Source organism: Drosophila mojavensis, unplaced genomic scaffold, assembly GCF_018153725.1.
Source record: "Drosophila mojavensis isolate 15081-1352.22 unplaced genomic scaffold, ASM1815372v1 contig_136, whole genome shotgun sequence".
Lineage (NCBI taxonomy): Eukaryota > Metazoa > Arthropoda > Insecta > Diptera > Drosophilidae > Drosophila > Drosophila mojavensis.
This window is the reverse complement of record NW_025318667.1, coordinates 958,381-1,026,791: the sequence shown is the minus strand read 5'-3', so window position 1 is coordinate 1,026,791 and position 68,411 is coordinate 958,381. Positions and strand designations below refer to the sequence as shown.

General features: G+C 40.6%; 1 protein-coding gene and 3 long non-coding RNA genes across 11 annotated transcripts; 2 read left to right on the top strand and 2 right to left on the bottom strand.

Annotated features, from left to right (window-relative positions):
- Positions 1–11,998: 11,998 nt before the first annotated feature.
- On the bottom strand, positions 11,999–13,288 carry LOC116804569. Its single transcript, XR_004364560.2, has 2 exons — positions 12,574–13,288; positions 11,999–12,520 (listed from the first exon to the last, which is right to left on the bottom strand). It is a non-coding gene; the product is annotated as an uncharacterized LOC116804569 (long non-coding RNA).
- Positions 13,289–16,781: 3,493 nt separating this feature from the next.
- On the top strand, positions 16,782–18,387 carry LOC122757021. Its single transcript, XR_006356918.1, has 2 exons — positions 16,782–18,017; positions 18,094–18,387. It is a non-coding gene; the product is annotated as an uncharacterized LOC122757021 (long non-coding RNA).
- Positions 18,388–28,401: 10,014 nt separating this feature from the next.
- LOC6585667 (disheveled-associated activator of morphogenesis 1) lies at positions 28,402–61,672 on the top strand. Its single transcript, XM_002011259.4, has 10 exons — positions 28,402–28,525; positions 53,355–54,464; positions 56,918–57,886; positions 57,955–58,132; positions 58,200–58,895; positions 58,963–59,168; positions 59,300–59,439; positions 59,501–59,662; positions 59,846–60,009; positions 60,069–61,672. The coding sequence occupies exons 1-10, from the start codon at positions 28,478–28,480 to the stop codon at positions 60,989–60,991; spliced, it is 4,596 nt and encodes a 1,531-aa protein (XP_002011295.3). The 5' UTR covers positions 28,402–28,477; the 3' UTR covers positions 60,992–61,672.
- Positions 34,410–36,972, bottom strand: LOC26527760. Of its 8 annotated transcripts, none has more exons than XR_006356910.1 (7): positions 36,574–36,971; positions 36,348–36,514; positions 35,533–36,283; positions 35,305–35,468; positions 35,045–35,246; positions 34,772–34,980; positions 34,410–34,707 (listed from the first exon to the last, which is right to left on the bottom strand). It is a non-coding gene; the product is annotated as an uncharacterized LOC26527760 (long non-coding RNA). The 8 variants fall into 8 exon arrangements; XR_006356909.1 differs by having other exon boundaries at positions 35,045–35,230; XR_006356911.1 differs by having other exon boundaries at positions 35,045–35,209.
- Positions 61,673–68,411: the final 6,739 nt, after the last annotated feature.

Sequence of the window (68,411 nt, the reverse complement as noted above, 5' to 3'; positions counted from 1 at the left end):
AGCCAATTTGATTATTTTTAACATAAGTAACGTTAGTGTGGAGCGAACAACGTAAAGTGAACATTGGCATTTGTGCGTTTAGCAACATTTGCATGCAGCCAGTAAGAATATTTTAAAAGGCCTGCCAACGTATTCCATTTAGGTGTGGAGCCAGCTATGTTAAGTTAACATTGGTATTGTTGCTGCGCTAAGCAACATTTGGCGGGCTGCTAACTGAAAGAACGAAACCGCTGGAACAGCTGTTATGTCCACTGTTATTACGAATTAGCAACTCGTTGAATACGGTCGTGTGTTGAGCATCCCGGCGAGCGCGTTGCGAATATTTTGTTTCGAATTAATTTGCGCGCGTTCTAAATGAAAATCATTCTAAATAAATCTAAATGAAATAAATGCTAGTTACAAGTGTATGCAAATAAAAGTGTCTCATTTTTTTTTTAATTTTTTGCATGTTAAATTTGGTGTGTGTGCAAAAAGGGTGTGTACTAAAATAAAAAAAAATCGTGTGCAGCTGTAAAAAGGAGCAGGAGTCACGACCAAAGCGGAGCGAGCAAGAGAGGGAGAAAGAAAGAGAGCTCGTGTAAGCGCTAGAGGGAGAGGCAGGAAGTGCAGTAAGTGTTTTGTTGTTGTTGTTTTTCATTTTGGGCAACAACAATCGCAATAACGGTTGTTACTATTAATGCTGTTGGTGCGGCTTCTATGCACATTTATCTAATGCCTTTTGTGCTAATTCGCGTTTCGCTAGCTCCCTTTTGTATGTGTGTGTGAAAAATCAATAAGAACAGTTTGGTGTATGTGTGAGTGAATTCGTTTGTTTGTGTCTGTGCAGCAGCCGGTGGCTGCTCCTGTGGGCAGAGCTGCCGCTGCCGCAGCCCTTGGCTGTCGTAGGCGTCGCCTGACTTCAAATAGTGAATAAAACTATAAAAAAGGTGTTATTGTTGCTAGCAGCTGAGATAAGCTTTATTTATATTTTATTTGCATTGCGTGCTTTTAATTAGTTTAAAGCATGTTAATTTAACTAAATGGTTTTTTTTCTGCAACCACCAAAAAAAACGAGCAAAGCGTGCGCTGCAAAACGGTAACGCCGACTGCGCTGCCTCTAACGGTGCTGCCGCTTAACTTAACGAAAAGAGAGCGTAAAGAGCGTAAAAAGCGCTCTGCTTATAATAAACAAAACATGCCTACTCCTTGGAGTAGGCAAATATAGGGCATATTGGCATTGTGCCAGATTTGTCTCTCACCATGATTTTTGTTAATTTGTTTGGCCCTCGTCTATTAAAGTGTGGAGCGTTAATTGGGCATTAATGCTATATATAGTAATCATTGTCAAGGCTTACCGTTAGATCACATGTGACAAACTGAAAACGGTTGAAGCTTGAAAAAATCGAAGCGAGTATTAAACAGTTGGCTATGCCCGTTTTACAATGCCGACTTGTATTTGTTTTTTTTTTTTGCAAGCATTTTGCTGGGCGCTGCAATTAAAATGTAGAAGAGAGAAAGAGAGAGGATATATAAAAAAATTAATTCTGATTGGCAGAGCAACAAATTTGATTGCAAACCAAATATGGAAAAAAATATATAAGAAAAGTTTGAAATTATTGGAGTTATAAAGTATATATAAAATTATATAAAAATAGACATCTAAAAGAAAAAAAAAGTTCAATTCAATTAGCAGAGTTTGAACTATTTATGTGGTAAAACTAACTACTAGGTAATATTTTAATTATTATCTATGGATATATAATGTATATATAGATATATGTATACTAAATATCGTATAACCAACTATCCTTCAAGCTAGTTTCACTTCAAATTTGAGCTCACATTAAAAGTTGTCCCAGAGGCCAAATTTTTGTCGTCAACTTTTCAAGTAAATTGGGGTAAGTTGAATCACCTTATCAGTTGGTCGAATGATCAATTATCTTTCTCTCTCTCTCCCTCTTTTATTGCGACTATTGGTACGCATTCTGTAGTCACAGTTTGTCAGTTCCCACTTAAGTGTGAATCACAATTAGAGCGAGAGTCAGAAGAATTGTGAGCAGGGTGTTGCGCAGTCGATTATACCCGGCAGCGAATCTTCCTTTGCTTCCTTTTCAAATGAGTTTGGTTGAGTCATAAATGTGACTCTCACACATTCTCACACTCGATTACCTCTGTGTGTGTGGAGGTGCGTGTGTGTGTGCATTTGTCCTTGACAGCGAGATAAACATCTCGCATTAACTTTTTGGCGACAACAAAAACAATTATCCCAAAGAAAGGGGAAGAGAAACGCCCACCTATGGCGTCATTCTTGGGGCGTGGCAGTACCCTCCGAAAAGCGCCTCGAATGAGCTCACACTGAGATGAAGCTGAATAAACCACAAACACGAACTTGACATTGAATCGCTTGGAAGAGAAATGCGAAAGAAAGAGAGGGAAAAAGAGGTCGTTGGGGGGCTTTTAATGGAACAAGGGTTCTCGAAGATGCTTCCGTAGCACGGAATATGCAAAGGGATAAGAACAAGTGACTGAAAAGCGCGTAGAGCGGTGCATTGGAACTTTATAGCCTCTCTATGCGATTCACAATATACCTTTGACTTTTAGATCAGCAGTAAAATTAAGTAAATATAACTTATATAATTCACAGGGTATGCAGAAAAATCTACTATTGTGCTGTTCTAGGTGATTATCAGTATTTTAACGATAGAATTGGAAAAGATAGATGGAATACCACGCTTGTCTAAATGCTTTTCCTGGCGAATATTATTTGTTCAAAACGCAGTCAATTGCAATTTACAGGGTATCCCTTAGCTAATATTTGGCCAGGCACTCGTACATTAGCGTTGGCAGGCGCTCATCTGGTGGGAACCGAGCGCAGGCCACAGTCCCAGTCGCCGCCGCCGCCGTCGCATCTGATTCGGCTAGCTTGGTGAACAAGAACCCGTTGCCACGCCCACCCGCCTGCCGGACCAAACGCCTCTGCCTACTCGATAAGCAGTGGAGGAAGATGAAGTCGCTGCCCTTTTTTGGGCTACAGCTGCCGTTCGCCTGCGCAAATTCCTGAATAGCATCCAAAAGAGGGACAAGAGTGAGAGAGAGAGATAGAGGAACAGAGAGAGTGGAAGAGGGAGGGGTGATCGAGCGCGTGCGCCACGTTACGCTCGAAGGAGCTGGGTTAAAGTTGGATAAGTGGAGCTGCTGCTTGATTTGTGTAAAGTGTTCCTCAAGTGTGTGTTTGAGTGCTTGTAGGGTATATTGATTTGGAGAAGCAATATGCACGCATCGCTATATAATAGAGTGACTTATGGGAAACTTGTGATGCTTAGTGAGAACTAAAGAGAAAGAAATTAAGGATTTATATGAAACATATATGTTTCATGATCAATCGATTAGAGTGTCTCATTTGAATCACATATGCGAACTCAGCTGTTTTATTTCAAGACCCTGCCTTGTCTTGCAATATCATATAGCTACCTCACTGAACTCAGCTCTCAATAGACCAAACATTAATAGATTTGATACAATCTTGTCTCCTTATTGTAGATATAACATAAGTAAAAACTGGGAGAATAGGCCTACTATATTATACGACTAGCTCACACCTCAGTGAACTCATTTTTTCAGTATATGCACATCGATGAAACTTGGAAGAGCTACTTAATTTGATATCCAGTTGAAAGTTTTATAAATCATATCTTTGATCTATATTCTGGATGTAAGGGCATTTGGTATGCAACAGTCTCTAATTGAATTCGATGTGCTTGTTTTCTGCACTCGGTGGAATTTTTACGAGCTTGTTTATGGGCTCGTTGTCAACAGTCCAAAAATGCTTCGAAAACATACATATATACATGTATAGATACATATATACATATGTATGTTTGTGGATATATGCACTGAAACTGAAACCAAGTCTGGCGCTTTACAATTTGTGGGATTCGCTTTTGTTTCTTCCCTTTTACGCTGAGTTAGCAAATTAGGTGAATCGGCAGCAGCAAAACATGGGAATTGAGATGCAGATCAAGTTGAAGATAAAACATAAAGAACGATCTACAGATGTTCAGATCTACGCGTATAGATACAGCTACAGCAAATGCTGAGTCAGTTAATAAACTTGTGAGAATTACTGTCTCAAATGTTACGCTAATAGTTTCTCATTTATATTCTGTGAGACGGACAGAAATTCATTCCCTTTCAATCTGACCGATTCTAACGATCTGATTGATTTTTATCATGTTAGAGTGTAAGCAATGAGCCGGTTTGAACTTATTTAACTTATACATAGAATTAATAACGTATGCACCAAATCTCAGGGAGCTAGCTGTTGTAGGAGCTGAGTTCACATAGGTAAATTGATGATACTGTTAAACAATCTGTACAGTTCTTCTGTCTGCACATTCTAGATGGAACTTGCACAAGTTTCACAAAGATTGCTTCGCTGCCAGCTGAGTTCAATGGGATAGTTGTATGATATAGTGGATTCCATTCACTAACTTCTAAACCTGCTGCCCAGGCAAGTAAAATCTTAGCTACTTTAATATACATACAGGGTATCCATCAACATCTAAACGTCTATTCGCATTCTTTGCTGGTCTATTCTGTTTGGGGCTCTGTTCTGGTTTGGCAAACATAATTAGCATAAGCGGATGGTCTGCTAAATTAAACGCACAACTAGAAGAGCTTGAGGCAGGTAGAGCAGAAGAGGCGCATGGGACCCGCAGCGAAAAGAACTAACTGTTTCCAACTGTTTTTGTTTGTCTTTTTTTAGTCTATTCATAAAGTTTATTGCTCTGCATGCTCCATGCTCCACATTCTGGAGGCAAATCAAAGAGGAATCTGTAATCAGCGATTAAATTGACGTAACTTTCCATAAATTACTGAAATTGAAAGAGTTTTTTTTTTCTCCACTGCGATTTTGTTTTGTTTCTCGAATAGTTGGGCATAGGTTGAGGCATACGTAGGGGAAATAGTTGGCCCGGGGGTAGCGATTCCATTCTATCAATTGTTTCTGACTACAAATTGAGACTGCAGTAAATGTGGTTGACACAGTCAATTCCGGAGACAGAGATGGGGCAGAGAGACATAAATATACGTCTAGTCTGCATCTATCTCGCTCTCACTCGCTCGCTGTCTCTTTCTTTTGACTCAACTAGAAATTTGAATAGAAATATTAATTACACTGTATATAGACTATATAGATCAGTGTAGGTCGAGCTATGGCTAAAAATAGCTTTGAGATGGGATCTAGCAAGAAATGAAAACTGTCAGAAAAGTTCTCAAAAGTTTTGTTTCGAATGTATTTTGCTTACCAGATAATGGATATACCTAGAAATGTATTCAGAATCTTGGCAAAAGCAAAAATGAAGAAAAGATAGAAGAGATAGACGAGATTGACGAAATGTTGCTGGATTTTGGATATCTGGGAATCTTAGATAGAAATAGATTAGATATGGGAGAAAGGTGTAAGAGATAACAAATGCTAATAAATATGCAAAAATGATAGGTATAAAGCAACAACTTTGCATAGTCAGCAATAGATAAGAAAAAATATATAAAATTGTTTATGCATTAAATATGCAAAAACAGAGTCTGAAGAGAACAGAATAACCAGATAGATCAACCTATAGATCAACATATTGGTATAGTGTATAGATAAGAAGTGGATTATAGATGTATGTATGTGCTAATGGTATAGATAGGGCGTGTATATGTATGAGAATATGTATTATCACTAGCTATATATAAAAAACAAGTAAAGATTGAATCTAGATAAGATAGAAATATGTAAATATTTATAGAAATGGATTGCCATATGGATATATACATGTATAGAGTTTTATTTGTATATGTAGATATAGACATGTAGCCATAGGTATAGTAAATAGCTTATACATATATCTAAATCTATATCTATCTATCTAAATCTACATCTATCCTAGATCAAGAAAAATCGTATTCCAAACTAATGTATTATAAGGTATAAGTACATCTATTGCTATACATAGCTATCATATGATATATTATAGTCCCGTCACAAATCAAGCCCACACATACTTCGGGTATAGCAGGCAATTGTAACTGATCTTAGATCGCATTAAATTCATTTAAAGCCCTCTTGCGAATGCGGAGGGAAATGATGGCGAAGAAGAAGAAGCAGAAACCCTATGACTGTTCTTATTTAAAATTCTCCCGATGAATTTTACACACAAATTGCGACGCCTTCAATTGAGAAACACTTCGCGATTAATTGTGCAGTTCAGCCAGTAGAGGATAGGGGGCGCTAGAAAGGGGTGGGGAGTGTGTACCTCCCGGTGACACCCGGTGCCTGCTGAGATCATAGTCCATCTGCTTTGCGGTTTGTGTGGTCTTTTGTCTGGCAATATTGTCTTTGGACATGGAAAAAATAGCGAAAAGCTGTTTTGCTTTTCATTAAGCAGCAACTGCATTTTTTTAGTACTCTGCGTACCCAGCTCTGGCGGAATAAAGGTACGCCTATGTCTATATAGATTTGAAAGGTTTCTTGAGACGAAAGCACTTGAGAGTGCTCTAGTCGGGAGTGCCCGACTGCCTGTTACCGTTCACCAAACATTTACAATTCTGAGTACAGAATTGAGAATTGAAAACAATGAAGAGCACTTGACGATCATCGAGCCTGGGTCCCATAGCCATGGCCGTAATCGAGCTTTTGAACTTTCTGGAATGTTATTGATCAAATTCGGATCTAAATAAATTGCTGTGAGACAGAATTCTCAAGGAAGGGAGGAAACTCTATATGGGAACCTAACAAAAATGCCATAAATATTTGGTTTAAAAGAAAAAATATACATTTATTTATATGCATGAGATATAAATATGTATATCTAGTTTCTATTTGTTTAAATATAGATCCAAATATTTCATCGCTCAAAACAATTACAAATTTTGTGTTGGGGTTTTTCTTACTTTATAATTAAGTCCGCGCGTGACTTCATTTCTTGCGCCCCTCTCATCGAGAGAAGAAGATTTGTAAATGGGATTTTTCATGTTGCGACTAATTTTAGTCTAAAGTTTTGAAGTTTTTACATGTGTTTTACAGTTCTCTAAATTTGGGGAGGATAAAGATATGACAGCTGCATGACTGACAGCATTTTATGCCCTATGTAAGCATTGAAAGTGTGTTTGTGTGTGTGTGTGTGTGTCTATATTGCGTATATAGGGCATACGCAAGTCGAACAAGTTATACAATCATGTATTTCATTGAGTATATATGTAAATCATATCCTCCATTGAAAGCTCTGCTGAAATATAGGGTATATTGTAGGCGATCATTTGTTGTTAGAGTTATTATTTGACATACTTAAACATTTCACATAGTGTTTCTAGTGTTTACTATACAGGGTATATGCTAGTTGTGCTTAATGCACGTGCAATGAATATTTAAGGAAAATATCTTCGAAGAGAAAAGTCTTCGAGGGACAATTGAGGAAATGCTCGAAGAGTTGTCAAAGCTGCGATACGAAGAATTTTTTGCACATAAATCAATGTGAGAAAAGACCATTAAACGGAAAGGGGAGAAAGAGGAAGCAGTCGAATTGCTTTTGAAGTGCCCCGAAGCTGGAAATTAAAGTGTTCAAGTGATCTATGTGCACTCAGTAAAGCAAGCAAACAAACCAATTCAATAGAGATGCTTGATTTAGTAACAGCTGAAAAGTAGTTAGATTTGACTATGATTGATCGAGAGAGCATTGATCGAGAGTAGTTCAGGTTAGGTTTAGTCCAGATCAATTACCATACCATACCATCAAATTCCATACAAATATAATCTATAATATCCCCCGTTCCGCCTTCCCTTCGTAATGAAACAGATCCTCTCCTTAAATAGATAAATATTTAGTTTTCCCGTTTTGTAACATAAGTGCAATTGCTGCTCTTATAAGTACTATATCGTATGATAAATGCTAGGGTATATCAGTTTCGTGCACCCATAATGGAGTGCTCTTTCTGGTTTGCTCAAGTGCCAGAAGCAGGAAGCAAAACTAAAAATATAAAACAAAGTCATGTACCATATGGGGCAGCTCGAGTCCCGAGCCCTCAAACCGAACCTCTCGAACCCAAAACTCAGAACTCAGATACAAAACTTGAAGCCAGTTGCAGATGCCATTAAATTATAGCTACGATCTATTAGCGATCGAGCGGAAGGGCAGGGCAGGCCAAGGCAAGGCAAGGCAGGATGGGACGGGGCGACACAGTGTGCGATTGAGGAACTGAGGCACAGGGTTGCGACTGGCGACTCGTCCAGCGGGCAGCTGGCAGGCTGCCTGGCTAAAAATAGATGTGGCACGCACACACACACACAGAGAGCGAGAGGGAGAGAGGAAGCGAGGGAGGGGGAGAGAGAGCGACACAGGGAGAGTCGCATGCCTCAGCGATTCCCCCTTGCGATTCGATCTACGACTTGCCTGGAGTAGGAGGAGGAAGCGCGGGCGACTCGCATCGATCTGTAGATTCACTGCGATCGACTGGCTGAGAAATGTGATCTTGATCCGCGTGTCGTGTCGTGTCTGGGCGTTGAAAGGCTGGGCGCCAATGGCCGTGTGAACGACTATAAGATACCCTGTCGAACTATATTTACAATCGATTTAATATGATAGAAGTTTTAGTATAATAGAAAATAGATCTAAAACTAATATATAATATAATCGATACAAGTATCGATAATAAGACAAGACTGCATGATAGAAGTTTTAGTATAATAGAAAATAGATCTAAAACTAATATATAATATAATCGATACAAGTATCGATAATAAGACAAGACTGCAGAGCATAGATAAAAATATTTTAATGTATATTAATCAGCATCCATATGAATTATCGATAAATGAATTGATAACCAATCTCTGTAGCAGTTGATAAACCCCCCCAATTAGCAAAACGATATTCATTGCTCATTACAGGGTATACGACATTCAAATTATTGTTATTGTTGCAGTTGCACTTGAATTGATTATTGTTTGACATGGCCACGAGCCGTGGGGCAATCTGTGGCCCTATGTTTACCGTCTAGACATGGTCGATGGCCAGCCAGTGGTGCTGCAATTAGTTTCGATTTCGAATTCAATTTCGAGTTCGAGTTCGAGTTCGAGTTGCGTCGATTGCGTGCTGAGTGCTTTTCTCTGTTGTTAGAGACCATTAAGAAGGAAGGCTGAATATTTATAGGTATCGGTGTAAGGCATTAATTTGCTTTTGTTGTTATCGATAGTAAATACTATTGGTAGTCGATAACACCATGATTAGAGCCTTACTTAACTGTAACTTGTAGCAAAAGAGGGAGAGCAATGCAGTCGATAATATAGCTATTGGTGTTGTACGAATCTTATCGATAATGATCGTCATTTGTACTCGATATCGATAACAATAATCTGCATGTGAGCACCTTGTATTCCCATACAATTTGTCGCTTAGCAGATGAATTTGAGTAAAATACACATGATTCCACATACTTATCGATAAGTCGATCGATAACTGTGTAAACTGCCCACCCGTGGAGAAAATATGTCGCATTAGATGCCAGACTTTTGTTTTCGCCCCGATTAGCATATGAGTTATTCAACTCTTTATCGGAACGCAAACACTGAAACGTAACGAACCGAACGAACCGAGCAAATATTTGCCAACTGGATAGGCAAACATGGTCAAAAGACAGCGCCAGATCAGCCACCAGGAATAGCGAAAGCTGGAGAGAGAGAGAAAGAGGTGAGCAAAGGCAACAGAGTGAGAGATAAAAAGGGAACAGTCGGTGGAGCCTACAGCGCGCAATCTTATCGCAAGCAAATGTTTTGAGTTTTTTAGCGAATACTAAAGGTAAATATTATGGAGACTAAAACGAAAGAACAAGAGAGTGAGAGTGGGAGAGGGAGAGGGAGAGTGGGAGAGGGAGAGGGAGAGTCTAGAGGGACCGAGTCTAGGCGTGTTTGCCTTTGGTTTTTGGCGTTAAAGCTGCGTTAATGAAGGGGCTGCCCAGTTGACAGTTGACAGTTGAGCGAAACAGAAAAGAGGATGAGAGAGAGGATGAATGAGAGAGTGGAAGGGAGGGAGCTAAATAAGCAGACAAGGGAGCGAGATACTGGGGTGGTAAAGGACAGCGGAGAGTAGAGAAGTAGCGAGACAGACAAGGTGGAGTGAGAGAGAGAGGGAGAGAGAGAGTGGGGAAGATTGAAGGGCAAGGAGAGCGAGGAGGTAGTGAGGCGAGTCGAGAGAGTGAGAACTGGCAAATTGCAACGAGACACAACAGAGACTGAGAGAGAAAGGAGAGCGGGAGAGGTCGAGGCAGCGAGGGCTGCTGTCTGTCATTGACACTGGGCGTGCCAAAGGATGCAAAAGGATGCGCCACTGGGCTCTTATCAGCAGCCCGCAGCAAAACATTGACCTTTGCCAGAGTCAACAGTCGAGTTGCAGCTGCAGCTGCAACAGTAGCAGACGGCGTCGCGTTGATTTAAGCAATTAAGGGGCAAAGGGCTCAGTTTTACAATCATCAACAGTTGCAGCGCCTATTATGCTCTATGCCCATTCAAATGATATGTGAACTGGGTATATTCAAATTTAGTGTCGTCTTCATGGAATGGGAATACAAATATCAGATTGAAAAGCGAATCAACAATTATCAATTGCTTGAGAAAAGGGATTTTGAAAGACCTAACGCATTCGAGTTCGATTGAAAAGTGCATTAACGACTCACAAGAATTGTGATGCCCTGCTTACAGGGCATTTGCTAGTCGTGCTTGCAGTGCAATTGTAATTGAAATGCGGGTTCCGTTCATCGGGTTCATTGAAACAGACACGGACACAAGTATAGGGTAGTTCGAGTGCTTAATTGAAAATCAATTGAATCGCATGCTCGATGACAATACAAAAATAAATTTCTCAACAATATTTTTTATACTCGTATAATATATAATTGTCAAGTGTTGTTGGCGCTTCTGCACTTTCACTAAGTCGAACAGCAAAATAGAATAATAGAGCTATACAGTAAATAGCGAACCAGATGAATGTTGCTAGCCAGACTAGTTATTACCCTGTAGATTTACAAATCTTAGGCCATATTGAAATGAATGTTATATACCGTAAGATGAGATATGACAACAGTTCCATATCGAATTGGAACACTCCAGCATGCAGAGTATCCGAGTTCCATGGGTATATAAAGTATGATTGGATAGTTCAAATTGACATAAGTCTGGTCTTAAAGCTATATAGGTATATCATACGTAACAATAATAATAATAATTGCAATGCACATTGGCTCAGCTTTCAGGTAGCCTAAATGACAGCCTCAACTATTTACAGGGTATTCATCATAATCAGATTTTTATTTCTTTATGAACATTTAATGCGGTTTGAAGCTTTAGATCTTTTATTTCTACTTGAAGACTCTATTGAGCGCGTTGCCATATCGTTCACATTCGCTTCGACTGGCAACATTGTAGCTTACGGCGAAACGGGAGTGGGGCGTGGCAGCTAGTTGTCTGTGTGTTTGGCTTGCTCGCTGTTTGCTTTAGGCATTGGCGATTCGCATTCATTATGAATATGCCACATACTTGTAGTCTCTAGACTTTCCACACACTCAAGCTGCCGCAAATTATCGCGCCCCGCTTTGAGGCGCCTCTTCTTCTTTCCGCTCACCTACTCTCCCTCAGAATGAGTTGCGTGACAATCGCCCATTGAGCAGAACAAAGCGTTGCATGCTTTTTGACTGCCTAAATTTCTCGGCCTGCTCTTCCCCCGGCATTCCTCGACCTCCATGGCTGGCCTGACCCCTTTTCTAATGAGCTGTGCATGCTCTAAATTATCAGCGGTCTTGTTTGTATGTGTGTGTGTAATATGATATTATACATAAAGGCATATATATCCTATATGCATATGCAAACAGTAAACAGGTTGTATTGGCATCCATAAGCCATTTGTGCCTCTGCATTGGGCTAAAGAGTTGGCTTCAGTTGTCTCGACAACACAAGAAAATCTACTGAGTAGCTCTTAGCCGTTCATTACTATCCATCCATATTTATAGAGGTTATCTACAAGTCACTTATTATCTGAAGATCTTTTCTAAGACTTACTATACTTAGAAACAGGGCATCTATCAGTCTTTCATCGCAAGCGCTTACGAGGTATCTGCTAGTCGTTGCACGAAGGCCTTAGTAACATTTTGGTTATATGGGAATTTGAAGCTAATTAATGCTGCGCCCCTTAGTGGTGTCTCATCATCCTCGTCATCGCCATCGTCATTCTCTTAGTCATGGTTATCGTTATCGCTATCGTTATCGCTGCAGTTCTATTGACACCCATTGGGGGCGACAGTCCAATGGCCACTGATTTGCATTGCGACAGCTGGCATATGCTCGCTTCTCAGCTAGACCTTTGGCTAGGACCCACACATTCAAATAGAACGCAACAGTTCCCAAGGTCTACAAGGAGTTTAGGCATCTTCTTCATTCCATCTAATATCCATGAGTTGGATAGGATAGGGGCACTTCTCAATAGCTTTTCGACAGTATTCGAGCTTCGAGCTATAGAAATGAAATTATTACAAGAAAATATTCTTTAAAATGGATTAGATTACCAGAATCAATCGAGCTTGCGACAGCTCTCACCTCTCTCTTTCTTTCGTATTTACTTTACTCATTTTGTCTTGCTCTAACTCCATTTTTCTCTTCTCTTGTTTACTTCTCTTCACAGTTGATTTTCTTCCAACTTTTATCGCCATTTGTGAACACAGCAGGAAAACAGCTAAAAGGTAAGTGAAACACCTCAAAGACTGGAGGAAAGAGGCTAAAGTGCATTGTGAGCGAGGTTGATGGAACGGACTGCGGGCAGGAGGGGCTGGGAGGAGATGGTCTTGACAATGCCAACGTACCTTGGCGAGCTCTTGCAGGGCCTCCCTCACGAGTGCCGATGGGCTGAGAGAAAGACAGAGCACGGCCCGCCCCCAACTCTAGCCTCCCACTCCAGGGCTGCAGCTTCTACCCCTAGCCTTGGCTTCCTTACGTATCCTGGTGGACAACGCCTTCGTCGAGGGTGTCTGCTCGCGCATATTAACACTTGCGGTTATTTAGATTTTGACTTATGCCAGGCACACATACGTATATATGTGTATGTATGTGTGCACATACCCTGTATATACCCTCGTTTAGTCGTAGTCTGTTTGTCAAGCGTTTTTGTTTGTGTTTTGCTGCTGCTGTTGTAATTTTTATGTCTTCGAGGCTTTTGCAACAGCCACACACACATATCATTGTCACACACACCCACCCAGCTCATATGCACACACATAACTCATAAGCATACACACACACACACACACACACATACTCACACCGCTCTAGCTGCTTTCATTTCGTTTTTGCAACCCTTTTTTTAAGGGCTCCTTTTTGCTCAGTCTTTGTAAGCCACACACATAGACTGCAATGTTCGTGTGTGTGTGTTTGTCAGCAGCTCAAATTGCGTCCACCCTGAAGAGTATGCAACATCATAATTCCATGCAGCATTTTAGACAGCAGCCGCAATGTATGCAATAATTTTGCATCGAAAAGTTAATGCACACATGAGATAAATGCCTGACTGGTAGATACCCTGGCTATGCTGCTAGTCAAAGCAGCTGCAGCTGCTCGTATAGTATACCAAAATCAATCTGTATGCCATTGTAATGCACTGTTTGACTCGCAGATACCCTGTAGGTAGCACTCAACTGTGGTCTATGGTCTATGGTGAGCGTTAAGCCCGAGCTAGGAAGTATAAGTAACTATAGTATATGCATAATATATACCGTGTAGAGGACAGTGACGAGTAGATGTCCTGTACGACCTGGGACTAATCTACGCAATGCTGCGCTTGACTGGAAAATACCCTGTGAACGCGTGTACGCCAGACGCGCAGTGCAAGCTTTTTCGATGATTTGACTTTGTTTTTGAGCGTGTTAAGGCTAGAAATTTCCGATGACAGTAGATTCATGTATTACTTTGTATTCCATAGATATCCGATACCAGGCTCCCTTCACCACACATTTGTGGCTTGGCGAATGCATGTTTTATCATGTTATCACACTCCGAATGTGAATGCAACCCAAGCGCAGTCGCTGCGTCAACTGCGCAGCTAGCAGAGCGCATGAGTCGCTTGTTAGATATGCCTAGAAGAACTGTGGAATGATTGGAATCTCAGATACTGTTTGGGTTTATGTCATTTATTTTATTTTGTTTCATGCACCACAATATATAATAAACACGTTGAAACAGCATAGATTGCTGCGGTACCTCTTCTTGCAGAGCTCCTATTCAATTTAAAATACATGTCCGAAATCAATTTCAGCCCAAAGGCTCAGCGAGTGATGTCACTCTATCCTATTCGGCTGTATACGGGCTTTCCAATGCATCGTCTATTGAGAAGACATCCATTCCTAGAGATTGTTGTGGCCTGCGTCTTGCATTTTGTGCTGTCGCTTTTTTGACTCTCTTCGGTTTGTTCACTTTTGGTCGGGGCTTAGTAGTCCTCTTAGGCTTGCCGGTGTGGTGAGGCTTTACTCTCCTATCTTTCACTGCTTTGGTCACTTTTTTCACGGCGCGGCGCTTTGGCGTAGTGACCGTCTTACTGAGTTCTTCAGATGAGTGCGATGCTATGGGTCGCGAGCGCAAACGCTTTCTCTTAGCCTGAGTTTTCCGACGGGATTCGGGACTAATTACTTTTTTCTGCATTTTCAAAGTATTCTTGCGATGCTTCTTGCCACAGAACTTGCAGTGGTCGCTAGTCAATCGACGAGCCGGCGATCCAGCCATATCTTTAATTTTGCGAAAAAAAAAAAAATTAGTAAAATGTATATATTTGTATATAAAAATATATTCAACGAAATTCAATTTTGTATTTATTTCTCTATTTTATTTTTCGAAAAAAATTTTTTATTTTTTTTATTTTTAGTTTAGGTCTGTTCAGATCAACAAAATGAAATAGAATGAATATATTTCCTTTACTGCCCGACTCCCTAGGCTCTCCGAATGTTGAAATCGTTTCAAGGCTCGCTTTGATGCCCAGAAACTTGAACTAGAGTGTTTGAAAATGTTTGCTCCACTTGGGATTTGTGTAGGGTAAATGTGTTCCAGGGTATCTATATGTAATTTAGTATATATATTTAAGAAATAAATAAATTTAAGAATATTTTCGTTTCTTTTTTAAAGCTATTCTCTAGAAAAAGTCAACAGGGTATAGCTAGTCGACTATTTGATTTACCTATTGCAGGACATCGAGGTTTACAGTTGTGATATGCAATCTTATATTAACATTCAAAAGGTATTATTGAGTCGAGCTTTTTACGTGTAAATCGTGTTCTACATCTACATTCTAGTATAGCGCTAGATCCTAGGGTAACTGCTGGTAGAGCACTGTTGTGCGGCTCGCAAATCAATTTTTTAATGATATTCCAAAATCAAAGAGACACCAACGCATTTAAATTCCCCAACGACAAATAGAAATGTATAAATATTTAATTAAATATTCGCATAATTGATACCCTCTAAAATGATGTAAATGGATGTTCGTGAATAAACTAATAATTATAAAATAATCTATTCCGTAGCTCTAAGAATGCTAGAGATGGATTATAGAGCTTTTAAGCAAGTATAAGATGGAGTTTTCAATTCAAGGCTTACAGGGTATCTCTTAGTGAATGATCGCCCTAAATCGTTTGCTGAAAGATTTCAATGTTTTCATTTTTTAAATTGTTCAGTTGTACGTCATATAATGTGACTTTTGGTGGTATGCATCAGCAGCTACAGCTCCAAGGGTATTTTTCAGTCTAGCACTCCCAACTAAGCTTAGCACTCGAGTTGCTTCTGATTGGAGATATTTGGCTGGTGTGCGTTGGCGCTCGAGTCGATTTAAGGATCGTAGGTGGCTCACCAAAAACTACTTTAGAGCGAGAGGCAAAATAAGAGAGAAAGAGAGAGAGAGAGAGATGGACGGGCAGTCGGTCTTTAGGCTTAATTAATAGTATTTTGTACAAATTTGGTTGTCATCGTTTCGGATTCTTGCGGCTTAGCTGTGTTGGTCAACTCATTTGGTTGGGCAATAACCACAATACAACGCATTTGTATACCCTATGGAGAGCTAGACTGTATTCAGGGGTGTATTGACTGTGCGCCATTCGTGGTTGCCTCAGCCCTGGTAATCGATACTCATTAAAAGCTATCGAAATAAAGATGTGGATTGTACAGATTTCCAGTTTCTTCATCTACAGAGAGAAGCTAGTCCACACTTTGCCCAGTGTGGCTGTACAGGGTATTGCTTAGTCTGAGTGTTAGTTACAGTCTTTCCCTTACTTGTTTTTTCCACTTCTTCTGTTATCTGTTTTCCTGTTTTTTGCGTAATGAAAAATTGCAGAGTTTTTCCTTGCAGCTGATGAGTGCCAAGACTTCCCCCCGCGCTTCTCTCTCTCGGCCTTCCATCGAAACAGTTGCTCAATTCGCATATTTGCCAAGCTCCAGTGTGCGAGTGTGCGTGTGTGCGTCTGTGTGTCCCACTGGCCAAGTGTCGCGACGCCTTGGTTCGCAGCGCGTCGTCTTTGGGTCTGGCTGAAAGAAAGCTTTCAATGCGTTTCATGCGCCTCAGCTTTCCATCAAATAGGCGTCTTCTAATGCACGTTTTCCCAGACGTGTGCAGACACGCAGACATAGGCTGTCTAAATCCCCTCTGCTCCCCTCCTCTGCATCACCCTCCCTCCCTCTTAGCCGATTGCCCGCACACATACGGACACACAGAGCCAAAGTCGAGCCCAAGTCTTGAGTTTTCAGCTCGAGTCCAAGCCCAAAAGTCTGGCTCTAGGTCAAGGCTGGGCGCGGCAGGCGTTGCGTTTTACGTGACAGCCAATTTTTGCTTGTTGTTGTTGTTGTTGTTTTTGTGGTTGTTCATTGTTGGTTGTTTGTTGTTGACACTTGCAGTTACATCGATAAGCACACGGTGAAAGCAGCGACGGCGACGTCGACTGACCAAGAAATTAATGAAACGAAAAGAGGCATAAAAATGGAATCTAACTTGAACAAGTCGAACTTGAAATGCTCTGAGATGCGAGGGAGACAGAGCGAAGGTAGGACCGAAGGCCTGAAAGAGTCGGAAACACCGAAGGACTGAGAGAGAGAAGGAGAGATCTAGTTGAAGTAATAGAGAACGAAACAAAGAGATGCACAGAGGCAAGCAAAGCAGAAGAAGGTGGATCAGAGTTGGAAGGAGGGGAAAAGAGACAAGAATAGAGGGAATGATGAAAGAGGAGCGAAAGAAGAAAGCAAGATAAGAGTTTGGGAGGAAGAAAGAGGGGTAGACATGAAGAAAGAGATACAAAATGAGAGCGAAAGTACAGAGAGGAAGAGAGAAGGAAAGAGACCCATGCGATTTACGTTGGCTAATGCTACATATTGAATGAACAAGTCTGAGAGGCCCTCGCAAGTTAGGGTATTCGAAGAGTGTCGGTTGACACATGTCAGGGGAATGCGCTAGTTGATTTGAGATCTGCAACCATAAATTTGATTTGTAGTTCCACTATGTCAACAGCTGCTACGCCCTCCATAGCCTCCCTCTATGTACTACGCCTAGCTCCAACTCTTTTTCTGTAGAACTTCCAGAGACCGAAATCAGTTCTTGCTGTGGGAATCTTTATTTTTTTGTTTTGGAGAAAAAACGAAAGTGCGCTCGAAATGCAGAGGAAAAGAAAAGAGAAGAAAAAATGAAATGTGTAACTCGTCTATTTATCAGAAATGGGTTCGACGAAATGAGAAAAAGAAAAAACTGGGCTTGTTCTCATGATATGTTAGCTGCAATTGCGACTCGAGTTTACGGCTTAATCTAATTTCTAGTAGGGCAAAAGAGAAAACGAGCTTGGTACCAAAAATTAATAAGAAATATGATAGAAATTCCAATCGAACCTGTGAAGAATTGTGACTAGACTTACTTTCTTATGGGTACAGAGAATCTCTCTAGGGCGAAAACTGAACTCTTTAGCTATATATTATATACAACGATTGAACTGGCAGAGTAAGTAGATGTTTAGCCTAATTGGCATGTTCATCTCTTATACAGTTATCAGCTAATGAATACATCAACTTTTTAGATTCCCCATTCCGAACTTTGGGTCTTGAAATATAGCTCGCGAACTTGGATAGCAACAATAGTATATGCAAAAGGCGAGATTACCTCTCACTGAACAATTTCGTCTTGAGCCTTGCCTTAATTCAATTAATACCCCAAAGTATGTGTGGAGTTCAATAGCAAGCTTATGGCTATTTCTATTTGTTGTGTTTGTGTATTCGATTCGTAATATTATAAATTTTTGTGGGCCGTTAACAAATTAATTGTTACGCTCTTTAAATGTTAATCAAAATAGACGCCAACGTTCGCACAGCTACAAAGGGGAGCTGAGCATTATAAAAGCGGCATAAGAAGAAGAAGAAGAAGAAATAGAAAAAGAAGATGATAAGGAGCGAGAGGGAGAGTCAGAGGCAGAGAATGAGTGAGTTGAAGCAGAGGAAGGAAGAGGGCACCACACGCACACACACACACAAACACACACACACACACAAACACACACACACACACGCAAATGGGAAACGGCAAACGCCTTTGAACATAATTTATGGCCAATTTGATTTTATTTTCATTCAAATTTTATTTCACTTTAAGACGTTCCACAGCATCTTAAAGCTAAAAGCTCTGGGAAATGATAGACTACAAACTATTCAGCATTGTAGATCAAACATTATTTTACAGTTAAGCCAGTCTCTTACCCTAGAAGTTTTATTATATATGTAGAGGAAAAAACTGTGCTAAAATTTCATTGAGGGTATCTCTCAGTCGAGCGACTTTATGTTTTTGCAGAAGCTTTGCGGAGAGAGAGAGCAGCTCAAAGTCAGCATTACGCATATTACAGTGTAACTGGAAGTCATTCAACTCTGCGAATACTAGGTAGAAGTTTTTAATACGAGTCAATATATTTGTTCTGCTCATTGCAGGGTATTTCTCAAGTGATCAGTTGATTTTCTTCGATTCATTCGACTTTGTGCGAAAAAAAAAAACTTGTATAGAAATTTACAGCCAAAACAGAAAATTAAGAAAGAAATGGGAGAAAGAAAGAGAGAAAATATAGAGAGGAGGAGGGAAGAAAAAACGTTTTATTTTTGTTGTTTTTTTTTTCATTTTTTTTTCTTTAGTGTAAGCGATTAGCAAGAAGAAGAAGAAGCAGCCAAAGCAATTAATTGATGGGAATTTCTTTCTTTCTTTTCTAACTTTATTTATTATGATTTTATTTTGAACTTCAGAGGAGCTGCCGGTCTTTGGCTTCGTTTAAATATTCAAATAGAAATCGAAAGCTTTTTGATATTTTCAGCTAATTTCGTTTCTCTGTCTCTGTCACTCCCTCGCTCACTGACTCACTGACTCACTACCTCTCTCTTCTCCTCTCGCTCTCGCCAGCTATGTCTTCTAATTTTAGCTATAGAAACAATAGATGCATTTGGGTTTTGTTCGGGCATTACATAAAAACATATCAAAAGCTGAGAAATTAAGAAATAAAGAAACAAAATGTTTGGCTATATTTCGCTGGCCAGATGATTCGCTTTTCCTTTTAAGCGAAATTAAGTAATAGAGGCTTGTTGGGAAAAGTGTTAAGTGGGGGCGTGAGAAGCCCAGAGAGTGACGCCTTTGTCTTAATTACTCTATTAGCATTCACCTGTGGCGAGATGCGGAAAGAGAGCCTCAACTGTGTGTGTGAGAATCGCAGACAGAGGCACATAACTACTTCCTTAGTTTTTTTTGAGTATGAATCGATTAACTTTTTTTTATTTAGTCAGCATCTCTATCTCTCTCTGTCTGACTCCATCTCTCTCTTTCTCAACAACAATTGGAAATGTTGAAGATGTTTCTTGGACATGAGAAGCGCAGCGAGCGGCGCAAACGTTTCTTCAGCTCCAACAACTCACTCTATTAGCTAGTACTTGTGCCTGGGCCTCGCCCCCTCTCCACATATGACTTCATAGCGCTGATTAACAACAATAACTGTAATAACAAGCATCGACATTAACTTTATTTTTCTTTTTGTTGTTGCTCTTGCTCACATTTCACGCACTCACGTTTTTCAATGCAATGCTTACACACACATTACAAAAAAAAAAAAAAAAGCCGCAAAAGCCGCAAGAGGCTTCGTTTCTACCTCGCTCCCGCGCTGCCTCTTGTGCTGCACGTTTAATGATCAGAGCTTGAAATACTCTTGCTCTCTGTGTGTGAGTATGTTAGCTATGTGATGCACTATACAGCGCTATGTTGAATGATTGACTGACTGACTGTCTTGCTGATTGAAGTGAAACTTAGTCCTGGCTTAGCTGTCTGTGATTGACTGATTGATTGACTGCCTGATATTAATTGATTGACTGATGGACTAACTAATTGTGGCACATGTTAATATTGATTGACTGGTAGGATGATTGGATTGAATGGAAGTTTCAATGTCTGACTGAATAAACTGTTTGGCATATCAGCTTTGGTTGAGTTACTGATGTTGATTGATTTCAATTGATTGATGGATAAAAAAAACTATAAGTATATTGATTGATTGCCTACTTGATTGATTGCCCTTTTAACGAACTGGGTAGTGCTTATTGCTGATCTGGTTGATAGAGCTTATTGATTGCTTGACCTACTAATTGCTTGGCTAGTTAACTAAGAGACTCTGACAGTCAAAGCCAATCCACGCATTAGTTAACCAAACCTTGCATAAATTTACATTAAAGGGTATTCATGGATTTGTTGCTCAAGTGGATATCTTCTCTTATCTGTGACTCTCCTTAAAAAAGTCATGTTTTAATTTTTCAGCATAAACAATTATATAAAATATAAATAAGCAAAGCAAGAAAAAACGTATGTGAAATACTTTTCGCGCGTACTTAATCATTTCGAGACCAATGACAAATTATCTCAATGATTCGCATACAAATACGTGACAATAAAATACCCTGTGATAAACTAAAAGAATTTAGTAAATAGCAGTTTTAGTTGAATGACTGATGTGCTTGATTGAATGATTCGCAAATTGAATGGTCGATCGATGGTTGAGTCAGTTCTGATTATTGAATGATTAACAAGTGGATTGATGATGATGAGAACTATGCCCATAAGTAGATTGATTGACAAATTTTGTGATTGAATGACTAATTGAAACTGATTGAAAACATATTCAGTTTGAATTGGGTTGCATGAAGCCGTAATAAACGTCATTTATACCCTATAATTTCCAACTATTAATTGGTTCAGGGTATATGCGAAGCAGTTAGTTTTGCTTTCAGGAATCGCTGCCCAAAATTCGTGCGAATCTCTTGAAGAAAACGAAGAAGCTACAAAACATATTGCGCAAGTGGTTAGCAGTGAATGCGGAATGTGGGATGACCTTTTGCATAGTTCGAATCTGAAGTTCACGTCTTGTTCTGCCTCTGGCTCTGGCGCTGCCGCTGCCGCTGCCGCTGCCGCTGCCTTTGCATTTGCGTAACGTGGATGCGGCTTGAGCTGGGCTGCAACGGAATGATATACACATATACATATATAAGTCAAGGGTTCAAAGCAATAAATTGCCTTGGGCTCTCGGCTCACACATTTTAGAGATCCAAATGTGCTTTGTTTTGAGTTTTAAGATATAAAACTAAATATAAGTTAAGACTTTCGACAATCTAAGGAGGCTGGAGAGTCCAGTCAGACATTCAAGGGGAGAACCTAACCAGTTGAACAGATTTAGTTCAGTTTATATTCGGACTAGAGAGAGTTTAGACCTATTGCTTCAAATTGTATAAAAAGTTGTTATATATTCACAAGAACTCAACACAGCGTCCCCCAATCACTAGTACTCTAGTATGGGAGCGCTTAACTTATATATATGATATTTATAAAATATAAAAATATTCTCGAAATGAGCAAGGATTTGCTCAATTCCAATAGTTTCAGTTCAGCTTGTTGATTCGGTTCGAACCGAACTTTTATCTCGTCTTTCCTTTCCTTTGCAGTTTGAGCGGTTAAGGTTATCTTCTCTCAGCTCAAGGAAATTGTGGCTCATCTGGATTTAGGGTTTCGACTTTACTAGTTTCAGTCATGGAACGGTTCGGTTACTCAGTCATTGGCTTTCGGTTTCTGTTGGACCGAGGTGTGGCTGGCAATGAAGTTTAATGCGTTGCATTTGCCTAGCATGAGTAATGCTCTTTAATAAGTTGACAATCACAGCGAGACATAGATAGTAAATGTATAGGTATATGTGTATGCACGTGCATAAAGATGTGGCATCTAATGCAGTGTCGAGCTAATTTACGATGCATTAACGATAAGTTGCGTTGATTTCTTTTAATGACCTACGCCTCGGATTACTGCTCTGCGCGGAACTTTGACCGAGAGATCATTAAAGGCTAGCTCAAAAGGCGGTAATTTATATGGCATATTAGCGAGATGAACAAGCTGAACGACCAACGGATACCCTGTAAACTATAATAAAGTAAAAAGCGAAACAAGGGCAGTTGAGAAGGGGCTACAGAGATGGAGAAGAATGAATGGAGTTTTGAAGAGCTCTTATGTAATATATTTTAATAGTGGTTGCATTGAAGGTTTTTAGCTGTCAATAGGTTCAATTAGAGTTACATATTCATCTAGAGAGGCAAAGTAAATTATATTGGAAGTTTTCATGGATGCTTCTTGGAAGTGCTTACAGAGTTTCAGTCAGAAGATTTTTCTTTTATGATTTTTGTAGATGCAGATCCTATTTTAATTTCAGCTCGAATAGCATTTATCTGCTCGCATATGCCCTGATCAGTTTTTTATTGCTGCAGGGTATCGAAAAGTGCAAAATGTTTGCGCAATTTTAATTGGAAATTAAAAAGTCGGCATAAATTTTCGTGACTATGAACGCTGAGTCGCAGTCGCAGTCGCAGTCCTCAGCAATCATGTCCCATATCTTAAATCGTCAGAGTCAATGCCAAATGCATGCCATGCCACGCCCACATTATAAACTTTTACTTTGAACTTTGACAAAAAGCGAACAGAAAAAGCAAACGGGGGGCTAGGCCCCAGCTGGAGGTTAGAGACATGCGTGTGCGATCCCCTCCCCGCACAGCGTCCAGTTGGCCAGTTTCTGTGTGTGTGTGTGTGTGTGTCTTTTTTGTACATTGGCAAATTTGTTTTTAATTTGATTTCTGGTCACCAAGCTGAGCTGCGACTGCGACGCCAACTGCGACTTCATCTCCAGCTGCCATCTTCAGCTGCAGCGCGATTCCTCCTCGTTTGAGTCATTCAACTCGCGAGCGCAACTTTCATATAAAGCAATAGAGAAGACCTAGACTCGCAATTTACTTTCTTTACACACAGACAGACACACACACACACCCATACACACACAGACAGACCGACAAGCACACGCGAGAGTTTCCTCCGAAAGAAGCAGGTGAGGGGCGTGGTCAGCCGCGGGGGCGTCCATGGTAAAAGGAGCTTTCGTTGTTGCTCTTTTTTTTTTTGGTTTTTGTTTTGGTTTTGTTTTTGGGTGGGTGAAACCGATATTAGCTGAGCGGAATTGTTAATTAACGCGTACGACATATGTTAATACTACGCAAAGGTCTCTTTGATTTCTGCTTTTGTTTATGTGTCTTGGCGAAACGGTCCAAGCCGGAAAGGCGAATGACGGATGTGCATACAATGCGCGATGATGGCATAAACTTTGAGAGAGAGAGAGAGAGAGAAGTGGCTGGAGAGTAGGAGGAGAGAATGGATGACTAATGCTGAAGAGAAATTCGTTAAATTAGTTATCGATATCATACCGATGACACTGGTTGCAATGAGTCGAAATGTGTGACATAGGGCAGAAACAATAATCGATAGATCGAAAGCAAAGGTCATCTTGAGCATCTGATTTATCCATAGCTGTTATCGATAATCGATAAATTAGACCACAATCCAAAGACTTTAAAGACTCTTGCTCTATATGACTCTTTCTCTTACTATCTATCTTTGTCGTCATATGTATTCGATCTGTATATCGTAAATATCGTTCTTCTTTACTTTTTTCTCACACACACAAGTTCGTTGTCCAAGTCTTTTGTTGTTTAACCGGCTCGTTGCCCCTAAGACATTTCATAAATATATTTTTTTTATTTGTGTTGCCTATAATTGACAGGCGCATTTCATCAGTCTGTCAATCTGTCGTTCTGCTGCTCAATCAGTCAGTCGCCCAAACTGTGCGACCCGCTCACACACAGCCACAGCTAAGCTCTTGAAGCGCGGCAGACAGACTTCTTTTACTGCTGCAAGCACTTGTAATGCAAGCCATGTCTCTGTCTTTCTCTCTCTCTGGCTGGCTGTTTGGTCGACGCGCGCTGTAAACGAAACAAAATATTATTTTGGTGTCTTTATTTCCACATTTCGCTTCAATTTCTTCAGCTAGAATATCAAAAGGTTTTTTTGGTTTTGAGGGCGACTCTTGTTTTGGAGAGGCTTTCTAGTGAAATTGAAAACACATTTTAATAACATGCCAAAATTGAAATGCAAAGACAACACCAACAACAACAACAACAACTACAGCAACAAAAGTTGTTGACAAAATTTCACTTTCAACAAAAAATCAAGTGAATCTTTCAATTGGAATTGGGAATTGGTATCGGAATTTAAGACAGAGAGAGGGTGACAGAGGGAGAGGGAGAGGGAGAAGGAGGGAGATGAGCTGCGTTAAGTTGAGTTAAGTGCGGCGTCTCTGATAACACACTTTTTTCGTCAGAGGGGCGTGGCAAGCAACAACAACAATAAAAGTTATAGAAAATTTTGATTAGCCGGAATTGGCTTTCAGCTTTGGGATAGAAGAAGGCGTAGCTCAGCTAATGAAAGTGTTTTTTCTTTTCATTATTTCGAAAACAAACGAGATATAATTGAAGCACTCTTTATTTCCATTCCCACATATATACCCTGTAACCGTAGAAAGGGGTGGGTAGTGCAGCGATGCAGAGCTCTGACCGTCTCTCTCTTGATTTGAATCTTTTACCACTTATTAATACAGGGTATTTAACAGTCGATCATACATTAAATGTGCCAAAACTGCAAACACAAATGAATACAGAGTATTAAATAGGCGAGCAGGCATTTTGTATATCACAATTATAACTAGATCAATATACGAGGCATTTTACGGTCGAGCTTTATTCAGATATTTGGATATTTAAGAGGTGCTCGACTTCTGGGCGCCCAAAAAATTTTCACGTTTTCTTAGGCAATGGAAAATGTTGTTCGTATGAGGTAATTAGGCAAAGTTTCGATTAAGATCTCAATGACTTTTTACGTTGTGCGCAATGATTTGGCTGTAAGACACAGAAAGAGCGAGACAGCAGGCGTAGGAGACACAGAAAGAGAGAGAGAGAGAGAGAGTGAGAGAGTGACGGAGATAGAGAGAGAAAGAGTTTCTGCCTTATCTATATGCATTAAAAGTAAATCTAAATCAATTTTTTGTATTCGCCTTCTATATAATTACAGCCAAAGATACAGAGATAACGTCTAGATGCCTAACCTGATGACTATGCTAAGAGGTAAGTCCAGCAAGTTCGTTGCCTAAGTCTTTCGTTTCAGCTTTATGAACCACGAGGCGTAATGCCTCAATGAATTGCCAAAAAATCAAATATAGATGTATGTATATGTATATAACTATATATTTATAAATATATATACATATATATGTATATAACTATATATTTATAAATATATATACATATATGTCGAGGAGACATTGACAGCGATTTAAAGAAGTAGCGTTACATAAAGTCCAGCCAACATGACACGCTTTTCAGTATATTTTTTTTAAAACCGTTATTGCTCTAACCATACTTATCGAAATACTCTTAAACAAACGGTATTAGTGAGTAGTATGTGCCGTATGACTGCTTTTGGCGTCTTTCAAGTTGAAAATTGTAACTCATCTGTTTTATTTGTATTACTACATCAGTGCGCTAGGGTATACCGTGAGTGTTGGCGCCCTTAGTAATTAGGAAAGGGTATATATATGCCATACACTAAGTGGGTTATAAGAGGCTATAGTTAAAGGAGAGTATATAAGTATATAGTGTAGAATATGAGTATATGCGGGGTGCATTAGTTGAGTAGAGTAGCTTAGGATAAGGTACTACTATTGCATTTTGGTGTTTTACTATCCTCTACAGAGAGTAATTTTTATATCATAAATAGTAGGGTATAGCATGGGTAAGGGTATGCCTGGATATAGCTTGAATAGGACGCTCCTGCACTGCTGTAGTATAGCAGAAACTATAGTAAGGTGTCGTATTTGTCGTATTATTTTCTGGTGTCTCACTATTCTCTTTCTCTCTCTCTCTCTCACTAATATTATTTGCTTTTCCTTTTTTTATTGCTTTTGTGTGACAGACTTTGAAATATTTGTAAGCCCATTCCGTTTGGGGCCTTTCGTTTGGACAGCGACCTTAAATCGTTTTTGACTTTGACTTCAATTGGCGAGCCGCAATATATTTTATTATTATTATTATTATTATACTTGTTGGTGTTTTTCTTTCTTCTTCGTCTCTTTGCTCAAGCTAATTAAGCTATTTGGACTTGTTGTTTGATTGTTTGTTCAGTCATGCATTGCAGAAGTCGCTAATTCTCAGCTAAAATAAACCCGAAATATGTAATTTGAAATTTTATGTGGGACTCAATTCAATCTAGCTTTGCTCGAACTTCTTTCACTTCATCTACAGGTCTAAATATTTATAAGAGCTCGTTGGTTTGCCCAATACACTATGTTGATTGATGTTACGTCATCCTCTGATATAGAGGATGTCCTCTAGTCGTTCACTGCACACTCAATTCCGTTTATATGTCTCTCTTTGCTGCTTGAAATATGATTAAAAAAAATATTGCAACTTATTTGTAGATCCATTCTATGCAAAAACCCATTAGCTGTTCAAGCTAACCTCAAGCGTCAAGTTCTTGCCATTTCTCGAGAATATGTTTTACATTTTAGTATAGCCATATCTTCTACAGCAATAGCAACTCGTAACGACCTTCACAAAAACTAAAACAAAACCAAAAAACATAACTGAAAGTGGTGCCAAAAGTGAAAAAAAATGAAGAAAAACCAAACCAAAAAACTTTTTAGCTTTTTGACCTTCGAATCACGCAATTAGTTTTCTCACTCTCTATATACATATGTATATACATTGACTTAAGCCATTTGAAGGGGCTTAAGTTGATGTGAACATTTATATTTATCTATATAGATAGATAGATGATACGATATGATGCATCCCTCTCCTCCATGTCCTCCAAGCCTTCTAAAAAATAAAAAGCCAAAATAAGATAGCAAGTGCTTCAATGATTAAGTTGAAGTACTTATTGTGCCACCCACAAAGCGAGATGCCAAAAAACTAGCTCAGAAAAATAAAGTTTGACAGTGCGCACAAGTTGCAGCGGCGCAGGCAGAGGCGTAGGCGTAGGCAGCGTTAGCAGAGTCAAAACAGCGACCGAAAAAGCAACAAAGACACCGGCAAAAACAGTGACAGAAGCAGCAAAAATATTGTAAGCAGCAGCAAACTAAGCAAAGACAGCGACAAAAGTAGTGTAAGAAGCAGCAGCAGAGCAAAAGAAGCAGCTGCAGTGGCAGAGACAGAAGCAAAAGCAACAGAAGCAAACGCAGCAGAGGCAGAGATACCAAAAGCACAAGCAGCAGCAGAGACTGCCGAGCAAAAGCAAAAGCAGAGGCAACAGTAAAAACAACATCAGCAGCAGCAGCAGAGACAGCAAAGGCAGAGGCAAAAGCAAAAGAAGCAGCAGTGGCGGCAGAGCCAGCTCAGCTCAAAGCAGCAGCAGAAGAAGTGACAAACCGCTACTTTGCGCTCTCTGCCAATTGCACAAGGCGCTTGTTCGCTCTCTCAGCTGCAGGCGCGCTCTTCAGCGCTTGCAGGCGCTCTCTCAGCTGTGCGCGTGCTCTCTCCCTCTTTGTTGCTCTGGCTTATGTTGGGCACCTGTCGCGGCAAGTTTGTCAACGAAGCCGGCGTCGCTGTCGGCGCCAACGCCGCTGCCACTAGAGCTAAGCTCAGCTTTGCGCCGTGCTGGGCACGTCGCGATTTTTCAATGCGTTCCGAACCGCCGATAAGAACGCACGCGAGCGAATGAACGTACCGAAGAAGCGAGATAGCATAAAGAAAAGTATTCAATAAATTCAATAATTGAAACGCGCGCGCGTGTTAAATATTATACCACTCTTTTTTTTTTCGTTCGTTTTTGTTTGTTTTTTGCTAGAAATTAATTATTTCTATATAAATATACATATATGAATATAATTGTTTGAAGAAAAAGTTTCCCAAAGTTTTTTTTTGTGCACTGGAAAGAAAATTGCGGCCTTTGTTTTTGGCCTAGTTAATCACTGAAAACTATTTCCACTGTGTCATGTGACAGTTCTCAACGCCAGGTGTCGCACCACATGCATCAAAATGTCAGCGAAAAATCAGATCAACGTCTTCATGGAGAAGTTCAATACGGTGAGTGAGAGGGCGATAAAGGAATTCAAAGAAGTACAAAAAGGAATCGAAAAAGTTGTCGATGTAGACTATATAGATAAATATATTGAGGCCGATTCTGTGGAAATATATTCCTGAGATTTGTTCAGATTCAGACCAATTCGTTTCGTTTCGTTTTGTTTAAAAAACTATATGAGATTTCAAGAGTATACGCTATATGTATCTATTAGATAGTATGATGATCTAAAGTACTATTTCGGTAGTACTTTGAATTCTATTTGTAGTAGCTAATCTCCCAAAAAGATATAATATAATAATAATAATAGCATATATCTGGATCATTTCAAAATTAGAAATTAGTCTCCATCAGATATGTCTATATCTGCGTAGTCTTAGTGTAACAGTCCTTCTATAGGTTTCTTTGGGAAAAAACAAGAAATCTCTGGGGAGATGAAAAGTTGATCAATCCACAATATTACCAAACAAATTTTAAAGTGTTTTTTCTATAAGTTTATTCGAGTAAAAATTTTGCAATATAATGAAGCTGAACTAACAATATATATAGATAAAATTTCTTCGGTCTAACGCAATTTTATATTTGGAATAAACAAGATAAGATATGCCTTTAATCTCCAAATCTGTGGGATTTTTCTAGATCAAAGAAAAATGAGCGTGATATGCTTCATCAAGTGATGAGCGTGTATATAGATTTCGAGGAATAAAGACATACTCAGGTAGAGTAGACTTATATCAACTGCATGTAGCTTAGTAGGCAAATAGGAAATAATCTACTCAATCAACAACAAAAGTCTTTTTAAGCAACTCCATAAATCGGTTAAATCATAGATATACATTCCCATCACCATTGTACGGACTATCCCTGCCCTACATGTTTGACTAATTCTCAATTTAGCAAATTTAAGTTTTAAACCACTAAAAGGTTTGAATTAAAAGCTTGTTGCTTTAATTTGATGTTAAACGTTATTAAGTAAAGTCACCGAAAAGCATCAACCCATTTGGCTTCGTCAAGACTTTAATGCTCGAAATTGATTCACTTGACTCATTTCAATTCGAATGAGTAAATTTGGAATTAACTTTTACTTCAGTTCAATTCAATTCTTAATTGAAACGTTTTAAGATTCTGCAAAAGTTTTGCTTTCGCTTTGTTTTTAGCACTACAGCATTTTAGCATTTGCATTCAATGCTGCTCATCAATAAATTGTAAATTGAAATTGAAATGGAAACATTCAAATTTTGATTTGCTGCCCAACACAGACACAAAAATGAAAGTGAAATGCGCTTCAAATTAAGTGCTTGGTCTAACGATTTGTCTATCTCTCTCGCTCTCTCTTTCTCACCTCTCCCTCTCTCTCTCTCTCTGTCTGTCTATTTGGCTACTTCAATGAGCCGCAATTGAAAATGTCTGTTGAAATGCTGCGCACCGCATAATAAACGACGAGCACAAACAACAATTTAATGCAGCCGGAGCTGTGTTGCTGCTGTTGCTGTTGTTGCTTTTGTTGCCGCTGCAATAATTAATAAATATTTGCGAGGTGAGAGTTGCCCAATTGATCAAAATGCTCACGCTCGATAAGTTATCGAGCACATTCACGCATATCGAATGTGTTGCTTAAACAAGAATCCCATTTCTTCACTATTTTCAATGAGTAATTGCTGCAAATGGGTTAGCAGTGAGCGTAGAGTGGCTTCAAAAGGCTAGCAATGTGAATTCGATATGTTATCGATAACATTGTGGCATTGAGTTTGGGCTTGCAATAATTAGCACTTACTATAACAATGTCAAAATCGAGCATCAAGTTTTGTCTATGCAGCCGACGTGTGCTCGATAAGTTATCGATAACATGAATATCTGAAGATTGGAGTTATACGAACAGCAAGCGCGCGTTTCTTCAGTTTTCAGTGAGCCCTAAGAACTTCTTATCGATAAGTCATATCAGATTAAACATATCGATAGTGGTATGAGTAGAAGTAATATGTATGCCTCGCTATACGTTTCAAAATTGAACAATATAAATCGAAAATTTAAACTTGAAATCACATTTTTGTAATGGAAAATCTTTGTAGTTTGCGAATTCCACAAAGGGGGTATAAATATAAATCAAATCAGTTTATGAAATGCTGCTAGGCTATTGCCTATGGGTCAATGCCAATCACTGGCAATGGCAGCAACTGTTTAGAATAGCCAGCCAGCCGGCCAGGCTAGGTAATCAGAAGCTGACGTCACGATGCATTCAGGAATCAAATGCAACCAGTTGGCGAATCAAGCTTTTATGCAACCGAAAAACCTCACAGGAGAGAAAGCCAGGCTTGCAGGCAGACGACTAAGCTAATTGAAAGGGGGGAGCAAGTGGTGGGAGGGGCTGCGATTACGGCATTTGAATTCTAGCGCAGCTTGCGGTAGTTGACGTCACAGAACGAAAGACTGAGACAACAAACGCGAGTGTGTGTGCGTATGTGTGTGGTCGCAAACGGTTCATTTGCAAATGCCGTTAATGTGTGCAGCCAGAGTCACGGAATAAACCATCAAAATTTATTGAATTAAGCGCAACTAGTATCTGTGCAAATTGTGAATATCTGAAAATCGGCTAGGCCATGTCAGATGAAAACCCGTTTGCCTCTTAAACTTCTTCAACACAGTTGAGCACCTCAGCTGGCAAAGAGATTGTGCTGCACTAGCTGAAGTGGACGACAAGTGCTTGCAGTTGGCTCATCAACCAGTCAATGCAGTCAGTCAGTCGGTCAATCAGTCTTATCTATATGTTGTCAGGCAATCGTCAAATGATCACCGTTGGCTAGCCAGTCTGCTTGACTGGTTATTATTATTGGTCCATCAAGTTAGTTATTCTGTTAGCCAGACAGCAGTAACTTAATCAATCAGTCAATCAGTAAGTACAATCAAGGGGATCAGTTGATCAAACAGGCAATTGATTATACCGAGCCAGCTAATCAGTCAGTAATAAATCGGTCATTTAATCAGAGAATCAATCAGTCACTGAATAAATCTTTCAATCAGTTGCTCAATCAGTCAGTAAGTCAGTCGGTCATTCATCAGACAAACAATGTCTGAGTCAAGTCAATCAGTAATCATTCCTGCATTTAATCAGTCCCTGAATCAGCTAGCCCATCAGTTGGCCAGTCATCAAATCAATCTATTGTTCAACAATCAGTCAATTGGCTTATCAATCACTTATCTTTAAGCCCATCAAGTCATAAGTCAACCATCAAATTCAGTTTGTCAATCACTCGTTTATTAATCAATCTTCAGTCATCAATCACTGACACAATATTGCATTCCCCTAATCTTCACTTACGAAACAATTGCTCTCAATTCGCAATGAGCCATTAAGCAGTCAATACGGCACGCAGTCCATCAGTCACTTGGTCAACCAGGCAGTCATTCAATCAGTCAGTCAGTCAAGGTAATTCATGCTTTATTAATGCTCTGCATTTGAAATGTGAGTGCGATAACTGCAGTTTAATTGGCCTCACAGGTGTCAAGTGCATAGGGGGGGCTTTAAGTAAACAATGTTGTTTATGTACTCGCCCCTAAAAATGTCAGCCAATATATCAACTTTTGAGCACTAGGAAGTTGGTCTATAAAGTGCTTTAATGGCTAACTAAAGCAAAGCTAAACAAAGGCAACTCGTTTGATTACAACTTGATTTATGATTATGTTAACAGCTAAGCCAGCTATATTTAATATATATATCCATATTAAGAAAGAAGTTTTTTAATGAGAAACAACTTGGGCATGATTCTAGGTATGTATAGAGAACGTTTACGTCGGATGACGTCTGCAATGGGAGTTTTATTGGAATTTATCTAGAAAACTGTCAGCGAATAAGTTTGATTCGTTGATGTCAGCAGAAGGGATTTTATGGCCTTTTATTATGTTAATGTGAACAGTTATCGATGATACATATCGATAGCATATTATTGAGAGTGTGGCAGAAACGTTTACGTCTTCAGTATTTTGGCATTGGGTGTAAGATGTTACCTTGCTTTAAGTTGAGTCGATAACTTGTCGATAACATATGCAATTTAGTGGAATCGAACTACTCCAGCGATACTTCAGCCCTACTTCCTTTGAAAGCTGTCACAAACGGGAATATGTAGAAAATGGATTTGCTTATAGCTTAATAAGATAAACTTTTTATATCTGTATATATGTATCGATATACATGTATGTGTGTGGGTAGTTAACTCCCATTAAAATGCGCATTTAGCTAGCATTACGCATACGCCTCGTGGTGGCTGTGGTTTTTCACCTTGTAAGCAAAAACTAACCGCCAATGCCAAATGAAAATGCTTCCTCAACCAATATATTAGACTTTCCGATATGCTTAGATGTTTGATAAAGCTCGAAAGGAATTATTTCAAGTTCTCGTTAAGCACTTGCCGAGACTTTAGGCATTTGTTTCGCAAGGCGGCACAATTGTATTTATTTCTTACTTGAGCCATAAAAACAGTTAGCTCAGCTGGCAATCATATATATATATATATATACTTATAGCTGTAAAATCCTCCAATTATGGCATAGCTCTGACCCATATTGTAAAACGTTGACCAACTCGTTGGGTGCCAAATACGGAAGCCATATGTAAGCCTAATGAATTGAAAAGCAAAGCAAAGCAAAAAACAAACTCAAAAGCTCGAAAAACTCAAGTCTCGATAGCAAGTGAGTATGAACAACTAGAGGCTACCCTGGAGGCGCTTCACGTAGCAGACTGCTAAGGGGCAAATGTGTATAGAAGACAAAATATTATATTGTGTATACAAATTTGACAAATTAGATGCTTGGGAGTTGCCTTAGCTTAAGCTGTCAATTCCGGATTGCCTGACTCAATAATATAAAATAATTGAAAGATTTTATATAGGTTTATTTAGATTAGAAAATGTCTCTATAGGCTATAGACTATATATATATATATGTAAAGATTTGGCTTATAGCTGACACAGAGCTGAGTCAACTGTTGACAGTCTTCAATCTAATCAACATACCCTGTTTGCTTCCATGCTCAACATGGAGTGAAGCAAAGCAGAGAGAGAGAGAGAGAGAGAGAAAGAGTAAAAACGGTGAATTTGACAGCGCTGTTAAAAAGTTGTAATAATAATTTCCTGGCTGTGATTTGCATGCTGCAAGTTTTGTTAAACATACTTAATCATTGCTACTTTATGTCGCACCGCCTCACCCCACTCGACTCGTGGACCACCTACGCGACTTGACAGTCGTCCATGGGGTACTCAATTTTTATATGCTCTGGAAAATGTCTTGCGATATATGCGACCCCATAAACCATATCAGACAAAGTTGCATTTTCCTCATCTCTTATTGTGAGCAACAGCTCATGCAACACTAATTATCTTGATTCATTGAAGTCAGGCACTCGCAGAGCTACTTGACTGCATCATTTGTATGCCTTTACCTTTACCACACCTAGTAAGAGTATTTCCATTCTCTTCCTGATAGTATCATCCAGCACTTACTGTAGCTATGAATTGATATCTTGATTTTTAGATAACTGAAGTTCAGATGCCTCTTACGAACATTTCAACTAGAAGACAGATGCCATTGCCATTTCATTAGGAAACTCCGTCTAGATCTAAAGTTATTCAGCAATGAGGTTCCTAGAGTAGAGCCCACGCAGCTCAAGGTCAGTCGTTGCGTCAACTGCGCAGTTAGCAGAGTGCGCTGCTTTTTATCTGTGGCATAGCGGAATAGTCGAGCACTCTTGCTTGTAATGTAGGTATATTATTATTGTATTTGGGTATCTTCTACTCGGGCTCTCCTACACCAGATCACTCTTCTCGAAATTGTAGCCAAAGGCGCGACATCTGCGCAGCAGCTGAAGTGAAAGTCTACAAAAAAAAAAGCGATAACAGATATTTTGTGTATCTTTAACTCATTCTTTATTGTTTTATGAATTGTTCTGCTCTTGTTTTGTGTTGTTCTGCTCTGTTTTGTTAAATTTTTCGAACATTTATTTGAACAAGTGTTGATAAGCAGCCGTGACTTTTGCCTAGTGTTCTCCTCGTGTTCTTGAATTGGTAATCTCAGTGTCAAGCGTATTTGCTGAGCAAGCGGCAAACATCGTGTTTTCTTCTGTATTTAAGTTAGTTTCTTGGGGCCGAGATGCTTGAAAACGGTTAATTTCGCAATTTTAAAGTGGCCACGGAAAAAGCTGGAAAGAGTACGAGAAATGTTTAAAAATAAATGAACTGAAATGATTTGCGTATCGAACTTACCTGCCTAAACTATGTGAAAAGTTCTTTTCTCGGTGTAAAATGTAGCAAAAGTGTGTTTTTCGTTATAGAATTAAAAAAAGTCTTCATTCGTATTCAATGTCAGCTGACATTTTAAAATTGTCGATCTTTTTTTCTGTGTTTAAGTTTGTTTCTTGTCAAAGATGCTTAAAAACGATTAAGCTCGTAATTTGAAAGTGGCCACGGAAAATCTGGAGAGAGTACGAGTTATGTTTCAAAATGAATGAACTGAAATAATTTGCAAATTAAACTTACCTGCCTAAACTATGTGAAAAGTTCTTTTCTCGGTGTAAATTGTAGCAAAACTGTGTTTTTCGTTATATAATTAGAAATAGTCTTCATCTGTATTCAATGTCAGCTGACATCTGAAAATTGTTGACCTTTTTTTCTGTGTTTAAGTTTGTGTCTTGCGCGAGATGCCTAATTATCCAATTTTATTTGCTGGAAAGAGTATGAGCTATGTGTCAAAATAAATGAACTGAAATGATTTGAAATAATTTGCGAATCAAACTTACCTGTCTGAACTATGTTTTTTTTTTTCGGTGTAAATATGTGTAATCTTCCTCAATATTCAATTAGTCAGCTGACATCTGAAAATTGTCTAACATTTTTTCTGTATTTAAGCTTGTTTTTTGCCGGAGATGCTTAATTTTGTAATTTTCACGTGGCCACGAAAATGCTAGAGAGAGCACGAGCTATGTGTCACAAGGAATGAACAGAAATAATTTGCGAATCAAACTTACCTGCCTGAACAGTTTTTTTTTTCGGTGTAAATTGTAGCAAAAGCGTGCATTTCTTTATAGAATAAGAACTAATCGGCGGTCTCCTCCTCCAAGTGGTTAGATAACATCTGAAAATTGTCGATGACAATCTGAAGCGCTACCAGCTCCTTCAAGAAGTTCTGCAAAGCGCGACGAGCCTTCTTCGACAGCCTGACTCCCCCCAACGTGCCACGTGAACGCGAAGAATTGCTGTAGTTAAACGGTGATGGACGCATTTTATCGAATTACTTTTAGCTTTTATTTCCGAAAATCGCGCGAAAAAAAAATTATTTATTTTTATATTTTTAATTATTATTTTTTCCTTTTTTTTCACAAGCTCACAATGTGCTCTAGACGAGTAGTCGATTCAGACTGAAAGTTTTTTGTTCTCTGCGCTGGGATATAGGAATTTTTTCACAGCCCACTTGGATGCGAAGGAAAATATCAATAAGTTTCCATGTTGCATGAAAATTGTTATCGATTTTTTTATGACATATACCCAATAGTTACTATGGTTGATAATTTCGTATGAGCAGCTCGCAGTGAAGTCAAAGCCTAAAATTTGCTATAGATACTTCTTAGAGCATCAGCTTTAAAATATGTTGAGTGGTCTCTCCACTAACTAATCTAATCCTCTAAAAAATTGTCAATCTGTTTTTCTGTACTTAAGTTTTTTCGCCCGAGATGCTTGAAAACGGTTAATTTCGCAATTTTAAAGTGGCCACGGAAAAAACTGGAGCGAGTACGAGTTATGTGTTAAAGTGAACGAACTGAAATAATTTGCGAATCAAACTTACCTGTCTGAACTATGTGAAGAGTTTTATTTCTGTGTAAATTATTGCAAAAGTGCGTATTTCGTTATAGAATTAGAGCTAATCTTACTCAATATTTAATTAGTCAGCTGACATTTGAAAATGGTCGATCTTTCTCTCTGTATGCAATTTTTATGTGAACACTGAAAATGCTAGAGAGAGCACGAGTTATGTGTTAAAGTGAATGAAATAATTTGCGAATCAAACTTACCTGTCTGAACTATGTTTTTTTCAGTGTAAATGTGTGTATTTGGTTATAGAATTAGAATTAGTCGGTCTGTACACTCAGTTGGTTAGATAACATCTGAAAATCGCTGATGACAATCTGAAGCGTTACCAGCTCCTTCAAGAAGTTACGCAAGGCGCGTCGAACCCTCTTCGACAGCCTGAGTCCCCTCAGTATGGCACGCGTGCGCTGACGCTCGATGCGCGAAGAATCGCTGTAGTTGGTCGGTGATGGACGCATTTTATCGAATTACTTTTAGCTTTTATTTCCGAAAACCGCACAAAACAAATTATTTTTATTTTATACTTTTCTTTTATTTATTTATTTTTTTTTGACAAGCTCACAATTTGCTCAAGACGAATAGTCGATTCAGACTGAATATTTTTTGTTCTCTGCGTTGAGATATAGTAATTTTTTCACAGCCCACTTAAATGCGAAAGAAAATATCAATAAGCTTCCATGTTGCATGAGAATTTTCTCTAGATACTTCTCAGAGCATTAGCTTTAAAATATATTGAGTGGTCTCTCCGTCTGTTATCTCTACGAGCTGGAGGCAGACTCCACTTTGGCAACCATCGGTATGTGAAGATATTACCAAATAATATTGAGCGTAGCCAAGTTTCCATGGGCTAAATCAAAGCTTTTTTGATGGCGCATAAAACTGTGATTGATTGGAATGCCAATATCTAGTGGGCAGCCAGTTGACTGTGGGGTCAAGCAGCTGGGTAAAAGTTTCGATACGAGAGGAGCACATGAAAATTGGCAACGGAGAATGGAAGTGTAAAGAGAAGAAGAAGCAGCAGCAGCAGCAGCAGCAGCAGCAGCTGTGGCAGCAATAGCATGGGCAGGTGTAGCTTAAAGATTTCACCTAACCAGCAGCAACTCGTAGAAGAAATCGCCAACTTAATTTACAGCATTCAGCGATCTATGCAATCTTCTGCTTTGTTTTGCTTTCTTGGCGCTTTTTTTTTTCTTATTTGTCGCCTTTTGAAAAAACATTTTCACTTTCGTTTTCAATCTCTACGTGTGTGTGTGTGTGTGTTTGGTTTTGGTTTTGGTTATTTTATTTTTTTTTTTTTAGCCCGGGCCAATAATCACAATAATCGTGGTAAGCGGGCAGTCAGTCAGGCCAGGCCAGGCCAAGCCAGGCCTGGGGGCTCCGCGCACAGAAAACGAAAAACTGGTTGCCAACACTTGGCCGGATGCTTGGAATTTTCGGATGCCGAACGAAAGTGAAAACACCGCCGCCAAGAAGCCAAATGAAATCAAAATGAGAAAAAAAGAGCCAAGCCAGAAAAAGAAAAAAATTGAATTTAAATAAATTACGTATGTTAATTGCGCAGCCGGTCAAGAAAAATGGTTCGCCACCAACTCCCAAAACTGAAACCGAAACTGAAACCGTTTCTGTTTTGGTTTTGGCTTTGGCTTTGGCTTTGGCTTTGCGAATTCGACTTGCGGCTTACTTGAATTAATGAGGGTCAAGACACTTGACTTGGCTTTGGCTTTCTACGCTAGCCGCCTACTTCATTATCAGCCAGATCATTATCATCCGCAGCTCGTCAGCTTTAGCAGCAGCAGCAGCAGCAGCAGCGCCAGCATCTGGCTGATTAACATCTTCATCTTTGTCAGCCCTTTTATCGGACTGATCATCATCATCATCATCATTATCATTATCATTATTGACATCTTCTGCAGCGTCACCTTCAGCTGCATCATCTTCTGCTTTATCAGCAGTTTTAGGCTTTCTACTCTTGCCGCCTGCTTCTTTATAAGCATGATCATCATTAGCATCATCGTCATCATCATCATCAGCAGCAGCAGCAGCAGCAGCAGCAGCAGCAGCAGCAGCATTATCGACACCTTGAAATTGTTGCAGGTGGCAGCGCGAACTTTTTTTGTTTCTTGTTGCAGCTACAGCTAAGGGCAGGCGTTGTATAGCTGCAGCTTAAGATATATAGGCGACTAACTGATACTCTCTAAAGTAAACAGCAAAACAATTATTGATCAGTTGAGAGTTGAGCTACTCAGGAATAAGATCTCAGTAGATCTTCTGCCCGTTGCATATTGATGCAAGGAATCATCAGACCCGCCTTGAATTCACTTTCATTCGAGAGCTGCATGCGAACAGCAGCAAAGATCGATGGTTAAGCACGTGACTTCAGTTAATGAAAGCGCATTGTTATCACACCTTATGCTATGTCGCCTCCCATCTCTCTCTCCTCTCTCTCTCGCTCTTCTGCCTCCTTCACTACTGCGCCAGCCTTGCAGGCATATAAATTGTACGTCTAGAAGCTGACAGCAATCAGCGGCCCATTTGTTAAGCTGCCCAACAGCTGACCTTCTTCTGCAGCTCCTCTGGAGTAGCCAGCTCAACATCCTGCTTGCGCGCATAACTGTTAACATACACCATATATAACAGCATTTTTTGACAGAGCTCCATGGCGTGAACTTTCTTGGGGCATTTCGCATCTGTGGTATCATTAGCTGCGCTTGGCTATGATTAATTGCGCCTGCGTTTCAGGGCAACTACTGTCAAAGGCCTTGACGTGTTTGTTAGCTAGCGACAGACTATGACACAGAGTCTATAAGAAGTCGAAACTGAAGTCAAAGTCATTTGGCCTTAGAAACCACAGTGCATTGACTAGAAGATACTCTCTCTATATGAGTTCCATGTTCTTTGGTTAATCGAGTCAGCTTCTGCTCAATCTATACTGTTAGCTATCTATGACCTGAAGATTTCTTAAAAAGAGTTTTAATATTGTTTCTATGAAGCTTTTATTGGATCTTTTTCTACAATACAGCTTTAGGACCTCCAAGAGAACTTTAAGTTTTGCAAAAACTTTATCGCTTTTATATACTTTTCGCAAGGTCTGTCATTCAATATTAATAGCTTTAAGTTTCGACAAGAGCGACTTCTTTCCTGTACACATATATCTTCCATATAGTCCAGCTCTTTTCATGCTGGCTATAAACCTGTCGGTTGCACCCCAACAGCTGTCAATATTTGTGCCTTTAACAATGTTCTACTTAATGATAAATGAGTGAGGCTTTAAGGCATTTAATGAGATAATCTTTAATAATAAGCTGGCCATTATAAATTGGATCCAAGACCACCAGACAAAAGACTTGGAGCGCAAACTTGAATGTCAATTCACTTTTCATCGTTGGTCGTCGTCGTCGTCGTTGTCGTTGTGTGTCTCTTTAATCTCAACAATTATCGCATTTAAGACTGGAAAATGATCTCATAATCAGTTTTCTATCCAGTCCAGCATCAGCACAATTAAAGGCCAATTGAACCAAGCGACTCGTTTTGTCAATTAATATTCAAAAAGAAAAAAAAAATCAAATTAAACTTGTTTTTTTTTGTTTTTGTTTTTGCCTTTACTTTTTTTCGGTACTTTTCTTAAACTTTTCTTTTCCGCTTGTTGATGCCGGCATGTACGTCGTTTCTCTCTCCCTTCCTCCCCATTTCTCTCCGTTCGTATACCCTGTAAATGTTGCAATGGAAGGGTATACTAGCTTCTGTTAATGACTGAGAGAAGAAGGCGTAGTCAAGGAACGGGCTAACGTTTCTTTATATCCGTTCATTTCGATGAATGAAGGCTTGAACTGATAGAGTATTATACTTGTAGAGTATTAGAGTATGATAGTATAATGTTCATAGAATATAAGAATAAGCATACGGAGAGTATATTAGAGTGGAGAGTATATTAGAGTGTGAAATTATAGACTATATGAGTAAAAGAAGGAGTATGCGTGTCTTGAAATACAAATTCAAAATTATCAGAGCAAGAATATTTGGTTGCCCGCTTGAGGCTTTCATATAGATAGAAGATAGAAGATGGAGATGTGAAAGCACTTTGATATATTTTATGTCTAGAGAGTATTCGATAGGGTATCTCGTAGTCGAGCACTCTCAATAATTTTTTTTTTTTGTTGACTTTGCTTTGCATTGTTTTGAATTAATAATTTATATCGATTTTTATAAGCGCCCGCGGCGCACATCAATTGATTTAACGGATTAGCATGCAGACACACACACAAACATGTGTGTGTGTGTGTGTGTGTGTATGTGAATATTTATAAACGCTTGTTGTTTTTGCTCCTTCTCCCTCCACTTTACAAGTTGATTTGCAATTTATGAAACGCGTTCAGCCAACAAGACGAAGAGACGAAAGTAAAAGTTCAATTAAATAAAGATAAATTGCACAACAATTGTTGTTGCTTGTTATTATTGTTGTTGTTTTCGTTGTTGCTGCTGCTGCTGCTGCTGCTGTTGTAGCTTGTTGCCTGTTGTTAACTCTGCTCTGGTCCAATTCCAATTCGCAGCTTAAGCCGCAGCTCAGTTTGCACTTCATGTCCATGTCTCCATTTACTTTACGTAAGCTTCAATAAAAATGCAAAAATAAATTCCAAAACAAAATTAAATAAAACAAAAAACACGTGAATATCTGCCCTAAGGTCCCCGCCCCGCATAAAATACCTCACCCATAAACTATTTGGAAATTTTTATGTGCTGAATTTAACATTTATTCGATTCTGCTCTTGTTACATGTAATATCATATCCATAGGCATTATTTCACAGCAAAGACTGCAAATCGATATTTATCGATATAATCCAATTTGGATATTTTTATGTGCTGAATTTTACATTTATTCGATTCTGCTCTTGTTACATGTAATATTATATCCATAGGCATTATTTCACAACAAACTCGCAAAATCGATATTTATCGATATAATCCAATTTGGATATTTTTATGTGCTGAATTTTACATTTATTCGATTCTGCTCTTGTTACATGTATAATCATATCCATAGGCATTATTTCACAGCAAAGACTGCAAATCGATATTTATCGATATAATCCAATTTGGATATTTTTATGTGCTGAATTTTACATTTATTCGATTCTGATCTTGTTACATGTAATATCATATCCATAGGCATTATTTCACACCAAAGACTGCAAATCGATATTTATAAATAAATAAATAAATAAAAATAAATATCGATATGCTCCAATTTGGATATTTTTATGTGCTGAATTTTACATTTATTCGATTCTGCTCTTCTTACATTTATTAGTATATCCATTGGCATTACTTCACAGCAAACTCGCAAAATCGATATTTATCGATATTTGGAATATGAGAATTAGTAATCGAGTAGACTGTCTGGCTAGATCGACAGCCAAATCATCAGAGAGTTATGTCGGTTTATGGACTCACCTATAGAGATTCTCTACTGCATGTTACATATCGATTCAAGCAATCGTCACACCCAGTTGGAATTCGCTTTCAGCATCAGCAGAGAGCGGCCTGCAGAAGACAATAAAGACAACAAAGATCGATGGTCCAGCACGTGGCTTTAGTTAATGAAAGCGCATTGTTATTACACATTTTGCTACCTCGCCACCGATTTCTCTCCTCCCTTGGCGCCGCTTGCCCCCTTCTCGAATGAGTCGTATTTCGTGTCTAGATGCTCGCAGCAATCAAGCATGTCATTTGTTATGCTACCCAAAAGTTGATCTCTGCTACTCCAAAAATATATCTGAAGCCATCAACTCAGGTTTCTTCGCATTTGAATAATATAATATGGAATGGATGAAGTTAGATTGGCTTGGGTTAGGTCAGGTCAGCTGAGATGAAGCTTCTGATGAACGTCTTGTTACGTATGCTTATATATTTAACATTGTTGTTAGATATTACAGTTATTTTGGATTATATATACATATGTAAAATATAAAATAACATGATATATAAGTCAATAACATAGAGCGATATGAAATGTAAAGAAAATGTCAATGCATTTATTATGACATTCATCATGACATCAGAGCAATGAACATGATAATGTAATACGTGATGGCAATGATAATGCTAATGATCGATGACTTGCAAATCGACCCAATACAATAAATTAAGTTGAGAATGTGAATGATCATAATTATATTCTTAATGATGAGGATATTGATAGTGGAACTATAATGATAATGGTGATGAATGATAATGACACTCATAGATGATAATCATAATAAGAGCCCCAATGACATTCACATTGATCATACTAAAGACAGGACTGTCAAAATGCTGATGAATGTTCTGATGATGATTAAATGAGCATCTGAAATGAAGATGATGATAATGATAATGATGATATTGATGACAAACTAAAGACAATGTAGTGATTAAATGTTCAAGGTACACAGAGAAAGATGGAGCAAGAGCAAGAGAGAGAGAGAGAGAGAGAGAGAGTATGTCTCAGAAGCCTCTGGCCACACCGAAAGCTGTCCACCTGACATTGGAGGACGACATTTAAATGCTATAGAAGATAATATGTGACAGGCAACATCTGACTGACATGAAGAAGCTGCGGCTGATGAGTTCGATGAGCGAGCATTTGCATCATACACTTGTCGCTGTTTTGTTGCCGCTTTTTTTCATCTGCTCAAAAGTGACCATGGAGGACCAGTAAAGCAAAAAGTGTTTTGTAATCTTGGCAAATTTCAGAAAGCAGCAAAAAGAAAAAAAAAAAACACTTAAAAAGCGAGACTAACTATTATTTTCAAAGACTCTAAGAGACGTTTGTCAGAATTCGCTAAATGGAAGTGGTTGACCAACAAATACCTTGGCTTAAGATAAAACATGGAAAACAATCTTCGTAACATTGTATTAGTACAGGTCTCAGCTAATATGCCCGCTCAAACTGCTGCAGCCACAGTTATAGGGTATCAGCCAATACGGCCTGAGATATAAGCTATTAGAGTATAGGCAGAAAAGCAATGTGAAACAATCTTAACATAGTGCCCGATGCTGGTCCAATACACCCGCTGTATGCTGCTGTGCTTTGTAGGGTATTGGCAAACATGGCAAAGTATTTTGCACGATTTTATCGACGATTTTGGTGCGCTTTGTGTGCCGCAACAAAGCTGAAAGCTAAAGTGCACACGATGACTGAAACTGAACCACAGCAACAACAACAACAACAACAACAGCAACAAACACCAAGCCTAAATCAAGTTGCAAGAATGCGGAATAAATGTCAGGAGTACAGAAAAAAAAAAAAATGAAACAAAAAGCTAAGAAAATAAAAGCCGCTCAAGTTAAAGTATCTGTAGGATACATTCATGTATCTTTGCCTAATGCCTTAGATACTTAGTAATTGCATTTACAAATAAATGCAAAATGTCGCAACTGCTCGACTAGTAGATGCCCTATATGCCAGCCCAACTGCATGGCAGATCGTGAATGAAGAAGAGCAAATGATATCGTTCATCGATGTCTGTAGTAGGGGAAGCTATGCAAGTAATACATTTAGGTACCAAACTGTTATACTGTTTCATTCCTATATGCATACATTCAATATATCTATATATCCATGTGTAGAGCTAGTCTCATATAGACAGACAGACTGACTGAGTCAAATCAGCTATAGTATAAGACATATACGTAATTGTCAGTTAATCCAAAACACCCCGTTCGATGATCTACAGGGTGAAGCAAATGAAAACGAATCATGTTTTAAGTTAGCGGGCGCGCATAGCTATGCATTGACAACTCGCATTATTTATGACTACGAAACTCGTTCCATATACCCTAGTTATGTATAATGGCTCATTAGAAGACATATATATGTACTATATGTATATATACTATATATGCATACATGAAAAGTGTGTTAAAAGTTATAATTAATTGCCATTTGGCGCAAAAGTTGGGTTGAACTTCGTGATATTCAAGTTCAGGCAAAGTATTTCAAGTTCCCCCGCTTAGCTGTTAACTGATGGAGAGACCCATAGCTATATGTAGTTGGTTTTGCTAAGATATATATAGAGAGAGGGGAGAGTGAGAGCTAGAAATATATTTTTTTGAAGTAAATAATTATCTTTGGGTTTACTGATTATGTATATAATATATGAAATACGTCAAATTATATTCAATATTCAATCAATTATAAATAAATATTATATTCTTAGGCTCTTGAAATCTAAATGTCTTTTAACTTGTAAGCAGACATATATACAGTCGAGTCTCGATAATTCGTAAATCGAAAATCGCGATAAACTGAAAAAATTCTATCGCTTTGAAAGAAATTCGTTCTCAATAAATCTCGATAATTTGATTTTCTGTGTAAATCGAAGAAATATTCATCTCCTTGCCATTTTGAATTATCGGGATTCTACTGTATATGTATGTATGTATATCATACCATATCATATATCGTCTTATCTCTGTTTTGCTGCCTGGTCGCTGTGGCTCAGTTGCTCTGTTGATCTGGCCAAAACTCTGACGCTGGCCTCTTAAACTTTAAATGTCAGCCAAAAAGCAACAACAACAAAAATGCCAAATATATATATACATGCATATAAATATATATATATATTTAGGAAAAGCCAATCGCAAATCTATGAAACACTCAAAATGGAAATTTGCTTTAACGCCAAACGTCAAAGTCTTCAAACTCTTTCTACTCATTCTTCTCTTTTATCTTCTCCTCGCTTGACTCTTTGTGTTATTAGCTATGCAAATTCAGTGTTTGCTATTAGCTTGAAGAGACTGTAACTGCATTATATGGATGAGCGGCATACCCTGTAGGTCTGTAAGTTAGAGAGGTATTTGAAAGCGTTTATTTGATCTATTTGGACTATGTTCCTGATATGAGAGATGATAGACTAGAATAGTAAGCAGTTTAGTTATGCACAACTAGTTCCATGCCTGATCCCAGCTCCATTAAAATTCAGACAAACTCAAGTCTTTCATATGCAAGCTTTGAACAACTTTTGTGCTGTTGTTCAGCGATCTGTTGCATGTTTTTTGCGCACATGTTTCGAGCTGATGTTGATGAGCGAACGAAGAAACATCAATTTGCAAAATCATTTCTTGTAAAGTTTTCTTTGTTTTTGTGTTTTACTTGTATCAATAATAATTAAAAAACACTTTGGCAACGGCTTGTGCCCAGCCTCGTTTACAACATTGATCGTCATAATTATGTTGATTTAGCTCATAATTAAGTTGTGCAAATGAAGTTCAAGCCAAGCGCAGAAAATGGCAAATTGTTGAACTTTTTTTTTCGGCTTTTTACGGTTCGCCATGACGAATGCTTCGAGCGGGGTGGCAGGGGGCAGAAGTGGTTGGGTAGCGGGAGATGGGGTCATTCAGCCATCAAACAATGGGCCACCATGCAGACTGAAGTATCAAAAGCATCGCCCCCGAAGGCCCGCAGCCACAGACAACAGCGACAACAATGGCAACAACAACAGCAACTGCGACAAGTTGATTCAAGTGAAAGTTGTGTCCAGAGCTGAGATTTGCCTACTCAGGTGCTCAGAGGATGATCGCCGTCTGTCTTGGCCAAAATGAAGCAAAATATGTATACCCTGTACCCACGGCAACGGTATAAATGTAACTGGGAACTGGCAAGAGGCGAGAGGCAGGGAGAGAAAAAGAGTGGGAGAGAGAGAGAAAGAGCATAAGCATAAATGTATAAGATTATGAACATAAAAGAAAACAATGGGATATAAGTTGAAGATGGATTATAAGAATATAAGATACTATGTATGATACTATATATGTATAGAGTGTATTAGAGTGTATTAGAGTATAGAATGAGTGGAGTGTAAGAGCTTGAGTAAAAGTATTAGAATATTAAAAAATGTTTGTATAAGACAACAAAAGTATAGGCAATAATAGTAATAGAGAGCGAAAATGTGAAAGAGTACATGTAAATGAATCACATGCGAGTGAAAGAGTTAGGAATATAAGAAAAGAATAGTATTGCATTATAAGAGTACGATTATAAGAGTAGTATGGTACGAGTCAGTATAAGAGCTGTTGCTTTGAAAGTCTGTTTGAGCTCATCAAGATGGAAGGGTGGGTTACAGGGTATCTGCTAGGCATGCAGTGCCGCTTAGATCACTCTGGCATTTGATCGTCCGATCGAACCCGTTGCGGCTGCACCCTAACCGCTATAAATTCTTAAGCCTAATTTTTTCGGCTAAATATCAAATGCAATAAAGCCGACAAACTTTTGTAAATGTCGCTCGCCGTTCAACACAATCGCTGCAAATGATTTCGAGAACATTTCAGCCGGGTGTAACAGACCACGAAATACTCGTTAGCAACCAGAGAGCTGTAAAGGCTTGAGGAAATCATCTCTCTCTCTCTCTCGCTCCTGCTTGGACTGGAACTCGAAGTGTCAGGAATATGAATACCCAATATTCTAGCTACATGCCTGTCTACCCTATATACCCTCTTTTGAATACCTTTGAGCGAGTATTGAAAACGTAACGAATTTCGCTTTTGGTGCACTCGAGCTCAACTTTGACTAGAACTTGACACCTCTGACTGCTGATTATTTATGTGCTGGGCCTTTGCGTGTTTTGTGTTTGTTGTTGCTGTTTCGCTTCGGGGTCTCAGATACCCAGTAGTTAGCGCTTAGAACGTCAAAAGTATCGGATTAAGATTGCAAATGTATCTCATGTCTGTCTCGACTGAAAATATATTTTTGATAAGCTCCCAAGCACTTGAAAGTCCTAGCTTAAGACAGTCTCATTTAAGTTAGCTGACGTAGACTTGGCTTTTGGTTGGTTGCGCCATCGAATACCCTGTAAGTATGGCGTACTTAAGGTAATTGATTAATAGGAGAGTAATTCCCTAAAGAACATTACTCCAACTTTAGCCTAGTCTATCCTATATATATATCCTAAATATATATACCAAATTAATCCAAATTGGATTAAAGTTTCAGTATTTGCAAACACATATGTCATATCGATAAGCCTTGTAGCTGCCTAGATCCATGGGGCTTCTTAGCAAGTCTGAGCATACCCATTGCACCTAGTATTATATTGTGAGCTGTAGTCGTTTCTCCTCTCGGCTGCTTGCATGCGGGGCGTTTTTTTGTTTTATTGGATGGCAGCATGCAAAACTGAAATTCGAAACTGGAATCTTGCATTGTGTTGCATGGCTGGCCGGCAGGTGGCGCTGCGGGTGTTAAAATAGGGGCACATAGGGCAGGGCAGGCGGCAGGCAGGTGGGTGGGGTGGCTAGGCAGGCTGGGGTGCTGCCTTAGCCAATTGCCTTGTGTAATAATTTTTTAACACCCGCATGCCTGATTACACGATTTCGATTTACCTTTACTTTTGTTTTGTTTTGTTTTTTTATTGTTTTTATTTTTGCTTGCTTGCGGATTCGAATTCGGATTCGGATTTGCTTTTGATACAAGCTGAAATTCAGTTATTGTAGCCGTTGTGGTTGTTGTTGTTGTTGCATGTAAGCAACACCTTACAACACCTTCATCACGGTCCAGCGCCAATTGTTGCTGTTGTTACTTTTGCTGTCTTGAAGCAACAAACACAAACCACATCATAACAAAATAATAAAAATAATAAAAAATTACAAATTTTTTCTTTATTTCGTCTAATGCTGTGCAATTAGATATGCGATAGTTGAGGAGCGATAGTATTAGTATGCTCTGTGCCCCGTTTTTAAGTGGATAAGCGAGGTATACTTAGGCAGGCAGGCGTGAACGAATTAATGGATCGTTTCAGCTCTACCTAACTTTTCATTGACCGATAAAATCGATATAAATCGATTTTAAACTTTAGTTATTTTACACGTTTTACGATTTAGTTTCAGTTGCAGTAATTGATAACTCGATAAGTATCGATAGCTCTTCTTGCCTTCATTTTGGATTTTATTGCTTTGATGACACTTGAAATATTTGCTATAGCAGCCAAGATTGATAGGGTATCTTTTAGCCATTCACTCTCTCACAAGATCACTCTTATATTTCTTTCTTTCTTCAGTTTCCGCATCTCTCTCTTGAATGTTTTTTGTTTTTTTTTTTTCGAGCCAGTTGTCTTTTCTTTTAGATAATTTAGAGGCTCTTCACCTGACTTTAATGGCTGTTGCGATTGCGAATGAGATGTTTTTTTCTGTTCATTTTTATAAGAAATGAAATGAACATGATTAACATTACTTGCGGCACGTGAGCCATGGCTTAAAGAGCCAGCAATGCCTTTATGCCAATCAAACATTTATGTGTATATGTTGCTATCTCTAGGTTCAACAAATTTCCTTCCTTAATAAAAAAAGTTTTCAACTTTTTGCTTAGCTTTAATTCCTTGAGCATTGTCTATCGATTGGAGATGATGAAACCTTTTACCATAATTGCCGTTCGCTGCCAAATGCGCCGAAAATGTGCTGAAAATTCATGCAATTGACTCTGCAGTCCAGTCGTCCCACTGTCCAACTGACAAGTTGAAAGAAAAAGAAAGAGAGAAAACATAAAAGTGGCGAAAAAAACTGTTTGAACAGTTCGTTATATCAACTATCGTTAGCTGATCGTAATGACTATTTTTGGACCGTGCGACAATGTCTGCGAAAGCAAAGCCTCTCATCCAGTTACCCCTCTATATCCGATTGCTCCAGTGCCTGAATGCCTGACTGGCTTTGGTGTTGCCATAAGGAAAGCCTCGCACAATGATTGATCGCTATAAAAATCGATAATGGATGAGCGTGCCAAACTGTTTATGCAAATCGAAATTTCAATATAATCCAAATACAGTGAAAAAGCCAGCAAAGCAAGGCCATCGATAACAATAATCGATGAGTTGACCATCGAAAGTTTATGAAGGCTTGGGCACACTGAGAGGTCAGTGGATGACTCTTTATTGCTAGCTATCGATTGTTTACGTATGCTAGTTACTGGTCATATTGTTATTATTTGAGCCTACTATTTATCGATTAGGCTGTTATCGATATTGGTGTTAATGCTTATGGATCTAAATTGGCTAAACTATTGTTATCATTTACTATTTATTAGTCAGTTTCTTTAGCTATCGATAACGCTGTTATCGATTGCTCATGTTGCTCGCATTGCAAACGCGTTTATCTATTAACTAAAGCTCGATTTTTCGCTTATCTTAAATGATTGATGACAACTGATTGCAGCAGCTGCTGTATGTATGTTGTGTGTGTGTGTGTGTGTATGTGTGTATGTGTGTGCTGTGTGTGTGTGTTGTGTGTCTCTTTGTAAGCTGCTCAATCAGCTGCCATTTGCATAAAATGTGGGTAAAGATGCGCTTAAATGCGGCGACAGCTGATGAACGGGTCTTTTGCGGCACGAAAAGGAAAAGTTTCACATAGTTTGCTGCGGCTGCTGACAGCAGCAACAGCAACATCAACAGCAACAGCAACAACAGCAACACAATGAACGACAACAACAGCAACAACAATGACAGCAGCTACCGTCGTCAGTTGGCGTCGCTTTCAACATTCGCGCAACAATTTTTCCAGGCAATGCGGAAAAACAAGTTTTTCCCATTTTTGCGAGTCACTTGATTTTTCGTCTCTTTGGTATTAAGGGCAAGCATACATTGTTGTTGTGTTTGATATATATACATACATTTATATACATCTTCTTAGCTTCCTGCCTTCATGTTGGTTTGCATGGTATACCCTGTAAACTGTTTGAATGTGGTTCAAAAGAGTTTTCATATTGCTGAAAGAGTCGATATTAATGTATAGTATATATACGCTTTATGATATATCGATAGAATCGATAAAAATCGAAATCGAATTGCAGCTCTTTCGCATATCTTTTATTCAATATTAAAATTTTGAAAAATATTTCCCGTAGTATAATCGTTAAGCTCTATATGTGCATATATGACAGGTCATACAGGGTATCTTTCGGTTGAGCACAGACTGCTCCCATTTCATTGGTTTCCCCGTCAAACATTTTCCATTTCACTTTTTGGCGCCCGCTTTATGAAGTTATTACGAGACAAACCTTTCGAGTGGGTGTACTCGGAAATGGATGCTTGGAATCAAGGGGGCGTGCCATGGACAAGTGTGAAAAATGTAACAGCCATGCGAGGCGACACGGAAAGACTGTGGCTCGCATATCAGAAATTAGGGGAAGAGAAACAGCCAAGTGCAATTGTAATTGAATAATCAAAGCCAATTTCAAATGAATGCATTTTCGATTCAGGAATTGGAACTTGAATGAAAACTATTTATCACTCAATTAGAGCGGAATACCTATAAGTGACTAAGGTCTTATAGGTAGTACAGAATGTTGAATGATCATTAGAAAAAGCGAGCGACTTAGCAAACGTAGAGCAACAATTATGGATTATATATATTTGGTTAATATATATCGATATATATACGTGTTTGTATAGGAAGTTCACCTAACCAGCAGACTTATAGCTACTTTAGACACGTATCTATAAGCTGGCTATATAGGAAATAACTACTCGGGTAATATTTGTTAAGCAGTTAATTACTTAATTAGCAGGAAATATACTTGAGGCAGGTCTAGATGGTTATATATAAGTCTTATATGGTATGCATATGTATGAGATGTCTTCAGCTACTATATATGAATGGAATTGTGAATTATCCTATGGGGTAATGAGAGTTACAGATGTTTTTATGTAGTAGTCATATATGAGCAAGCAGAGTGTGTGTAAGGATGAGAATATTCTCTATATAGGATGAGTTTATTGGGTATATGAGATCATTATACAAAAAGGTGTGCTATAATGGGTATATAGAGTAGTGGAGGGTCGATATATAAATAGTGCACAGGAAATAGGAACAGAATATAGGAATCTATAGACTAGTGAGGGGTCACTTTTAGCCTTGGGCAAACAAAGTTTGTCGGCCCAACAATTTCTGGCTAATAGAGTTTGATTTGGTTAAAGTTTGCAGAAGTTTTTGGCTGTTTGCTGGATGTAACTGTGTCAGCTTGAAATTTCGCAATACTTCATCTTCCCGTTGATCGTGGGCAGTGTGTGAGTGTGTGTGTGTGTGTATGTTGACCCTTTTTAATGAGCAAACAAATATTGGCTCTTAATTGTGGCCAAATAAGCGCCGACTGCTAGCCGAGTTGTTTATGGCCGTAACGCTTGATTGGAGCGCAGCAAATACAATATTAAAATGACAAACAAAAACAGAAAACAAAAAGAAAAGACGCAGCTTTGGCTAAATTAGTCAGTCGCATAGGCCGTGCAGGCGCCCACACAGAGCGTTGCCAGACTGTTCGCTGACAGTTCTGAGCCAAAGCATTGACCCGATTTGACAGAAACGAAAACAAAAAGAAAAACTGAAACAAAAATAGAAATAGAAACAGAAACAGAAACAGTTGGCGTTGGCAACTGGGTCGCAGCTTGACTTGATGGCAGCTAAATTAGTTGCCTACTTAGTTAGTTAGTTACTCAAACTATGTTGAAAAGCGGAAAAGAAACAGAAAAAAAAAAAAACCACCAAATAGAGTTAGTAACAGCTGGTTGGCTGGCTGCCTGGCTGGCTGACAGCCTGGCCTCAATCAACGTTGCCAGACTGTCTGCAGAGAGTGGGTAACTCGAAGTTATCTAACGCGCATTGCACACACTCACTTAGACCATTATTACATTATATATTTACATAAATTTGATTGCAATTCGCATGGCTAATTGAGTGAAACAGCAATTACGAAGCAAACAATGCCCGAGCATTCCCCTATGCTTCAACACATCATTCAAAGACATTTCGAATGTCGAATTCCATTCCCAGTTTCATATTTCATTATCTGTTCTACATTCTAAATCTCGATCTGTGCTCGTAAACTCATTCTCATTCTATGTGGGTCTTGACTTGAACAAGTCATAGATCCGACTCCGCAAGCCGTTTCCCGCTCTATCTAGTTTTCGACCCTAATCATAAGCAGATTCGAAAACTCTATGATGTGCATTCTTGATACAGATCAATAGGCTGAGAGCCCATTCCCATTCCATTCCGTTTTCTAATGTTATACGATCTCGATCCCTTGGCATGAGCTCATTTCGAAACCCTCTCAAAATTTCCCATTTCGCATTCTACTATGGAATCTAGTCGCGACCCACACGCATTAAGCAGGAGGTGGGGATTTTGATCCTCTGCGCGATTTCAACACATGTCAAAACGCATTTCGGTCTCGACAATTGCCAGACATTTATGACAGCCAGCACAGCGAGCAAGTCAAGAGATTTTACATTTGCCCACGCGCCAAACAATAACGAAAAACCCACGAAACGGAATGCATAATGCTCGATATAAATCTTTCAAGTACTCCAAATAGAATATGCATACCCTCGATGCGATTGTGGACTAGCCGAGGATAGATGGAGTATATAGACTATCGTTGTCGATGTCGATGTCGATGTCTACTGGCTATCGATTATGTTGTTAGTTATCGATAACACAGTTATCGGTGTTTATGTTTTGCCAATGCTTCAATTTGATAATTGGTCAGTTATCGACTATCTATGTTTGTGTGTGCTACGATATCTTTGTTAATAGTTATCGAATGTATTGTCATCGATTGTCTTGAATTAGCTTAACTGGTTAATATGAAGTAAAATTCATATATACCCTGCTATGTGGTAGGGTATAAACATATGTATATTTCACACACGCACGCTTACACATACACGCACACACACACACACGCATTTAGCTGGCTTTGATAGTCATTGAATTGAACGCAATTGCATTTGCTGTTGCTGTTGCTGTTGCTGTGCTGTTTGTTGCCTTGGCATGCGAGCTGACAGCCATTTGTCTGGTTAGACACCTCGGCCCATGTCTTTGGCTTTGGCTTTGGCTTTGGCCAAGAATGCCATGACAAGTGGGCAGTGGGAATGATTTAATGGACAAATTCCGATAGTTACATAAATTTGGATTAATCTATGCATCTCAATCTAAATAGCTGTGTATGTGTGTTTGTCTCCTTGCAGAAGCTACAGGCGTGCCCCATTGTTTGTATCAATGAGCCGGATACGCAGAGCACCACTACGGAAATATTGCAGACATCGCCAGAGAGCACACTAGAGAAGCCCAAGGCAACAGCAACTGTTGCAGCCAACAGCAGCAGCAGCAGCAACAGCAGCAGCACCAACATCAACACCAACACCACTACAACCACCAACAACAACAACAGCAGCTGCATCACAATCAATGCAACACCAACGACAGCAGTCGCAGCCACAGCAACAGCAACAGCAGCAGCGACAGCAGCAACTGCTGCCACAACAAGCAGCACAGCGGGCGTAACTAAGATAACAATAACCAGTGACAACAGTCAGAGCAATAGCAACAATTGCAGCAGCAGCAACATACGAAGCAGCAGCATAGTGCTTAACGGCTACAACAGCAACAGCAGCAGCAACAGCAACAATCTACGAAGCAGCAACATTCGCAGCAGCAGCAGCAACAACAACAACAACAGCTTAATATCCATCACCAGCCTGAACAGCTGCAGTGACTTGAGCCAAGGCAGCACAGCGACGCTCAAGCTCAGCAGCAATAGCAACAGCAACAGCAACAGCAACAGCAGCAATTGCCTGAACAGCAGCTGCAGCAGCCGACCCAACGGCGGCGCGAGCGACACCTCCTCGGCCAATTTTCAGGAACGTTTCGATTTCGAGCACTGGAAAAGTATTTTGAGTGATTTGAGCTGTTTCAATAGTATCTATCGCTACTGGCAACAGTACAGCAGCAGCAGCAGCAGCAGCAGCAACAGCAACGGCAACAGCAACGGCAGCGGCAACAGCAACGTTTGCGTGGAACATGCAGATGAGAGCCGCAGCTTGGGCAACGGCGCCAACTCCTTTTACACCCACAATATATTAGGCTACACCTTTGGCTATCCATTTGGACTGAGCAAGGAGCACGAGAGCGACGCCCACGACAACAGCAGCAACAGCGGCGCAGGCAACGGCAGTGTTGCTGGCTTCAAGAAATCGCACAGCAGCTGCGAGACCCCATTGCAGAAGCACTACCGACAGCAGCAGAAGAAGAAGATGCCGGTGTTTCGAGGCAAACGCGTCTGGTGCGGTTGTTTCAAGGTAAGGAGGAAGGAAGGTGGGTAAGAAGGGGGAGAAGTCTATATGAGAATAATGGGATAATTTCATAGTCATTGAAGTGACTAGCTGAAGTCTGAGAGCATTTAGAACTTCCTTTATACAAAGAACTGCTCTTGGAAATGCTAAATTCGTGAGGAAGGGGCGGAGCTATGAGGGGAAAGGGGAGCGATAAATACTCTCTAAGATATGAGACATAGAAGTTGATCACTTATGGATCCTCCTATCAATGGAGTGAGCCTAGAAGACATGAAGATCAGATAAGTGCTCTACATAGATCAACCTAATCTGGACTAAGACTGAGAGGGACAACAGCTGAGGCTATGGTAAATTTACAGCTGAAAGCATAGAAAATCTCGAGAGTACTAAAAAGTTATAATACGCTCAGGAACCTGGAAGTTGTCCCAAGCGAATTCCTTTTTTGAAGCTTTATTAATGGGCTTCTCCTTTGCTATATGCCATATTCTAGGGTAGTTAAGTACCTCAGACTCTTCATTTTCAGTTAGATCTTCGAGTTTGATAAGAATTCCACATGGCAAGCTAACGAGATAACTAGATATGCAAGAAATCCATTTTCTACGCTCAGTTATTATTCAACTGTCATTCAGCCAGCTATATCACATGGCAGATATATAGTTATTGTGAGCTATATCATAATTTATTCAATTTGACCCAGTCATGCCCAGAAATGAATTCAATTTGCATTTTCTTTAAGTAGCTCAAAGAATATTTCATTTAATATGTGAGTTGGACACGAATTGCCTTTGTCTCTCTCTCTCTCTCTCTCTCTCTCTCTCTCTCTCTCTCTGTCTCTCTCTTTCTTTTCAATCAATCTTAAAGGTGCGCATAAGAATCGTCTTTAGTCACGTGCCAATTGTTAACATAGGTTAACAATTGCCCCTCGACTTGAGGCGGCTCCCTTTTCTCTGTCTCTACCCCTGACCCAGTGGAGTGGAGTGAAATACGAGTGCGACAGCAACTCGCAGTGATTTGACTGGCATCGAGTTGTGCACGAAGTTGCATAAGTGAAGTGAATAATCAAAAGAAAATTATAATAAGGTGGGCGAGAGACAAGAGGCGAGACTAGCTCGACTAGCAGATGCCCTTGAGTTAGAAGGCAAATAAAAGACGTTAAAGAACAACTTGAAAACTCTGAAACTGTATATCGATATTTATCGTTTAGTGCTATACCAGGCATAGCTTCCTTATAACCTCCATTTCCAAATGCATTCTCAGTGAAAGCAGGGTATACAAACTTGGAGAGAGAAAGAATAGGCACTTCAAAGGCTTTCGATATCGAGAGGGAGCAGCGGCACCAAATAATGTTGTCTCAGGTGCTTAGCTAAACCAACAGAACTTGCGTCAAGCGCACTTAGTCTTAAAGAACCTGAAGAGCTCTTGCAACGGGTGAAAGAGCAATCAGGGCGCCGTAACTATGCTAAATGTTTCTGAAGGGGGCACAGATGGTTGACAGTTAGTAGGTAAGTGAAGATGTAGCGTGAGGTAGGTCAAAAGGCAGAGAAAGAGAGGGAGACAAGCAGAGAGAATGAGGGAGAAAATAAGATATGATACAGAAATGGACTTAATGAAAGTTCTGTAAGTAGACTGGTTCCCTGTGCTTTTACTTGTCAAGAGGGAAGGATATATATAGAGATAGAAGGACAGAGAGAAAGGGAGAGCAAGAGAAATAGAGAGAGAGAGAGAGAGATGAAGAGATGGAGAGACGGAGAGATCCAGAAATTAGAGAGAGGCTAGGAAAAAACGAAAAGCGAGAGAAATAGAGATGGAAACAAGAGAGAGATAAGACGGAGGAACTTTAAAGGAGCTATAGAGAGAGAGATAAATCAATTGGAGAATCAGAGAAGAAAATACAGACAGAGATCGTAAAGGTTTCTAGCTCTGCGGCCTAGGACTAAATGTTCTCATCTCTACTCTCAATGACATCCTATTCTCTGTCAATCGATGCTTCTTAAAGGTCTCCTAACTGTGCTACTCAGATGAATAGCCTTGCTCTCTCACTCTCCTGCCTAGCTCCAGCTTAGGCAGTTGTGTTGTTGCCTCTGTTTTAGATCGAATTGGAGCTGAACTAGAACGTTTCTGTTCATACCCCTGCCTAAACCTACTCTAGAGCTGGTTGCAGTCGAGCTACGACGCAATAGGCGAATACAAGAAGAACGTTAGCTCGTAGAATCTGAAGTGGAACCGACTGTTGCTTGAGCAGAGTGCAGAGCACGAGCAACTAGCGCCAGTCTAGGCCCCGTGGCGCTGGATCGATTACAATTTCAATTTCAATTTCAATGCAACTCGGAAGGTTGCCCCATGTCTGTGTCTTTGTGTCTTTCACAATTGGTTCTGCACTGTTAACGGCCCCCGTCGCTAGAGGCTTGAGGCTTGACGTGCTTTTGTTGTTGCTGAAAGTAATAGCTCGTCTCTTGCAGGATGACGAGCCACCGGAGATATGTGTGGTGGAGGGCGAGTTCACGCTGCAGACTCTGACGCCGACACAGCCAATGCCGTCGGTGGATGAGCTGGACACGAAGTTCGCAGAGCTGGTCGAGGAGCTGGACCTGACGGCGCCCAACAAGGAGGCGATGCTCAGCCTGCCCGCCCAGAAGAAGTGGCAGATCTACTGCTCGCGCAAGCTGCCCGTCGACGCCAACGACGGGCCCGATGCAGCCGCCATCACCCAGCCACCGACCGCCGAGCATTACATAGAGCGCCTGAAGGAGCTGGTGGTGCACGTCTCGCTGTCGCCGGAGGACTCGCCCAGCCACGAGCTGAACACGCGCATGGACAATCACGCCGCCTTTGTGGACGCACTGAAGACGGCGTTGCGCACCTCCACGCACAGCTTTGTGCTGCGCTTCGTGGAGCTGGATGGGCTGCCGGCCCTATTGAATCTGCTGCTCCAGCTGGACATACGCGTAGCGAACAGCTCCTTGCACACCAGCTTGATCGGCTGCATCAAGGCGCTGATGAACAACTCGATGGGCCGCGCCCATGTGCTCGCCCATCCGACGGCGATCGACACAATCGCCCGCTCGCTGGCGGCGGATAACATCAGAACGAAGATATCGGCCCTGGAGATACTCGGAGCGGTTTGCCTGGTGCCCGGCGGGCATCGCAAGGTGCTGCAGGCGATGCTGCACTTCCAGGAGTTCGCAACGGAGCGCACGCGCTTCCAGAGCATAGTCAACGACCTGGACCGCTCGACGTATGCCTACAGAGATAACGTTAATCTGAAGACGGCCCTGATGTCGTTCGTGAATGCGGTGCTCAACTACGGGCCGGGCCAGGAGAACCTAGAGTTCCGCCTGCACTTGCGCTACGAATTCCTCATGCTGGGCATCCAGCCAGTCATCGACAAGCTGCGCACACACGAGAACGAGACGCTGGACAGGCATTTGGTAAGCCGAGCAGCATCTGCGATTCTTCGAGAGATTGAAGACGTAACTAAACCCGTTTGCCCTTGCAGGACTTCTTTGAGATGGTGCGCGCCGAGGACGAGAAGGAGTTCGCCCGCCGCTTCAACGAGGAGCATGTGGACACCAAGAGCGCTGGCGCCATGTTTGAGCTGCTGCGCCGCAAGCTGAGCCACTCGCCCGCCTACCCGCACATGCTCTCACTGCTCCAGCACATGCTGCTGCTGCCCTGTAAGTAACGAGCCCCCTCCCCCCCTCTCTTTGACAGCTGATGGAACCCTTCTGCTTGTTCTTCCAGACACTGGCCACTGCACGGAGCACTGGCTGCTGATTGACCGCGTCGTGCAGCAGATTGTGCTGCAGGTGGAGCAGCGTCCGAGCAGCGACTTGATCAGCGACCCCGATGACCCCGGCAAGCAGCTGAAGCTGGCCAGCGAGTCGCCCGTGCACGACCCGGACGTGGCGCCCCTTCAAATCGACGTCAACAAGCTGGTGCGGCTGCTGGTCAAGGAGGAGCAGCTGACGCAGGCGCGCAAGCGAGCCGACGAGCTGGAGCGCGAGAACTTTGAGGTGCAGTCGCGCCTGGCCAAAAAGGAGCAGGAGCTGGACTTGCGCATGCAGGAGAAGGAGGACCTCGAGACGAGCCTAGCGCGCATGCGCGAGCGCCTCGAGAAGGAGTCCGCTCAGCACTCGCAGGCCGTGCAGCGCGCTCAGACCGCCGAGATGAAGGCCGAGGATCTGCAGCACCGTCTGCAATCCGAGCAACAGGAGCGCGCTCGCCTCGAGCGACTCGTCACCGAGGGCAGCATACCCGACGACCAAAAGGTGGCCGGCCTCACTGGCTGCAACGGCGCCGTCTCGCCGCCGCCACCACCGCCGCCGATAAAGGCGGTGCCGCCGCCACCGCCGCCGATGGCTCCAGCCATGTTGCCGCCACCACCACCGCCCTGTCCCGGCGCGCCACCACCGCCGCCCAGCATGACGCCAACAATGGGTAAGTGGGAGACATTGTTTGCCGCTTCTCGGAGAGAGACTCGCCTAATGTGGATCATGCCTTGCAGCTCCAGCACCACCCAAAGTGGAGTTGCCAAAGAAGAACGTGCCACAGCCAGCGAACCCCTTGAAGAGCTTCAATTGGTCCAAGCTGCCCGATGCCAAGCTCCAGGGCACCGTCTGGAGCGAGCTGGACGAAAGCAAGCTCTACAACAACATGGAGCTCGAGAGCATCGATAAACTCTTCTCGGCCTATCAGAAGAACGGCGTATCGGTCAGTCTCATGAGTGAGAGCGGTAGAAGGCGAAGGAAACCTTTTGCCCGCGATTCCCTGGAGGAATCTCCTCTGTTTAGCCCCTGCCATATGAAACTGATCACTAATCTATTGAACTCTCCCACTCACAGACCACCGATGGCTCATATGAGGACTTGCGCGTCTCTGGCAAAAACAAACAGAAGGTGCTCTCCGTTATCGATGGACGGCGCGCCCAGAACTGCACGATATTGCTGAGCAAGCTCAAGATGAGCGACATGGATATATCCAAGTGAGTGCGCTGCCGTCTGGGCCAGGGGCTTCGACTGATCGGTGTCTAATTTCCCTTACAGAGCCATACTCTCCATGGATAGCAATGAGCAGCTGGCGCTGGACATGGTCGAGCAGCTGCTCAAGTTTACACCATCTGCCGAGGAGCGTGCGCTGCTGGATGAGCACAGCGAGGATATTGAGTCGCTGGCACGTGCGGATCGTTTTCTCTATGAGATATCCAAGTGAGTGGGAGCATCAGCCGTGGACAGTGGCTTGTCTGGGCTTAACCTCCGTTCAGGAGAGATCTGTAGCAAATTAAACTTGTCTTTGATAGCCCTCATATGACACTATCTATCTGTATTACCCATTTTAAAGCTAAAGCTAAAGCTAATGTTATATGCATCTCTCGTCCCCTGCAATTGTAGAATTCCGCACTATGAGCAGCGCTTGAAGAGTTTGCACTACAAGAAGCGCTTTATGCTGACAGTGAACGATCTGATACCGCGCATCACCAGCGTCATGGAGGCCTCCCGGGAGGTAGCACGCTCGAGGCGCTTGCGCAAGCTGCTCGAGCTGGTTCTGGCATTGGGTAAGATCTGCCTACAGTTTGGGTCTTCTAGATTTTAATGCGGTTTCTCTCGTTGCCAGGCAACTATATGAATCGGGGTGCACGCGGCAACGCGTCAGGCTTCCGGCTGGCCTCGTTGAATCGCTTGGCGGACACCAAGTCGAGCGCTGCCAAGGGCACCACACTGCTGCACTATCTGGTGCAGGTGATTGAGAAGAAGTTCAAGGATCTGCTCAAGCTGGAGGACGATATACCGCATGTGCGTGAAGCGTCCAAGGTGTCTCTCGGCGAAATGGACAAGGATATACAGATGCTGCGCACGGGCCTGGCGGATGTGGCGCGTGAAATCGAGTTCCATCGCAGCTCGGGCCCGGCACAGCAGGGCGATCGATTCTTGCCAGTGATGCGGGAATTTCACGCTCAGGCCTCGGTAAGATTCGCGGAGCTCGAGGATAAATTCCAGGACATGAAGACGCGTTTCGATCGGGCTGTGCGGCTCTTTGGCGAGGATGGCTCAGTCCTGCAGCCGGACGAATTCTTTGGCATCTTCGATTCGTTCCTCGCTGCATTTGCGGAGGCGCGACACGACAACGAGAGCTTCCGCCGCCGCCAGGAGGAGGAGGAGAAGCGCGCCAAACAGGAGGCAGAGCTGAAGAAACGCACCATCGAGCGCAAAAACAAAACCGGACTCATGAGCAGCGTCGCCCGCAATCTGGGCTTGAAGTCCGCCAGCAATGGCAGCGGCTCAGGCAGCGATTCGCTGACCAAGAGCGACAACAAGGGCGAATTCGACGATCTGATCTCGGCGCTGCGCACCGGCGACGTCTTTGGCGAGGACATGGCCAAGTTCAAGCGTTCGCGCAAAGCGCGCATTTCGAATGGCTCAGCATCCGGAGGCGGGGCCGCAGGAGGAGCTGCACCAGCCAGCGGACAGAACTCGCCGCCGCGTCTGCAGCGCGAGGAGAGCGGCAGGGAGCGGGAGCGCACAGTGAGGCGACAGTAGACAGTCGACAGTCGACAGTCGATAGCCGATAGCCGGCGGCAGGCAGTAGACAATAGACAGTAGACAGTAGACGCCTCAGCTCAGTAGTCAAAAACAATTCCCCCATTTGATTTCTCACATTTTTGTTATACCACAAGCTATATGATTTTCTATATAGCTGCAGATCACCAAATTTTGTAAACTTATCAAAGTTGAAGAAGTGTTGAAGGCGACAACAACAATTCATAGCAAGCAAGCAAAATAATTAACTAACTATAAAGCTAACTCTAAAGACAGGCTACAAACATTTTTGATTGTGCTCAGAAGATGGAGAAGAAGAAGACGAAGAACGAGAAATATAGCTAATGTTGCTATATAGTGCTATATATATAGCGAAGGGTCATTGTAGCAGATGCTATATGGCATCTTATATTATATACAAATATATATATTTGATGTGTGTGTGTGCAAGTTTTGAAGGCGTCTGCGGCCTGCCATAAGAAAAGTCATGTTCATTATTAACATTTATGTATACATCTATACATATGTATATGATTATTATATTGTGTATTATCCCCTATTATATATACATATATATTTTTTTTAGCACGAATCTCGCTAAATACTTATATTAACGCACTTTTGTAAAAGATCAAAGTTTATATTATAAAATTATGATAAATAAAAATTATTTAATACTAATTGAAATTTATGAAAATGGGAAATGAGACTTGAAGTTTCAGAGGCAATATGCACAAGGATACCCTGTAGATTAGGCCCGCAGGAAAACTAATAATGTAAGCAGCGTATTACTAGGTGGATTAACTCTGCACTTCATATGCAAACGGGCATATAAGTTGTCCCATTTCAAGCAGCGTAGAAACTGTTGCCTGCTTTTATGCGCAGTTGGTATGGCGTATATAAAATGTTGCCTACTTTTGTGCGCAGCTAATTTAGCTCGGACACACAACCAATATGATTTCTTATTGGACTAACTGGAGTGTGAAGCTAATGGTGGTTGTCTAGACTACAACAAGGTGTCTAGATGCTGGATCAATTGTGAACGTAGCTGTTTTCATTTAATGAGTGAAACGCAGCCTCTCCTAATATAAGTTTGCTTATAAATTCCTAGATCTATAATTATATATTTAAAATATAATCATGAATAAAATTAGATAATATTCAAGTAATATATTCAGCTCTACATGCGATGCAGTCAACATACCCAAACAATGCGATCGTATTTCGTGCCGCCTCTACGCAGGATGTGCGAGAGTCAACGATTCGATGTGCCATTAGCTACTGACTTGGCAGAAACCGTTGAGAGTCGAAATTAACATAAATATTGCAGAAAGCAGAAACCGCACAGCGAACAGACTCAATGGCAAGAACAAGCGCCGCAAGGACAACAAAGGCGAAAGGCATTTGCCAAAAAAAAAAAAAAAAAAAAATGAAACCGAAATACGAAATACGAAATACCTGAATGTATTGCAAAACAATATAAGCAAAACAATAAATCAAAATATATATATGAAATCATAATACGCAGCGCGAGGCAACTGTGCGAGAGACACAAAAACGGCGCAAGGACTCGCCCAGGCAACAGCTGTGCCCCTGCCAGTGCCTTTGCCTGTTGTCCAAGGCTCTGCGCCCTGAAATTCGAGCAGGCGCAGGAGGCTGCAGCGCGAAGGTGAGAAGGCGCCTCTCATCTTGCGGTCGCCTCCTGTGCGCAGTTTCCTTTTCTTTGCTTCTCGCTTCTCGCGCTGGCAAAAAGTCCTTTTGTGCCATAAATATAAATCTTAATATGTCATAATTCGTTATAATTTACGAAATATATGTATATATATATACATATATGTGTGTGTGTGTGTGTGTATGTATATGTGTAACCGCAAGTAGTTCGTGACCCGCTGTGTTCGAGTGCTGCTGCTGATCGGTTGGTTGCTTCCAAAAAGCAAAAAAACTGAAACTGAAAGCTGAAAACTTAATCCCAGAAATTATGACTTTAATCGGCGCCCATTGTCGCGGCTTAGCGTGCCCCGCCCATTTATCAAAGTAAACAAAATATGAAATTGAATTTGTGCGCTGGGCAGAGGCCAAAAGCCTTTTGCCTCTATGCAAAGTCAGCTGCTGACCTCGCGTGCGGTCAGTTTTTCCGCTTTCCACTTTCCACTTTCCCTTTTGTTTCAGGTTGAAGTTGAAGTTGCGCACGCGCTCGCAGCAGCCGTGCAGCCGCGCAGCCGCGCAGCTTTTGTTTGTTTAGGCAGCACATTCTCGTTTCTATTGTTGTTGCTGTCGCTGACCAAACGCTGCCAACACAAATATTCAAAAATATAAAAAACAAACAGACAAATAGACAAAAAAGTGCAGAGATGAGCGCACGCTGACATGCTCGGAAAATGTTTGAAAACATCCGTCACTGAGCGAGTCCTGCAAAAGGGGGAGGCAAAGCTCTATTCACTTCTATTCACAGTTCAATTCAATTGAATTCAGCTGAGTTGAATTCAATGGCCGAGTCAACAATGAGCTCATGCATACCCTGTATCTGCGTAGGGCCAACTCCGCCTGTGCTAAGAGATACATTTGTATCTCACAGATGCCACTGGCATGCGTATCTAACAGTTCATATTGCAAGACATCCTAAAGATACTTTTGATTCTAAGCCTTGTGTCCTCTCGCTGACATTTGTTGCATCTGAAAGATACTTTCGCATATCAAAAATACGCCAATCTATCATAGAATACTCTCTTAATATCTTGTGGCAATTGCAGTTGGACAATGTAAAAGATACTTTTGTATCTTATGGAATTGAAAATATATTTGTATCTGAAAGATACTTACTTAAGAGCCCTACTCATTTGTAACTATTTTGGCAACTTCCCAATACGAAACGTAGCTTCACAGATACTTTTGTATCTCATAGATTCTTCTGACTTGTGTGCACAGTAAATACTAGATAAAGTTACATTTACTAACACAAATCATATATAGATACTTTTATGAGCAAAGGTTTTATGTTCTCATCGAATTGCTCGAGTAGGCTGAGTCAGCTCTCAGCTAATAGCTCGTGCTACTCTTAGCTAAGCACTCTTAATCCAAACAGAAACAATTATCAGTTAATGCATCTGTAATGATGCGCTCTTCTATGCGCTTCTCTCAGGCCAATTGCACGTACTTTTTGTTACTTTTTGGGCATTGAACTTTAAATCGTATTAGTCAACTTTTCCCATTTGAATATTCAAATTCGCTTTCATATTCATATTCATATTCATATTTATGGCTGTAAGCCCAACCCTGATGCTGCAGGCACAAACACAGACAGAGCGAGAGAGAGAGAGAGAGAGAGAGACAGAGATGAACAGTAGCAGGACACCCCCAGCCCCCGTTTGGCGACATGTTTTGGATTAGAATTTGATATTTTTGTCGAGTGCGCTTAAAGTATGAGAATTAGCATTTAAATTGCCTCATTAGCTCGCGAGGGGCAGCGCCGCAAAGCAGTGTTGCGCACAGTCGCGAGGCGCTTACCAACACTGGTGCTGGTTGATTTCTGTGATTTCGCACTGATCAAAACAAAAATACGAAGCGACCCAGTGCCACGCCCAGCGCACAGCGGCGTAACAATAATTTAGAAATTAAACGTAGCCTGCCGAAGGACGAGGCCCAGCTGGGCAGAGCGCCGAGCCCTTCGAGTAGCGAAATGCCACAAATAACACAAATCAAATCTAATCAAGCAAAGAAAAGGAATGTGAAAATGAAAAAGAAAAGGAGAAGGAGAGGGAGAGGGAGAGGGAGAGGGAGAGGGAGAGGGAGAGGGAGAGGGAGAGGGAGAGGGAGAGGGAGAGGGAGAGGGAGAAAAGAAAAAGAAAGCGCAGCCGCGACTTTCCCAAGGCCAGAAAGGGTACAACCCACAAAAAAGTGTCGGCAGAAAGCAGCTATTTTTTTAAGGCTGCTCACCCCTCACAACAAGGACACACGGCAAGGACATGCTCTACTTTTTTTTTTGAGCATTCCTTCCGCTTTGTAGTCGCTGCAATTACACGTAGATTTTCATTTTCAATTTCGATTTCAATTTCAATTTGGTTTACTTGTTTTTTCTCTCTCTCTCTCCGTCTCTCTCTCTCTCTCGCATGGGTCCTTTTCACGTACCCCGAGCCATGGGTGTCGCGCCGGCATTTGTGCGCTGTCCGTCTTGCGTCACCTTGTTTTTGTTTGCGCTGCCGTCGAGCCTTGTAATTATTTAGTTTACGTTCGCCATACGAATATATATAATTTTGCTCTGCTTTTTTTTGCTTTGTCCTGTCTGGCTGCAGCCCTTCATCCTGTCGGCAGGAGGACGAGGAGTACAGCTCAGTGGCTCGGAAATTCCAGATTTCATGCTTACTTTTCGTTTCTTTCCGTTGTTGTTTTTTTTTTTTTTTCTCGAGCAGGATTTACAGGCACTTGAGAGAAAAGCTTAAAGAAATCTCTATCAAATTTTCTATTTCTATAAATCTCTTACCTAGCTGAAGTACAAAATATTTATCTGCATAGCAAGTACATTTGCTGCATAGCCTGAAAAGGGTATCTTAAGGATACTCTCTGCATACTCAACAGATTCATTTATGGATAGGTTTGTATCTTGAGAATGCTTGATTTCTCTATAGAATCTCTATAGAATCTGAGCGATATTTGGATGCTTTTGGGATGCTAATATATCTCGCAGATACTTTTGTATCTTGAATATACTTGGATATCTTATAGACATTTTGGTGTGTTAAGAATACGATCGTGTCTTGAAGATTCTGAGCTGAGACATTCACGCCATAAAGATAGTTCTCTATCTGGCAGATCCTTTTCCAGCTTGAATATACTCTTGCATATTATAGATTATAGAAGATATATATACAGTGCTTATCATAATTATAGCCCACTTTTAATCCACTTAAACGAATCGGCTAAAAATTTTTCCCAAATGGAATATTTCCTCAAAATCTTCAAAAATGAGTAGTTCAATATTTCAATTATGAATGGCAAAAAACTTTTTCACTTAAAATTCACGATTTAATAACGATTTCTTAAAAAGAAGTAAAAAACAAGGAAAAACAGCACCATTTTCTGTATCAAAATTATAGCCCATATTCATATTTTTGTAAAAAAAATCCGAATTCGTTGCGGATTAATGGAAAAACTAATGTTAATACTTAGTCCGGCCTCCATTTGTCTTAGTTAACTCAAAAATTCTCTTCCTCATTGAAACCACTAAATTTAATAAAAGGTCCTTTTCGAAACTTTGTTATTTAGTCATTGTCGTTTAGAATTTGCGTTTTAAGATATCCAACTGTCTCCAACTGGCGATTTTTGGCATACACACGTCTTGCAAGATTACCCCAGACATTTTTATCGGGTTGAGATCCCCAAAACATGCTGTCCAGTCAAGGACATCAACATGACATTCCTCCAAACACTCTTTTGTACGTCTGCTCACATGGATTCTGGCATTATCCTGTTGGAAAACCATTGGTTTCTCACGTAATTCTCTTGAATATGGAATGAGAATACTATCCAGAGCCTGAATATACTCTTCACTGTTCATTCGGTTCGTTACAAACTTCAATTCCCAGGTACCAAATAAAAAAAATGGACCCCAAATCACGACGGAGCCACCTCCAAAGTTTGTCCTTGAAAAAAACATAGGATCCTTCCTCAAATCATGCTAATAAGTATCAAACCCATCAGGACCATCCAGGTTAAACTTCTTCCCATCAGAAAATACGACCTGTTAGGGTAAAAATTTATAAATATACTGTAAGCCAAAAGACGATGATTCAAACGCGCGTATGTCAGATCGGTCGCAGTATGTCCATCGGCAAAACCAAGTCGAGCAACCTTGTGGCGACTTAGCAACATGGATGCTTTGGTCAGTTTAGACCTATTTATGATTCCTGAGCTCTTAAGTACTCGCCAAACAGTCATCGCTGACATAGATTCGGCCACATGTGCGGCCAAAGCTATACAAGCGGCTGGGTTGTTGCTGGCTTTCTTAATAATTTTGCGTTTATCGTGCGCAATTAGTAACGGTTTTCACCCAGTACGTCTTCTTGATCCTTATTCTTCGGGGTTATCCAAACAAATTTTAATTACACTTTGACTTTTTTTCAAAATTCGAAAAATACTCGAAATAGACTCTCCTGACTCGAAAAGTGAGAAAATACGGCCCTTTTCATAATAAGATAATTGTTTTCCAAGCGGCATCTCTTAAAAACTATCTAAATTTACTTAATTACAATGTCTGTAAAGCCAAAAGTCTGTTCCGCACTTAATAAATTCAAATTTGCGACAGTGGGCTATAATTATGATACACAAAAATGCAAGCAAAAATGCTAGCACAGAGCAAAAGTTAACGGTTCTTTCTTAGTTTTCCATAAATTGAACTAAAATTTTGATCAAATCTACTGAACATGCTCCAGTCTATAATGTGCTGTAAAATTTATTTTTAAAAAACCTTAAAAATTTTGTTACAACGGGCTCAAAGTTTAAGTTGCAGGGTGGGCTATAATTATGATAAGCACTGTAGCAGATACTTTGTAGCTCGATACTTTTACATCGTAAAGATACTTTTATATGCTGCTAGTACCTTTGTATCATGCAGATACTTTGCTATCTATGTGTATCTTACCAATACTAATGCATATTTAAAATACGTTTTGCCTTTAAGATAGATTAGTATACATCAGTATACTCACCTCTCTCTCCCTCTCTCTCTCTCTCTCTCTCTCTCTTTCACCCTGAGTATCTATCTCTGTCTTCTATGTTTTTGCTCTCACTCAGAGAAAAGTAAATATCGTTCCCACTCTTCTAGTACTTCCATGAATCTTTAATCATCCCTCCCCCCACTCCCTCTCTCCCGTTCACCTTCTCTCTTCCGAAAGCAATTAGTTAATTAAGCGAGACTTGAAGTGCCCCGTTTTGGGAAATAAATCACTTGGGGACCGATCGCCGTCGGTTGACAATTGTGCAGCATCATCTGCGAGCAATTTGCATATTTAATTGAACTGAAAGCGCACGGAAGGCGAAAAGCGAAAAGTGAAAAGTGAAAAGTGGAAAAATAGTTGGGAAAAAAAGCCGAAATTGTTTTCGACAGTTTTCTCATTTTTAATAAAAACAACAACGCGAAGGACACAAAATCAAGTCGAGGACGACTCGAAGATGTCCCGCTGCGTCTTTGGCGCAGGCAAAAGGGGCGTTCAAAGGGGTTAAATGCAAATGAGGCCAGAAGATGCGACAGCGGCAGCAACAACATCAGCTATGACTATCAGTTTTTCCGAGGAAAAGCGAGCATTTGCCTCGACGTGTCCTGGGCCAAGGCACCTAGGGTAGGTCCCAACTGTCAAATGAGTTTGATAGATCTGCCGCGGCAGTTGTCCCGTTCGCCCGGTTCCCACTTGGGACGGCTGCTCAACAA

Bases quoted from the DNA above. Each gene is read 5' to 3' on its own strand.
- LOC6585667 (XM_002011259.4), top strand. From the start codon at position 28,478: ATGTCAGCGAAAAATCAGATCAACGTCTTCATGGAGAAGTTCAATACG. The intron at 58,133-58,199 runs GTAAGTAACGAG...TTGTTCTTCCAG, and splicing joins GCACATGCTGCTGCTGCCCT to ACACTGGCCACTGCACGGAG. The intron at 58,896-58,962 runs GTAAGTGGGAGA...CATGCCTTGCAG, and splicing joins CAGCATGACGCCAACAATGG to CTCCAGCACCACCCAAAGTG.